We start from the raw sequence: 72,089 nt of genomic DNA, 5'->3' as shown, positions 1-72,089 counted from the left end.
AACAAAATGTTTGGCCATAATGACCATCATTATGTTTGGAGGGAAAAGGGGGATGCTTGCAAGCCGAAGAACACCATCTCCAACCTTGAATCACGGGGCTGGCAGCGTCATGTTGCGGGGGTATTTTGCTGAAAGAGGGACTGGTGCACTTCACAAAATAGATGGCATCATGAGGCAGGAAATTTATGTGGATATATTGAAGCAACGTCTCACGACATCAGTCAGGAAGTTAAAGCTTGGTCGCAAATTAGTCTTCCAAATGGACAATGACCCCAAGCATACTTCCAAAGTTTAGGCAAAATGGCTTAAGGACATCAAAGTCAAGGTATTGGAGTGGCCATCACAAAGCCCTGACCTCAATCCTATAGAACATTTGTGGGCAGAACTGAAAAAGCATGTGCGAGCAAGGAGGCCTATACAATCCTGACTCGGTTCCACTAGCTCTGTCAGGAGGAATGGGCCAATATTCACCCAACTTATTGTGGGAAGCTTGTGGAAGGCTACCCAAAACGTTTAACCCAAGTTAAACAATTTAAAGGCAATGCTACAAAAAACGAATTGAGTGTTTGTTAACTTCTGACCGACTGGGAATGTGATGAAAGAAATAAAAGTTATAATAAATCATTCTCTCTACTATTATTGTGACATTTAACCTTCTTAAAATAAAGTGGTAATTCTAACTGACCTACATTTTTTTAACGAGGATTAAATGTCAGGAATTGTGAAAAACTGAGTTTAAATGTATTTGGCTAAGGTGTATGTAAACTTCAGACTTCAACTGTATATACATGGGTTCCCCAGTACAGTAGCTATATATATACATGGGTTCCCCAGTACAGTAGCTATATATATACATGGGTTCCCCAGTACAGTAGCTATATATATAGATGGGTTCCCCAGTACAGTGGCTATATATATATATGTGTATGTATGTATGTATGTATGTATGTATGTATGTATGTAGGTATGTAGGTATGTAGGTAGGTAGGTAGGTAGGTAGGTAGGTAGGTAGGTAGGCTAGGTAGGCTAGGTAGGCTAGGTAGGCTAGGTAGGTGGGTTCCCCAGTACAGTGGCTATATAGATGGGTTCCCCAGTACAGTAGCTATATATATAGATGGGTTCCCCAGTACAGTAGCTATATATATAGATGGGTTCCCCAGTACAGTGGCTATATATATATAGATGGTTTCCCCAGTACAGTAGCTATATATATAGATGGGTTCCCCAGTACAGTGGCTATATATATATATAGATGGGTTCCCCAGTACAGTGGCTATATATATATATAGATGGGTTCCCCAGTACAGTGGCTATATATATATAGATGGGTTCCCCAGTACAGTGGCTATATATATATAGATGGGTTCCCCAGTACAGTAGCTATATATATATATATATGGGTTCCCCAGTACAGTGGCTATATATATATAGATGGGTTCCCCAGTACAGTAGCTATATATATATATATATATATATGGGTTCCCCAGTACAGTGGCTATATATATAGATGGGTTCCCCAGTACAGTAGCTATATATATATATATGGGTTCCCCAGTACAGTGGCTATATATATATAGATGGGTTCCCCAGTACAGTAGCTATATATATATATATGGGTTCCCCAGTACAGTGGCTATATATATATAGATGGGTTCCCCAGTACAGTGGCTATATGTATATATAGATGGGTTCCCCAGTACAGTAGCTATATATATATATATATGGGTTCCCCAGTACAGTGGCTATATATATATAGATGGGTTCCCCAGTACAGTAGCTATATATATAGATGGGTTCCCCAGTACAGTGGCTATATATATATATATAGATGGGTTCCCCAGTACAGTAGCTATATATATAGATGGGTTCCCCAGTACAGTAGCTATATATATAGATGGGTTCCCCAGTACAGTGGCTATATATATATAGATGGTTTCCCCAGTACAGTAGCTATATATATAGATGGGTTCCCCAGTACAGTAGCTATATATATAGATGGGTTCCCCAGTACAGTAGCTATATATATAGATGGGTTCCCCAGTACAGTAGCTATATATATAGATGGGTTCCCCAGTACAGTAGCTATATATATAGATGGGTTCCCCAGTACAGTGGCTATATATATAGATGGGTTCCGCAGTACAGTAGCTATATATAGAGATGGGTTCCCCAGTACAGTGGCTATATATATATATAGATGGGTTCCCCAGTACAGTAGCTATATATATAGATGGGTTCCCCAGTACAGTAGCTATATATATAGATGGGTTCCCCAGTACAGTAGCTATATATAGAGATGGGTTCCCCAGTACAGTGGCTATATATATAGATGGGTTCCCCAGTACAGTAGCTATATATAGAGATGGGTTCCCCAGTACAGTGGCTATATATATATATAGATGGGTTCCCCAGTACAGTAGCTATATATATAGATGGGTTCCCCAGTACAGTAGCTATATATATATATATATAGATGGGTTCCCCAGTACAGTAGCTATATATATATATAGATGGGTTCCCCAGTACAGTAGCTATATATATATAGATGGGTTCCCCAGTACAGTAGCTATATATATAGATGGGTTCCCCAGTACAGTAGCTATATATATAGATGGGTTCCCCAGTACAGTAGCTATATATATAGATGGGTTCCCCAGTACAGTAGCTATATATATAGATGGGTTCCCCAGTACAGTAGCTATATATATAGATGGGTTCCCCAGTACAGTGGCTATATATATATAGATGGGTTCCCCAGTACAGTAGCTATATATATATAGATGGGTTCCCCAGTACAGTAGCTATATATATAGATGGGTTCCCCAGTACAGTGGCTATATATATAGATGGGTTCCCCAGTACAGTGGCTATATATATATATATAGATGGGTTCCCCAGTACAGTAGCTATATATATAGATGGGTTCCCCAGTACAGTGGCTATATATATATAGATGGGTTCCCCAGTACAGTAGCTATATATATAGATGGGTTCCCCAGTACAGTGGCTATATATATAGATGGGTTCCCCAGTACAGTGGCTATATATATATATAGATTGGTTCCCCAGTACAGTAGCTATATATATAGATGGGTTCCCCAGTACAGTGGCTATATATATAGATGGGTTCCCCAGTACAGTGGCTATATATATAGATGGGTTCCCCAGTACAGTGGCAATATAAGTACATATAGATGGGTTCCCCAGTACAGTGGCTATATATATATAGATGGGTTCCCCAGTACAGTGGCTATATATATATAGATGGGTTCCCCAGTACAGTGGCTATATATATATATATAGATTGGTTCCCCAGTACAGTGGCTATATATATAGATGGGTTCCCCAGTACAGTGGCTATATATATAGATGGGTTCCCCAGTACAGTGGCTATATATATAGATGGGTTCCCCAGTACAGTGGCTATATATATAGATGGGTTCCCCAGTACAGTAGCTATATATATAGATGGGTTCCCCAGTACAGTAGCTATATATATAGATGGGTTCCCCAGTACAGTGGCTATATATATATATAGATGGGTTCCCCAGTACAGTGGCTATATATATATATAGATGGGTTCCCCAGTACAGTGGCTATATATATATATAGATGGGTTCCCCAGTACAGTAGCTATATATATAGATGGGTTCCCCAGTACAGTGGCTATATATATATATATAGATGGGTTCCCCAGTACAGTGGCTATATATATAGATGGGTTCCCCAGTACAGTAGCTATATATATAGATGGGTTCCCCAGTACAGTGGCTATATATATAGATGGGTTCCCCAGTACAGTGGCTATATAAGTACATATAGATGGGTTCCCCAGTACAGTAGCTATAGAAGTACATATAGATGGGTTCCCCAGTACAGTGGCTATATAAGTACATATAGATGGGTTCCCCAGTACAGTAGCTATTATATATATATATATAGATTGGTTCCCCAGTACAGTAGCTATATATATATAGATGGGTTCCCCAGTACAGTGGCTATATATATATAGATGGGTTCCCCAGTACAGTGGCTATATATATATATATATATGGGTTCCCCAGTACAGTGGCTATATATATATAGATGGGTTCCCCAGTACAGTAGCTATATATATAGATGGGTTCCCCAGTACAGTGGCTATATATATAGATTGGTTCCCCAGTACAGTGGCTATATATATATATAGATGGGTTCCCCAGCACAGTAGCTATATATATAGATGGGTTCCCCAGTACAGTAGCTATATATATAGATGGGTTCCCCAGTACAGTGGCTATATATATATAGATTGGTTCCCCAGTACAGTAGCTATATATATATAGATGGGTTCCCCAGTACAGTAGCTATATATATAGATGGGTTCCCCAGTACAGTAGCTATATATATAGATGGGTTCCCCAGTACAGTGGCTATATATATAGATTGGTTCCCCAGTACAGTGGCTATATATATAGATGGGTTCCCCAGTACAGTAGCTATATATATATAGATGGGTTCCCCAGTACAGTGGCTATATATATATAGATGGGTTCCCCAGTACAGTGGCTATATATATAGATGGGTTCCCCAGTACAGTGGCTATATATATATTGATGGGTTCCCCAGTACAGTGGCTATATATATAGATGGGTTCCCCAGTACAGTGGCTATATATATATTGATGGGTTCCCCAGTACAGTGGCTATATATATAGATTGGTTCCCCAGTACAGTGGCTATATATATATAGATATATATATATATACAGTATATATATATATATATATAGATGGGTTCCCCAGTACAGTAGCTATATATATAGATGGGTTCCCCAGTACAGTAGCTATATATATAGATGGGTTCCCCAGTACAGTGGCTATATATATATAGATGGGTTCCCCAGTACAGTGGCTATATATATATAGATGGGTTCCCCAGTACAGTGGCTATATATATAGATGGGTTCCCCAGTACAGTGGCTATATATATATATAGATGGGTTCCCCAGTACAGTAGCTATATATATAGATGGGTTCCCCAGTACAGTGGCTATATATATATATATATAGATGGGTTCCCCAGTACAGTAGCTATATATATAGATGGGTTCCCCAGTACAGTAGCTATATATATATAGATGGGTTCCCCAGTACAGTGGCTATATATATAGATGGGTTCCCCAGTACAGTGGCTATATATATAGATGGGTTCCACAGTACAGTGGCTATATATATAGATGGGTTCCCCAGTACAGTAGCTATATATATATATATATAGATGGGTTCCCCAGTACAGTAGCTATATATATAGATGGGTTCCCCAGTACAGTGGCTATATAAGTATATATAGATGGGTTCCCCAGTACAGTAGCTATATATATAGATGGGTTCCCCAGTACAGTGGCTATATATATATAGATTGGTTCCCCAGTACAGTAGCTATATATATAGATGGGTTCCCCAGTACAGTGGCTATATATATATAGATTGGTTCCCCAGTACAGTAGCTATATATATAGATGGGTTCCCCCAGTAGTGGCTATATATATATAGATGGGTTCCCCAGTACAGTAGCTATATATATAGATGGGTTCCCCAGTACAGTAGCTATATATATAGATGGGTTCCCCAGTACAGTGGCTATATATATATATAGATGGGTTCCCCAGTACAGTAGCTATATATATAGATGGGTTCCCCAGTACAGTAGCTATATATATAGATGGGTTCCCCAGTACAGTGGCTATATATATATAGATGGGTTCCCCAGTACAGTAGCTATATATATATAGATGGGTTCCCCAGTACAGTGGCTATATATATATAGATGGGTTCCCCAGTACAGTGGCTATATATATAGATGGGTTCCCCAGTACAGTGGCTATATATATAGATGGGTTCCCCAGTACAGTGGCTATATATATAGATGGGTTCCCCAGTACAGTGGCTATATATATAGATGGGTTCCCCAGTACAGTAGCTATATATATAGATGGGTTCCCCAGTACAGTGGCTATATATATATATAGATGGGTTCCCCAGTACAGTAGCTATATATATAGATGGGTTCCCCAGTACAGTGGCTATATATATAGATGGGTTCCCCAGTACAGTAGCTATATATATAGATGGGTTCCCCAGTACAGTGGCTATATATATATATAGATGGGTTCCCCAGTACAGTAGCTATATATATAGATGGGTTCCCCAGTACAGTGGCTATATATATAGATGGGTTCCCCAGTACAGTGGCTATATATATATATAGATGGGTTCCCCAGTACAGTAGCTATATATATAGATGGGTTCCCCAGTACAGTGGCTATATATATAGATGGGTTCCCCAGTACAGTGGCTATATATATATATATATAGATGGGTTCCCCAGTACAGTAGCTATATATATAGATGGGTTCCCCAGTACAGTGGCTATATATATAGATGGGTTCCCCAGTACAGTGGCTATATATATATATATATAGATGGGTTCCCCAGTACAGTAGCTATATATATAGATGGGTTCCCCAGTACAGTGGCTATATATATATATAGATGGGTTCCCCAGTACAGTAGCTATATATATAGATGGGTTCCCCAGTACAGTGGCTATATATATAGATGGGTTCCCCAGTACAGTGGCTATATATATATATATATATATAGATGGGTTCCCCAGTACAGTGGCTATATATATAGATGGGTTCCCCAGTACAGTAGCTATATATATATAGATGGGTTCCCCAGTACAGTAGCTATATATATATAGATGGGTTCCCCAGTACAGTAGCTATATATATAGATGGGTTCCCCAGTACAGTGGCTATATATATAGATGGGTTCCTCAGTACAGTAGCTATATATATAGATGGGTTCCCCAGTACAGTAGCTATATATATAGATGGGTTCCCCAGTACAGTAGCTATATATATAGATGGGTTCCCCAGTACAGTAGCTATATATATAGATGGGTTCCTCAGTACAGTAGCTATATATATAGATGGGTTCCCCAGTACAGTAGCTATATAAGTATATGCAGATTGAGTGAGTGGTGGTGAGGGTTTGGAGATTAATATTCTAACAATGTTCATCTCCACTTCTTTTGAATAATAGATCAAACACAAAGTAGCTCCCCCCCAACACAACCAGTCAGTCAGACTAGGAACAATGTCTGTCATTGCAGCAGAAGAGTTCAGTGTGGTAGAGGTTATTCTCCTCTTTTATCCCTCTTTGTCATGCACACAGGCAGGCATTGATACCTTAATGCATTAAGTACACACACACACACACACACACACACACACACACACACACACGCTAAATGATCTCACATTGTAGCTTGAGGGATTGGCCCACATCACTGTTTAGATACACTTGCGGCAATTTGACAGCAAGACCACAGTAGTGTATTCCTGTAGCCAGACTAGTTAGATCCACTGGTCTCTGATCCACTGGTCTCTGATTGAAGGCCACAGTAGTGTATTCCTGTAGCCAGACTAGTTAGATCCACTGGTCTCTGATTGAAGACCACAGTAGTGTATTCCTGTAGCCATACTAGTTAGATCCACTGGTCTCTGATTGAAGACCACAGTAGTGTATTCCTGTAGCCAGACTAGTTAGATCCACTGGTCTCTGATCCACTGGTCTCTGATTGAAGACCACAGTAGTGTATTCCTGTAGCCAGACTAGTTAGATCCACTGGTCTCTGATTGAAGACCACCGTAGTGTATTCCTGTAGCCAGACTAGTTAGATCCACTGGTCTCTGATTGAAGACCACAGTAGTGTATTCCTGTAGCCAGACTAGTTAGATCCACTGGTCTCTGATTGAAGACCACAGTAGTGTATTCCTGTAGCCATACTAGTTAGATCCACTGGTCTCTGATTGAAGACCACAGTCGTGTATTCCTGTAGCCAGACTAGTTAGATCCACTGGTCTCTGATTGAAGACCACAGTGGTGTATTCCTGTAGCCAGACTAGTTAGATCCACTGGTCTCTGATTGAAGACCACAGTGGTGTGAAGACCACAGTATTCCTGTAGCCAGACTAGTTAGATCCACTGGTCTCTGATTGAAGACCACAGTGGTGTATTCCTGTAGCCAGACTAGTTAGATCCACTGGTTATGTCGAACCTGGAAAAACAGAACGGAATCAGGCAAAAATTAATACATATTTTATAGGGAAATCGGCCACTATTCGAGCAACATACATCAATTTGCCTATTTTCCATTTTTCTGGTTAGCATCTTCATCTCAGCTTTAGGGATGATGTTGTGTTTTAAAGCCTGTTTCTGTTCAGAAGTAGGTCCACCTGCTAATACACACACATGCTTGCATACAAGTAAAGAACAGTCCTACTACTCTAGTACATTGGGCGATATCACAGTAGTTTCACAGTGTTTCAAAGCCCTCTAGTTACTGAACGCTACATTGATTCAGATACCATACTTGGAATGTGAATGGTTCCTAATGTAAGACTCATTTTAGGTCTCCCTGAAGTCAATAGATTCACATTCTATTACTCGCCGTAGAGAAGAGGCAACAGATTTCATGTTCGCTGTAGACCTCTAGCAGCATGGACCGACGAGGAAGAGTAACAACCTGCACAGAATGGTCTCCATCTTAGAAAATGGACCGACTAGGAAGAGTAACAACATGCACAGAATGGTCTCCATCTTAGAAAATGGACCGACGAGGAAGAGTAACAACATGCACAGAATGGTCTCCATCATAGAAAATGGACCAACTAGGAAGAGTAACAGCATGCACAGAATGGTCTCCATCTTAGAAAATGGACCGACGAGGAAGAGTAACAACCTGCACAGAATGGTCTCCATCTTAGAAAATGGACCGACAACGAAGAGTAACAACCTGCACAGAATGGTCTCCATCTTAGAAAATGGATTGACTAGGAAGAGTAACAACATGCACAGAATGGTCTCCATCTTAGAAAATGGACCGACAAGAAGAGTAACAACATGCACAGAATGGTCTCCATCTTAGAAAATGGACCGACTAGGAAGAGTAACAACATGCACAGGATGGTCTCCATCTTAGAAAATGGACCGACGAGGAAGAGTAACAACATGCACAGGATGGTCTCCATCTTAGAAAATGGACCGACGAGGAAGAGTAACAACATGCACAGAATGGTCTCCATCTTAGAAAATGGACCGACTAGGAAGAGTAACAACCTGCACAGAATGGTCTCCATCTTAGAAAATGGACCGACGAGGAAGAGTAACAACATGCACAGAATGGTCTCCATCTTAGAAAATGGACCGACTAGGAAGCGTAACAACATGCACAGAATGGTCTCCATCTTAGAAAATGGACCGACGAGGAAGAGTAACAACCTGCACAGAATGGTCTCCATCTTAGAAAATGGACCGACGAGGAAGAGTAACAACATGCACAGAATGGTCTCCATCTTAGAAAATGGACCGACTAGGAAGAGTAACAACATGCACAGGATGGTCTCCATCTTAGAAAATGGACCGACGAGGAAGAGTAACAACATGCACAGAATGGTCTCCATCTTAGAAAATGGACCAACTAGGAAGAGTAACAACATGCACAGAATGGTCGCCATCTTAGAAAATGGACCGACGAGGAAGAGTAACAACATGCACAGAATGGTCTCCATCATAGAAAATGGACCAACTAGGAAGAGTAACAACATGCACAGAATGGTCTCCATCTTAGAAAATGGATTGACTAGGAAGAGTAACAACATGCACAGAATGGTCTCCATCTTAGAAAATGGACCGACGAGGAAGAGTAACAACATGCACAGAATGGTCTCCATCATAGAAAATGGACCAACTAGGAAGAGTAACAACATGCACAGAATGGTCTCCATCTTAGAAAATGGACCGACTAGGAAGAGTAACAACATGCACAGAATGGTCTCCATCTTAGAAAATAGACCGACGAGGAAGAGTAACAACATGCACAGAATGGTCTCCATCTTAGAAAATGGACCGACTAGGAAGAGTAACAACATGCACAGAATGGTCTCCATCTTAGAAAATGGACCGACGAGGAAGAGTAACAACATGCACAGAATGGTCTCCATCATAGAAAATGGACCAACTAGGAAGAGTAACAACATGCACAGAATGGTCTCCATCTTAGAAAATGGACCGACAACGAAGAGTAACAACCTGCACAGAATGGTCTCCATCTTAGAAAATGGACCGACTAGGAAGAGTAACAACAAGCACAGAATGGTCTCCATCTTAGAAAATGGACCGACGAGGAAGAGTAACAACATGCACAGAATGGTCTCCATCATAGAAAATGGACCAACTAGGAAGAGTAACAACCTGCACAGAATGGTCTCCATCTTAGAAAATGGACCGACGAGGAAGAGTAACAACATGCACAGAATGGTCTCCATGTTAGAAAATGGACCGACTAGGAAGCGTAACAACATGCACAGAATGGTCTCCATCTTAGAAAATGGACCGACGAGGAAGAGTAACAACCTGCACAGAATGGTCTCCATCTTAGAAAATGGACCGACGAGGAAGAGTAACAACATGCACAGAATGGTCTCCATCTTAGAAAATGGACCGACTAGGAAGAGTAACAACATGCACAGGATGGTCTCCATCTTAGAAAATGGACCGACGAGGAAGAGTAACAACATGCACAGAATGGTCTCCATCTTAGAAAATGGACCAACTAGGAAGAGTAACAACATAAACAGAATGGTCGCCATCTTAGAAAATGGACCGACGAGGAAGAGTAACAACATGCACAGAATGGTCTCCATCATAGAAAATGGACCAACAAGGAAGAGTAACAACCTGCACAGAATGGTCGCCATCTTAGAAAATGGACCGACGAGGAAGAGTAACAACATAAACAGAATGGTCGCCATCTTAGAAAATGGACCGACGAGGAAGAGTAACAACATGCACAGAATGGTCTCCATCTTAGAAAATGGATTGACTAGGAAGAGTAACAACATGCACAGAATGGTCTCCATCTTAGAAAATGGACCGACTAGGAAGAGTAACAACATGCACAGAATGGTCTCCATCTTAGAAAATGGACCGACGAGGAAGAGTAACAACATGCACAGAATGGTCTCCATCATAGAAAATGGACCAACTAGGAAGAGTAACAACATGCACAGAATGGTCTCCATCTTAGAAAATGGACCGACTAGGAAGAGTAACAACATGCACAGAATGGTCTCCATCTTAGAAAATAGACCGACGAGGAAGAGTAACAACATGCACAGAATGGTCTCCATCTTAGAAAATGGACCGACGAGGAAGAGTAACAACATGCACAGAATGGTCTCCATCATAGAAAATGGACCAACTAGGAAGAGTAACAACCTGCACAGAATGGTCTCCATCTTAGAAAATGGACCGACGAGGAAGAGTAACAACCTGCACAGAATGGTCTCCATCTTAGAAAATGGACCGACTAGGAAGCGTAACAACATGCACAGAATGGTCTCCATCTTAGAAAATGGACCGACGAGGAAGAGTAACAACCTGCACAGAATGGTCTCCATCTTAGAAAATGGACCGACGAGGAAGAGTAACAACATGCACAGAATGGTCTCCATCTTAGAAAATGGAACAACTAGGAAGAGTAACAACATGCACAGAATGGTCGCCATCTTAGAAAATGGACCGACGAGGAAGAGTAACAACATGCACAGAATGGTCGCCATCTTAGAAAATGGACCGACGAGGAAGAGTAACAACATGCACAGAATGGTCTCCATCTTAGAAAATGGACCGACTAGGAAGAGTAACAACATGCACAGAATGGTCTCCATCTTAGAAAATGGATTGACTAGGAAGAGTAACAACATGCACAGAATGGTCTCCATCTTAGAAAATGGACCGACTAGGAAGAGTAACAACATGCACAGAATGGTCCCCATCTTAGAAAATGGACCGACGAGGAAGAGTAACAACATGCACAGAATGGTCTCCATCATAGAAAATGGACCAACTAGGAAGACTAACAACATGCACAGAATGGTCTCCATCTTAGAAAATGGACCGACAAGGAAGAGTAACAACCTGCACAGAATGGTCTCCATCTTAGAAAATGGACCGACGAGGAAGAGTAACAACCTGCACAGAATGGTCTCCATCTTAGAAAATAGACCGTCGAGGAAGAGTAACAACATGCACAGAATGGTCTCCATCTTAGAAAATGGACCGACGAGGAAGAGTAACAACATGCACAGAATGGTCTCCATCATAGAAAATGGACCAACTAGGAAGAGTAACAACATGCACAGAATGGTCTCCATCTTAGAAAATGGACCGACAACGAAGAGTAACAACCTGCACAGAATGGTCTCCATCTTAGAAAATGGACCGACTAGGAAGAGTAACAACAAGCACAGAATGGTCTCCATCTTAGAAAATGGACCGACGAGGAAGAGTAACAACATGCACAGAATGGTCTCCATCATAGAAAATGGACCAACTAGGAAGAGTAACAACCTGCACAGAATGGTCTCCATCTTAGAAAATGGACCGACGAGGAAGAGTAACAACATGCACAGAATGGTCTCCATGTTAGAAAATGGACCGACTAGGAAGCGTAACAACATGCACAGAATGGTCTCCATCTTAGAAAATGGACCAACTAGGAAGAGTAACAACCTGCACAGAATGGTCTCCATCATAGAAAATGGACCAACTAGGAAGAGTAACAACATAAACAGAATGGTCGCCATCTTAGAAAATGGACCGACGAGGAAGAGTAACAACATGCACAGAATGGTCTCCATCATAGAAAATGGACCAACAAGGAAGAGTAACAACCTGCACAGAATGGTCGCCATCTTAGAAAATGGACCGACGAGGAAGAGTAACAACATAAACAGAATGGTCGCCATCTTAGAAAATGGACCGACGAGGAAGAGTAACAACATGCACAGAATGGTCTCCATCTTAGAAAATGGATTGACTAGGAAGAGTAACAACATGCACAGAATGGTCTCCATCTTAGAAAATGGACCGACTAGGAAGAGTAACAACATGCACAGAATGGTCTCCATCTTAGAAAATGGACCGACGAGGAAGAGTAACAACATGCACAGAATGGTCTCCATCATAGAAAATGGACCAACTAGGAAGAGTAACAACATGCACAGAATGGTCTCCATCTTAGAAAATGGACCGACTAGGAAGAGTAACAACATGCACAGAATGGTCTCCATCTTAGAAAATAGACCGACGAGGAAGAGTAACAACATGCACAGAATGGTCTCCATCTTAGAAAATGGACCGACGAGGAAGAGTAACAACATGCACAGAATGGTCTCCATCATAGAAAATGGACCAACTAGGAAGAGTAACAACCTGCACAGAATGGTCTCCATCTTAGAAAATGGACCGACGAGGAAGAGTAACAACCTGCACAGAATGGTCTCCATCTTAGAAAATGGACCGACTAGGAAGCGTAACAACATGCACAGAATGGTCTCCATCTTAGAAAATGGACCGACGAGGAAGAGTAACAACCTGCACAGAATGGTCTCCATCTTAGAAAATGGACCGACGAGGAAGAGTAACAACATGCACAGAATGGTCTCCATCTTAGAAAATGGAACAACTAGGAAGAGTAACAACATGCACAGAATGGTCGCCATCTTAGAAAATGGACCGACGAGGAAGAGTAACAACATGCACAGAATGGTCGCCATCTTAGAAAATGGACCGACGAGGAAGAGTAACAACATGCACAGAATGGTCTCCATCTTAGAAAATGGACCGACTAGGAAGAGTAACAACATGCACAGAATGGTCTCCATCTTAGAAAATGGATTGACTAGGAAGAGTAACAACATGCACAGAATGGTCTCCATCTTAGAAAATGGACCGACTAGGAAGAGTAACAACATGCACAGAATGGTCCCCATCTTAGAAAATGGACCGACGAGGAAGAGTAACAACATGCACAGAATGGTCTCCATCATAGAAAATGGACCAACTAGGAAGACTAACAACATGCACAGAATGGTCTCCATCTTAGAAAATGGACCGACAAGGAAGAGTAACAACCTGCACAGAATGGTCTCCATCTTAGAAAATGGACCGACGAGGAAGAGTAACAACCTGCACAGAATGGTCTCCATCTTAGAAAATAGACCGTCGAGGAAGAGTAACAACATGCACAGAATGGTCTCCATCTTAGAAAATGGACCGACGAGGAAGAGTAACAACATGCACAGAATGGTCTCCATCATAGAAAATGGACCAACTAGGAAGAGTAACAACATGCACAGAATGGTCTCCATCTTAGAAAATGGACCGACAACGAAGAGTAACAACCTGCACAGAATGGTCTCCATCTTAGAAAATGGACCGACTAGGAAGAGTAACAACAAGCACAGAATGGTCTCCATCTTAGAAAATGGACCGACGAGGAAGAGTAACAACATGCACAGAATGGTCTCCATCATAGAAAATGGACCAACTAGGAAGAGTAACAACCTGCACAGAATGGTCTCCATCTTAGAAAATGGACCGACGAGGAAGAGTAACAACATGCACAGAATGGTCTCCATGTTAGAAAATGGACCGACTAGGAAGCGTAACAACATGCACAGAATGGTCTCCATCTTAGAAAATGGACCAACTAGGAAGAGTAACAACCTGCACAGAATGGTCTCCATCATAGAAAATGGACCAACTAGGAAGAGTAACAACATAAACAGAATGGTCGCCATCTTAGAAAATGGACCGACGAGGAAGAGTAACAACATGCACAGAATGGTCTCCATCATAGAAAATGGACCAACAAGGAAGAGTAACAACCTGCACAGAATGGTCGCCATCTTAGAAAATGGACCGACGAGGAAGAGTAACAACATAAACAGAATGGTCGCCATCTTAGAAAATGGACCGACGAGGAAGAGTAACAACATGCACAGAATGGTCTCCATCTTAGAAAATGGATTGACTAGGAAGAGTAACAACATGCACAGAATGGTCTCCATCTTAGAAAATGGACCAACTAGGAAGAGTAACAACATGCACAGAATGGTCTCCATCTTAGAAAATGGACCGACTAGGAAGAGTAACAACATGCACAGAATGGTCTCCATCTTAGAAAATGGACCGACGAGGAAGAGTAACAACATGCACAGAATGGTCTCCATCATAGAAAATGGACCAACTAGGAAGAGTAACAACATGCACAGAATGGTCTCCATCTTAGAAAATGGACCGACTAGGAAGAGTAACAACATGCACAGAATGGTCTCCATCTTAGAAAATAGACCGACGAGGAAGAGTAACAACATGCACAGAATGGTCTCCATCTTAGAAAATGGACCGACGAGGAAGAGTAACAACATGCACAGAATGGTCTCCATCTTAGAAAATGGACCGACAACGAAGAGTAACAACCTGCACAGAATGGTCTCCATCTTAGAAAATGGACCGACTAGGAAGAGTAACAACAAGCACAGAATGGTCTCCATCTTAGAAAATGGACCGACGAGGAAGAGTAACAACATGCACAGAATGGTCTCCATCATAGAAAATGGACCAACTAGGAAGAGTAACAACCTGCACAGAATGGTCTCCATCTTAGAAAATGGACCGACGAGGAAGAGTAACAACCTGCACAGAATGGTCTCCATCTTAGAAAATGGACCGACTAGGAAGCGTAACAACATGCACAGAATGGTCTCCATCTTAGAAAATGGACCGACGAGGAAGAGTAACAACCTGCACAGAATGGTCTCCATCTTAGAAAATGGACCGACGAGGAAGAGTAACAACATGCACAGAATGGTCTCCATCTTAGAAAATGGACCAACTAGGAAGAGTAACAACATGCACAGAATGGTCGCCATCTTAGAAAATGGACCGACGAGGAAGAGTAACAACATGCACAGAATGGTCGCCATCTTAGAAAATGGACCGACGAGGAAGAGTAACAACATGCACAGAATGGTCTCCATCATAGAAAATGGACCAACTAGGAAGACTAACAACATGCACAGAATGGTCTCCATCTTAGAAAATGGACCGACAAGGAAGAGTAACAACCTGCACAGAATGGTCTCCATCTTAGAAAATGGACCGACGAGGAAGAGTAACAACCTGCACAGAATGGTCTCCATCTTAGAAAATAGACCGACGAGGAAGAGTAACAACAAGCACAGAATGGTCTCCATCTTAGAAAATGGACCGACGAGGAAGAGTAACAACATGCACAGAATGGTCTCCATCATAGAAAATGGACCAACTAGGAAGAGTAACAACATGCACAGAATGGTCTCCATCTTAGAAAATGGACCGACAAGGAAGAGTAACAACCTGCACAGAATGGTCTCCATCTTAGAAAATGGACCGACTAGGAAGCGTAACAACATGCACAGAATGGTCTCCATCTTAGAAAATGGACCGACGAGGAAGAGTAACAACCTGCACAGAATGGTCTCCATCTTAGAAAATGGACCGACGAGGAAGAGTAACAACATGCACAGAATTGTCTCCATCTTAGAAAATGGACCGACTAGGAAGAGTAACAACATGCACAGAATGGTCTCCATCTTAGAAAATGGACCGACTAGGAAGCGTAACAACATGCACAGAATGGTCTCCATCTTAGAAAATGGACCGACGAGGAAGAGTAACAACCTGCACAGAGTGGTCTCCATCTTAGAAAATGGACCGACGAGGAAGAGTAACAACATGCACAGAATGGTCTCCATCATAGAAAATGGACCAACTAGGAAGAGTAACAACATGCACAGAATGGTCTCCATCTTAGAAAATGGACCGACAAGGAAGAGTAACAACCTGCACAGAATGGTCTCCATCTTAGAAAATGGACCGACGAGGAAGAGTAACAACCTGCACAGAATGGTCTCCATCTTAGAAAATGGACCGACTAGGAAGCGTAACAACATGCACAGAATGGTCTCCATCTTAGAAAATGGACCGACGAGGAAGAGTAACAACATGTACAGAATTGTCTCCATCTTAGAAAATGGACCGACTAGGAAGAGTAACAACATGCAGAGAATGGTCTCCATCTTAGAAAATGGATTGACTAGGAAGAGTAACAACCTGCACAGAATGGTCTCCATCTTAGAAAATGGACCGACGAGGAAGAGTAACAACATGCACAGAATGGTCTCCATCTTACAAAATGCTCTTAGCAGACAGTCAGAGAAATGCTCTAATCCTGGATCTAGTGGAGGAGAAGGTCCTCTGGCAGGAGCAGTGGCTTGTTCCAGGACAGCAACACTTCAGGAAGTCTTCTCAGTCATGATGATCTTGTCAATAATATCCCCTTTATGCCAAAACCCTGACAACTTTACCGTCTTCGATTTAACGCCTTTTATTTATCTGAAAGCTGAATAAACATTCATAACCACTGTTAGCCCACACATATGTTCTCAATAAACACTGTGTTAGCCCACATATATGGTATCAATAAACATTTATAAACACTGTGTTAGCCCACACATATGTTCTCAATAAACACTGTGTTAGCCCACACATATGTTCTCAATAAACATTTATAAACACTACATTAGCCCACACATATGTTCTCAATAAACACTGTGTTAGCCCACATATATGGTATCAATAAACATTTATAAACACTGTGTTAGCCCACACATATGTTCTCAATAAACAGTAATAAACACGGTGTTAGCCCACACATATGTTCTCAATAAACACTGTGTTAGCCCACATATATGTTCTCAATAAACAGTGTGTTAGCCCACACATGTGGTCTCAATAACATTAATAAACAGTGTGTTAGCCCACACATATGTTCTCAATTACATTTATAAACACTGTGTTAGCCCACACATATGTTCTCAATAACATTAATAAACACTGTGTTAGCCCACACATATGTTCTCAATAACATTTATAAACACCACGTTAGCCATACTTCATTTCAAAACGGGCCATCATGGTCAATCGTGAATGATTCTTCACGTTTCCTAACTGCATGCCAATTATTTGATATCAATCAGATTAAATAGGCATTCAGATCTTCTAGATCTTCTGTTTGATGAGCAACTCTTCCCCCTCAGGAGGTTGAAAAGGTTTGGAATGGGCCCTCAAAAGGTTTGGAATGGGCCCTCAAAAGGTTTGGAATGGGCCATCAAAAGGTTTGGAATGGGCCATCAAAAGGTTTGGAGTGGGCCCTCAAAAGGTTTGGAATGGGCCCTCAAAAGGTTTGGAATGGGCCATCAAAAGGTTTGGAATGGGCCCTCAAAAGGTTTGGATTGGGCCCTCAAAAGGTTTGGAATGGGCCCTCAAAAGGTTTGGAGTGGGCCCTCAAAAGGTTTGGAGTGGGCCCTCAAAGGTTTGGAGTGGGCCCTCAAAAGGTTTGGAGTGGGCCCTCAAAAGGTTTGGAGTGGGCCCTCAAAAGGTTTGGAGTGGGCCCTCAAAGGTTTGGAGTGGGCCCTCAAAAGGTTGGGGTGGGCCCTCAAAAGGTTTGTAATGGGCCCTCAAAAGGTTTGTAATGGGCCCTCAAAGTTTGGAATGAGCCCTCAAAAGGATTGGAATGGGCCCTCAAAAGGTTTGGAATGGGCCCTCAAAAGGTTTGGAATGGGCCCTCAAATCCTCAAAGTTCTACAGCTGCACCGTTGAGAGCATCTGGACTGGCTGCATCGCTGCTTGTTATGGCAACAGCACCGCCCTCGATGGCATGGCGCTACAGAGGGTGGTGCAGACCACCCGGTACATCATTGGAGCTGAGCTCCCTGCCATCCAGGACCTCTATATCAGGCGGTGTCAGAGGAACGCCCGAGAAATCATTGGACTCCAGCCACACAAGCCATAGACTGTTCTCTCTGTTTCCGCACAGAAAGCTCTCAAATCCTCAAAGTTCTACAGCTGCACCGTTGAGAGCATCTGGACTGGCTGCATCGCTGCTTGTTATGGCAACAGCACCGCCCTCGATGGCATGGCGCTACAGAAGGTGGTGCAGACCACCCGGTACATCATTGGAGCTGAGCTCCCTGCCATCCAGGACCTCTATATCAGGCGGTGTCAGAGGAACGCCCGGAAAATCATTGGACTCCAGCCACACAAGCCATAGACTGTTCTCTCTGTTTCCGCACAGAAAGTGGTACCGGTGCATCAAGTCTGACACCAACAGGCTCCTGAACAGCTTCTGTCTCCAAGCTAAATAGCTAACAAGATGGCGACACGGACTGAGTTCACCCTTTGTGTAACATTTGTATTTTTGCACTGTCTCTATACAGACTCTATATACACACACACACTGTCTCTATGCAGACTCACAGGACTCTATATACACACACTGTCTCTATGCAGACTCACAGGACTCTATACACACACACACTGTCTCTATGCAGACTCACAGGACTCTATACACACACACTGTCTCTATGCAGACTCACAGGACTCTATACAACACACACTGTCTCTATGCAGACTCACAGGACTCTATATACACACACACTGTCTCTATGCAGACTCACAGGACTCTGTACACACACTGTCTCTATGCAGACTCACAGGACTCTATACACACACACTGTCTCTATGCAGACTCACAGGACTCTATACACACACACTGTCTCTATGCAGACTCTATATACACACACACTGTCTCTATGCAGACTCACAGGACTCTATACACACACACACTGTCTCTATGCAGACTCACAGGACTCTATACACACACACACTGTCTCTATGCAGACTCACAGGACTCTATACACACACACTGTCTCTATGCAGACTCACAGGACTCTATACACACACTGTCTCTATGCAGACTCACAGGACTCTATACACACACACACTGTCTCTATGCAGACTCACAGGACTCTATACACACACTGTCTCTATGCAGACTCACAGGACTCTATACACACACACACTGTCTCTATGCAGACTCACAGGACTCTATACACACACACTGTCTCTATGCAGACTCTATATACACACACACTGTCTCTATGCAGACTCACAGGACTCTATACACACACACTGTCTCTATGCAGATACCTACCTCTATCACCAGTCTGCTTGCCCATGGTCAACATGCTATTGGATCTGACCCTGTACATACCTACCTCTATCACCAGTCTGCTTGCACATGGTCAACATGCTATTGGATCTGACCCTGTACATACCTACCTCTATCACCAGTCTGCCTGCCCATGGTCAACATGCTATTGGATCTGACCCTGTACATACCTACCTCTATCACCAGTCTGTCTGCACATGGTCAACATGCTATTGGATCTGACCCTGTACATACCTACCTCTATCACCAGTCTGCCTGCACATGGTCAACATGCTATTGGATCTGACCCTGTACATACCTACCTCTATCACCAGTCTGCCTGCCCATGGTCAACATGCTATTGGATCTGACCCTGTACATACCTACCTCTATCACCAGTCTGTCTGCCCATGGTCAACATGCTATTGGATCTGACCCTGTACATACCTACCTCTATCACCAGTCTGTCTGCCCATGGTCAACATGCTATTGGATCTGACCCTGTACATACCTACCTCTATCACCAGTCTGTCTGCCCATGGTCAACATGCTATTGGATCTGACCCTGTACATACCTACCTCTATCACCAGTCTGTCTGCCCATGGTCAACATGCTATTGGATCTGACCCTGTACATACCTACCTCTATCACCAGTCTGTCTGCCCATGGTCAACATGCTATTGGAACTGACCCTGTACATACCTACCTCTATCACCAGTCTGTCTGCCCATGGTCAACATGCTATTGGATCTGACCCTGTACATACCTACCTCTATCACCAGTCTGTCTGCCCATGGTCAACATGCTATTGGAACTGACCCTGTACATACCTACCTCTATCACCAGTCTGTCTGCCCATGGTCAACATGCTATTGGAACTGACCCTGTACATACCTACCTCTATCACCAGTCTGTCTGCCCATGGTCAACATGCTATTGGAACTGACCCTGTACATACCTACCTCTATCACCAGTCTGTCTGCCCATGGTCAACATGCTATTGGATCTGACCCTGTACATACCTACCTCTATCACCAGTCTGCCTGCCCATGGTCAACATGCTATTGGATCTGACCCTGTACATACCTACCTCTATCACCAGTCTGTCTGCCCATGGTCAACATGCTATTGGAACTGACCCTGTACATACCTACCTCTATCACCAGTCTGTCTGCCCATGGTCAACATGCTATTGGATCTGACCCTGTACATACCTACCTCTATCACCAGTCTGCCTGCCCATGGTCAACATGCTATTGGATCTGACCCTGTACATACCTACCTCTATCACCAGTCTGCCTGCCCATGGTCAACATGCTATTGGATCTGACCCTGTACATACCTACCTCTATCACCAGTCTGCCTGCCCATGGTCAACATGCTATTGGATCTGACCCTGTACATACCTACCTCTATCACCAGTCTGCCTGCCCATGGTCAACATGCTATTGGATCTGACCCTGTACATACCTACCTCTATCACCAGTCTGCCTGCCCATGGTCAACATGCTATTGGATCTGACCCTGTACATACCTACCTCTATCACCAGTCTGCCTGCCCATGGTCAACATGCTATTGGATCTGACCCTGTACATACCTACCTCTATCACCAGTCTGCCTGCCCATGGTCAACATGCTATTGGATCTGACCCTGTACATACCTACCTCTATCACCAGTCTGCCTGCCCATGGTCAACATGCTATTGGAACTGACCCTGTACATACCTACCTCTATCACCAGTCTGCCTGCACATGGTCAACATGCTATTGGAACTGACCCTGTATAAAGCTTACAGAGTTTATCTGTGATGTATTATTTTCAGAAAGGACAGGTGTTTTTGGTGTGACTTTATAGGTCTGTTACAGTATATACTATTCAGTTTTATTACGTGAAAATACTAATGAATCATTATAGGATATTGTGAGACATTGAATCATGTTGAGCCCCACTGTGAGAAGTGAATCGTGTTTGATCTGACTGTACTAGATGAGCACCACTGTGAGAAGTGAATCGTGTTTGATCTGACTGTACTAGATGAGCACCACTGTGAGAAGTGAATCGTGTTTGATCTGACTGTACTAGATGAGCACCACTGTGAGAAGTGAATCATGTTTGATCTGACTGTACTAGATGAGCACCACTGTGAGAAGTGAATCGTGTTTGATCTGACTGTACTAGATGAGCACCACTGTGAGAAGTGAATCGTGTTTGATCTGACTGTACTAGATGAGCACCACTGTGAGAAGTGAATCGTGTTTGATCTGACTGTACTAGATGAGCACCACTGTGAGAAGTGAATCGTGTTTGATCTGACTGTACTAGATGAGCACCACTGTGAGAAGTGAATCGTGTTTGATCTGACTGTACTAGATGAGCACCACTGTGAGAAGTGAATCATCTGTTTGTAGTAATAATGACGTGATGTCAGACTATTAGGCACAAGCAACAGATCTCGATGAGGGTTATTTTAAGCGATTTGAGCACCCTTAGAATCGCGTTGATGAGTCTTTAACCAAGTGGTCACATATCGTTCTGTGGAGATGTGTGAACATCAAGGCAGACACGAGGTAATTTTGGATCCTTGGGGGGATCAGGTTAGTAATGTGGTGAATGAGTGTATCTGCATTCGCAATAGAGGTGGTACGTTTCTGCAAGCTATAAGCACATGTACAGTAGGGTGAGTTTAAGTGCATTGTACTGAAGCCCCAAGTGAGCCTGCCCTCTACTGGTGGCTGAGTGTAACTACACTCAGTTTCACTACTTGGTGTTGTAGTGTTGTAATACATTATTAACAATGTAATGATACCTTCATCATACACCAGCTGTTGTAGTGCAGAGAAACAAGGTAATACCTTCATCAATGTCTGTTGTAGTGCAGAGAAACAAGATAATACCTTCATCAATGTCTGTTGTGGTGCAGAGAAACAAGGTAATACCTTCATCAATGTCTGTTGTAGTGCAGAGAAACAAGGTAATACCTTAATCAATGTCTGTTGTGGTGCAGAGAAACAAGGTAATGCCTTCATCAATGTCTGTTGTAGTGCAGAGAAACAAGATAATACCTTCATCAATGTCTGTTGTGGTGCAGAGAAACAAGGTAATACCTTCATCAATGTCTGTTGTAGTGCAGAGAAACAAGGTAATACCTTAATCAATGTCTGTTGTGGTGCAGAGAAACAAGGTAATACCTTCATCAATGTCTGTTGTAGTGCAGAGAAACAATAGAATACCTTCATCAATGTCTGTTGTAGTGCAGAGAAACAATAGAATACCTTCATCAATGTCTGTTGTAGTGCAGAGAAACAAGATAATACCTTCATCAATGTCTGTTGTGGTGCAGAGAAACAAGCTTGTTGCCCAAAAACATATTTTGGTGTAAGGAGAGCCAACTGTAGTTCATAACCTCAAGGTCCAGACAACGATTCTCAATACTCTAGTCTAGTACTTGACCACCAGAGAACACGAGGCTGCCCTCTAGTGAAGACATAGTTGAAAGCATTCCAGGACCACAGGGCAACTGTCAGAAGTTATTCTGTGACGTTCACTTCTCAACACCGACACCGGGAGTCGGTCACCGAACAAGCCTTTCTGATAGGAGGTCGGTGTAGCGCGTAGCAATGGGCTCCATTTCGGGTTTATTATCTGTGGTAGGAGCGGCAACGTTATACCTCTATCTCCTGTCCACTTTCCTGCCGCCCGGACCGCAACATCTTCACCGGCGACATGCGGTGGAGTTAAACAACGAGAGCGCAGAGGGGGACGTGGAAGTTGTAGAGTACAGGTAGCCAGCCTCAACAGATCTATAGCTACAATTTGCCAGATGTCGCAAGACTTTATTTTGTGTTGCTATTAGTATAATTATTATAGGCTACAGCAGCTGCCTGCTTGTACAATTACACTTTCTAGGACATGTTTACGTATACAACTTTGCAAATAAGTCAATAAATAGCCACTTCCACAGTGTTTTATTAGGGGTAATAATAGCATAGTGACATCACCATCTATGTAATAGATCTAATGTAACATTAAAGTCCCAGTGTGGTTATCTGTTGTAGGATTATGATGTTGATAAGTGTATTGACAGACGGCGCAGAGTCCATGAAGCTGCGGTCATAATCACTGCGTTGGGCAGCATCTCATTTTCCTCAGACGATCGCACGACTTTAAGTTATGAAAATGGCATCATCAAATACCGGACTTGTCAGTGTAGGCTAATTCAGAGGAAATGTCTCAGCTGGTTGCTGTTCCCTCAAAGTATTTGTCCTTGCCTGATGGTGTTGTTTGACAGGTGATTATATCTCAGTAGTTCCTGTTTTCAGATGATGTTCCTATAGGCCGACTCTCAACCCCGTGTGTCTCATCCAGCCCCACCTTCCTCTGTTTATGGTTTCTGCCCCAGTGGAGATCTGGCCCTGGCCTCTATGGGTTGGCTTAGGTTCACTTGGCCTGAAATACTGTCCTCCTCAGTATGAGAACACACAGCTCTGATCTAACCCTGGACAGGACACACTTGTCTTGGTTGGCGTGATGTCATCGTTCCATCATATTTCATCCTCCCTAATTATAAAGGAGTTTCACGACCCTGCCGGCATGTTTATCAGGCCTGACACTTCTATTAGAGAACAGACATCCAGAGGTGGATGGACGGCCTGGACAGGAGGACACCACTGGGTCTCTAGGGTCTCCTGCCAGGTCCACCACCGGACGGTTCTGATGAGGTGCTACCCAGGACATAACACTGGACACTTATATTAGAGAACAGACATCCAGAGGTGGATGGACGGCCTGGACAGGAGGACACCACTGGGTCTCTAGGGTCTCCTGCCAGGTCCACCACCGGACGGTTCTGATGAGGTGCTACCCAGGACATAACACTGGACACTTCTATTAGAGAACAGACATCCAGAGGTGGATGGACGGCCTGGACAGGAGGACACCACTGGGTCTCTAGGGTCTCCTGCCAGGTCCACCACCGGACGGTTCTGATGAGGTGCTACCCAGGACATAACACTGGACACGGTGTGCGGACGGTTCTGATGAGGTGCTACCCAGGACATAACACTGGACACGGTGTGAGGACGGTTCTGATGAGGTGCTACCCAGGACATAACACTGGACACGGTGTGAGGACGGTTCTGATGAGGTGCTACCCAGGACATAACACTGGACACGGTGTGAGGACGGTTCTGATGAGGTGCTACCCAGGACATAACACTGGACACGGTGTGAGGACGGTTCTGATGAGGTGCTACCCAGGACATAACACTGGACACGGTGTGAGGACGGTTCTGATGAGGTGCTACCCAGGACATAACACTGGACACGGTGTGCGGACGGTTCTGATGAGGTGCTACCCAGGACATAACACTGGACATGGTGTGAGGACGGTTCTGATGAGGTGCTACCCAGGACATAACACTGGACACGGTGTGCGGACGGTTCTGATGAGGTGCTACCCAGGACATAACACTGGACATGGTGTGCGGACGGTTCTGATGAGGTGCTACCCAGGACATAACACTGGACACGGTGTGCGGACGGTTCTGGTGAGGTGCTACCCAGGACATAACACTGGACACGGTGTGCGGACGGTTCTGATGAGGTGCTACCCAGGACATAACACTGGACACGGTGTGCGGACGGTTCTGATGAGGTGCTACCCAGGACATAACACTGGACACGGTGTGCTGAGAGATACACACCGGAAGGTTCTGATGAGGTGCTACCCAGGACATAACACTGGACATGGTGTGAGGACGGTTCTGATGAGGTGCTACCCAGGACATAACACTGGACACGGTGTGCGGACGGTTCTGATGAGGTGCTACCCAGGACATAACACTGGACACGGTGTGCGGACGGTTCTGATGAGGTGCTACCCAGGACATAACACTGGACACGGTGTGCGGACGGTTCTGATGAGGTGCTACCCAGGACATAACACTGGACACGGTGTGCTGAGAGATACACACCGGAAGGTTCTGATGAGGTGCTACCCAGGACATAACACTGGACACGGTGTGAGGACGGTTCTGATGAGGTGCTACCCAGGGCATAACACTGGACACGGTGTGAGGACGGTTCTGATGAGGTGCTACCCAGGGCATAACACTGGACATGGTGTGAGGACGGTTCTGATGAGGTGCTACCCAGGACATAACACTGGACATGGTGTGCGGAAGGTTCTGATGAGGTGCTACCCAGGACATAACACTGGACACGGTGTGCGGAAGGTTCTGATGAGGTGCTACCCAGGACATAACACTGGACACGGTGTGCGGACGGTTCTGATGAGGTGCTACCCAGGACATAACACTGGACACGGTGTGCGGACGGTTCTGATGAGGTGCTACCCAGGACATAACACTGGACATGGTGTGCGGACGGTTCTGATGAGGTGCTACCCAGGACATAACACTGGACATGGTGTGCGGACAGTTCTGATGAGGTGCTACCCAGGACATAACACTGGACATGGTGTGCGGACAGTTCTGATGAGGTGCTACCCAGGACATAATACTGGACACGGTGTGTGGACGGTTCTGATGAGGTGCTACCCAGGACATAACACTGGACACGGTGTGAGGACGGTTCTGATGAGGTGCTACCCAGGACATAACACTGGACACGGTGTGCTGAGAGATACACACCGGAAGGTTCTGATGAGGTGCTACCCAGGACATAACACTGGACACGGTGTGCGGACGGTTCTGATGAGGTGCTACCCAGGACATAACACTGGACAAGGTGTGAGGACGGTTCTGATGAGGTGCTACCCAGGACATAACACTGGACAAGGTGTGAGGACGGTTCTGATGAGGTGCTACCCAGGACATAACACTGGACACGGTGTGTGGACGGTTCTGATGAGGTGCTACCCAGGACATAACACTGGACAAGGTGTGCTGAGGAAAACACATCTGAGATCCTAACCACAGTGGCTTTGCCTTCCATTCATCCCATACAGCTCAACAGTTAGATGTGATACCAGCAGCTCAGGTTTCATGGTTTATGGTTCATTCTGTTTGCGTGTGTCTGTGTCACGGCTGACGAGCCTGATACTTCCAGCATCGAAACTAGCAGAGGCAGAAATCCCAGAGCAGAAGCCGCTATTTCTGTCCCATATCCTGTTTCATACTCTCTCTCTCCGCCATCTGGAAACCTCTCCCTCCCTCTCTCTCTCATGCTGCACACGGGCACCAGCCATGCCCACTTTAGTCTGTGTTTGACCTGTCTATGATGTCAGATTAGGGTGTCCCCAGATTCCCAATACTCTAGAGAGTCAAGTTGAGACGAGTCATACAGCAGCAGACTGGGGGCTGAGCATTATGCCTTCCCTATATGACTACAACTACGGCTGTCTGCACTACGGCTGTCTGCACTACGGCCATAGTATATACAGCCATAGTATATGTATATACAGCCATAGTATATACAGCCATAGTATATACAGCCATAGTATATACAGCCATAGTATATACAGCCATAGTACATACAGCCATAGTACACACGGCCATAGTACATACGGCCATAGTACACACGGCCATAGTACATACGGCCATAGTACACACGGCCATAGTACATACAGCCATAGTACATACAGCCATAGTACACACGGCCATAGTACATACGGCCATAGTACACACGGCCATAGTACATACGGCCATAGTATATACGGCCATAGTACATACAGCCATAGTACACACGGCCATAGTACACACGGCCATAGTACACACGGCCATAGTACATACGGCCATAGTACACACGGCCATAGTACATACGGCCATAGTACACACGGCCATAGTACACACGGCCATAGTACACACGGCCATAGTACACACGGCCATAGTACATACAGCCATAGTATATACAGCCATAGTACATACAGCCATAGTATATACAGCCATAGTATATACAGCCATAGTATATACAGCCATAGTATATACAGCCATAGTATATACAGCCATAGTATATGTATATACAGCCATAGTACATACGGCCATAGTATATACAGCCATAGTATACACAGCCATAGTATATACAGCCATAGTATACACAGCCATAGTATACACGGCCATAGTATATACGGCCATGGTATATACGGCCATGGTATATACGACCATGGTATATACGGCCATGGTATATACGGCCATGGTATATACGGCCATGGTACATACGGCCATGGTACATACGGCCATAGTACACACGGCCATAGTACACACGGCCATAGTACACACGGCCATAGTACACACGGCCATAGTACACACGGCCATAGTACACACGGCCATAGTACACACGGCCATAGTACACACGGCCATAGTACACACGGCCATAGTACACACGGCCATAGTACACACGGCCATAGTACACACGGCCATAGTACACACGGCCATAGTACACACGGCCATAGTACACACGGCCATAGTACACACGGCCATAGTACACACGGCCATAGTACACACGGCCATAGTACACACGGCCATAGTACACACGGCCATAGTACACACGGCCATAGTACACACAGCCATAGTATATACAGCCATAGTATATACAGCCATAGTATATACAGCCATAGTATATACAGCCATAGTATATACAGCCATAGTATATACAGCCATAGTATACACAGCCATAGTATACACGGCCATAGTATATACGGCCATGGTATATGTATATACAGCCATAGTATACACAGCCATAGTATATACAGCCATAGTATACACAGCCATAGTATACACGGCCATAGTATATACGGCCATGGTATATACGGCCATGGTATATACGACCATGGTATATACGGCCATGGTATATACGGCCATGGTATATACGGCCATGGTACATACGGCCATGGTACATACGGCCATAGTACACACGGCCATAGTACACACGGCCATAGTACACACGGCCATAGTACACACGGCCATAGTACACACGGCCATAGTACACACGGCCATAGTACACACGGCCATAGTACACACGGCCATAGTACACACGGCCATAGTACACACGGCCATAGTACACACGGCCATAGTACACACGGCCATAGTACACACGGCCATAGTACACACGGCCATAGTACACACGGCCATAGTACACACGGCCATAGTACACACGGCCATAGTACACACGGCCATAGTATATACAGCCATAGTATATACAGCCATAGTATATACAGCCATAGTATATACAGCCATAGTATATGTATATACAGCCATAGTACATACGGCCATAGTATATACAGCCATAGTATACACAGCCATAGTATACACGGCCATAGTATATACGGCCATGGTATATGTATATACAGCCATAGTATACACAGCCATAGTATATACAGCCATAGTATACACAGCCATAGTATACACGGCCATAGTATATACGGCCATGGTATATACGGCCATGGTATATACGACCATGGTATATACGGCCATGGTATATACGGCCATGGTATATACGGCCATGGTACATACGGCCATGGTACATACGGCCATAGTACACACGGCCATAGTACACACGGCCATAGTACACACGGCCATAGTACACACGGCCATAGTACACACGGCCATAGTACACACGGCCATAGTACACACGGCCATAGTACACACGGCCATAGTATATACAGCCATAGTATATACAGCCATAGTATATGTATATACAGCCATAGTACATACGGCCATAGTACACACGGCCATAGTACACACGGCCATAGTACACACGGCCATAGTACATACGGCCATAGTATATACGGCCATAGTATATACAGCCATAGTATATACGGCCATAGTATATACAGCCATAGTATATACAGCCATAGTACATACGGCCATGGTACATACGGCCATAGTACACACGGCCATAGTACACACGGCCATAGTACACACGGCCATAGTACACACGGCCATAGTACACACGGCCATAGTACACACGGCCATAGTACACACGGCCATAGTATATACGGCCATAGTATATACCGCCATAGTATATACAGCCATAGTATATGTATATACAGCCATAGTATATACAGCCATAGTATATACAGCCATAGTACATACAGCCATAGTACATACAGCCATAGTATATACAGCCATAGTATATGTATATACAGCCATAGTACATACAGCCATAGTACATACAGCCATAGTACATACAGCCATAGTATATACAGCCATAGTACATACAGCCATAGTGTATACAGCCATAGTATATACAGCCATAGTATGTCTGTACTGTGTGTACTATGGCTGGCTATAACCTATAACCCCTTCCTATAACCTATAACCCCTTCCTGTAACCTATAACCCCTTCCTGTAACCTATAACCCCTTCCTGTAACCTATAACCCCTTCCTGTAACCTATAACCCCTTCCTGTAACCTATAACCCCTTCCTGTAACCTATAACCCCTTCCTGTAACCTATAACCCCTTCCTGTAACCTATAACCCCTTCCTATAGCCTATAACCTATAACCCCTTCCTGTAACCTATAACCCCTTCCTATAACCTATAACCCCTTCCTATAGCCTATAACCTATAACCCCTTCCTGTAACCTATAACCCCTTCCTATAATTTCTAACCCCTTCCTATAACCCCTTCCTATGACTTATAACCCCGTCCTATGACCTATAACCCCGTCCTATGACCTATAACCCCTTCCTATGGCCTTCGCCTGTGTTACCTTAAATGCTCTGTCCTCAGTGTCCTCAATTCTCATTTGAAAAATAAATAAAAATTCCCCTGGTGCAAACAGATTTCGGTCTAAATCTGACACTAGTACTAGGAACCATGTTATCTGATGTTGCCGGTGTTTGTTTCCCTCCAGACTGAAGTTCCCGTCGGACCTGGATGAGCTGAGGGAGCTGGCTGAGATGCTGCAGTTCTATAAGACAGAACACACAGGCTACGTGGTTCTGCTGTTCTGTAGTGCCTACATCTACAAACAGTCCTTCGCCATCCCTGGCTCCTCCTTCCTGGTAAGAGACTAACATTACACCCATCCATGGAACACACACTTGGTTTCCATGAACCTTTGACCCCAAAGACCAGAACCTCCATCCATGGAACACACACTTTGTTTCCATGAACCTTTGACCCTAAAGACCAGAACCTCCATCCATAGAACACACACTTTGTTTCCATGAACCTTTGACCCTAAAGACCAGAACCTCCATCCATGGAACACACACTTTGTTTCCATGAACCTTTGACCCTAAAGACCAGAACCTCCATCCATGGAACACACACTTTGTTTCCATGAACCTTTGACCCTAAAGACCAGAACCTCCATCCATGGAACACACACTTTGTTTCCATGAACCTTTGACCCTAAAGACCAGAACCTCCATCCATAGAACACACACTTTGTTTCCATGAACCTTTGACCCTAAAGACCAGAACCTCCATCCATGGAACACACACTTTGTTTCCATGAACCTTTGACCCTAAGACCAGAACCTCCATCCATGGAACACACACACACACACGTTGTTTCTATGAACCTTTGACCCTAAAGACCAGAACCTCCATCCATGGAACACACACTTTGTTTCCATGAACCTTTGACCCTAAAGACCAGAACCTCCATCCATGGAACACACACTTTGTTTCCATGAACCTTTGACCCTAAAGACCAGAACCTCCATCCATGGAACACACACTTTGTTTCCATGAACCTATGACCCTAAAGACCAGAACCTCCATCCATGGAATATACTTAAATATATTTAAAAATCATATACTTTGACTTTTACTCAAGTATTATTTTACTGGGTGTCTTTCACTTAAGTCATTTTCTATGAAGGTATCTTTACTTTTACTCAAGTATGACAATTGGGTACTTTTTCCACCACTGCTCAGCATGCTCATCCCCTGTGCTTCCCAGAACATGCTGGCGGGGGCGCTGTTTGGTCCATGGCAGGGTCTGGTCCTGGCCTGTCTTCTGACCACCATCGGCTCTACCTTCTGTTACCTGCTCTCTGCTGCCTTCGGGAAGAGCTACGTCACACGCCTGTTCCCTGACAAGGTGGAAGGGCTGCAGAACAAGGTGTGACAGAGAGACAGAGTATGTTGTTCCACACCACAGTACCATGGGGTTATTGGAGGAGGACTGGGGGGGGTGGGGGGTACAGTACCATGGGGTTGTTGGAGGAGGACTGGGGGGGGGGGGTACAGTACCATGGGGTTGTTGGAGGAGGACTGGGGGGGGGGGTACAGTGCCATGGGGTTGTTGGAGGAGGACTGGGGGGGGGGGGTACAGTGCCATGGGGTTGTTGGAGGAGGACTGGGGGGGGGGGTACAGTGCCATGGGGTTGTTGGAGGAGGACTGGGGGGGGGGTACAGTACCATGGGGTTGTTGGAGGAGGACTGGGGGGGGGTACAGTGCCATGGGGTTGTTGGAGGAGGACTGGGGGGGTACAGTGCCATGGGGTTGTTGGAGGAGGACTGGGGGGGGGGGTACAGTACCATGGGGTTGTTGGAGGAGGACTGGGGGGGGGGGGGTACAGTACCATGGGGTTGTTGGAGGAGGACTGGGGGGGGGGTACAGTGCCATGGGGTTGTTGGAGGAGGACTGGGGGGGGGGTACAGTACCATGGGGTTGTTGGAGGAGGACTGGGGGGGGGGGGGTACTTTGATTAAAATTCTCTAAAGATAGACTAGGTGTGTGAGGTGTGTGTGTGTCTCCTCTTACAGTGCCATTGGCTAACACATTAGGTTAGACAGGTGTAACAGATGACCAGTGAGGAGCAGAAGACTGGTCTGATCACCAGTATAACAGATGACCAGTGAGGAGCAGAAGACTGGTCTGATCACCAGTATAACAGATGACCAGTATAACAGTGTCTGATCACCAGTATAACAGTGTCTGATCACCAGTATAACAGATGACCAGTGAGGAACAGAAGACTGGTCTGATCACCAGTATAACAGATGACCAGTGAGGAACAGAAGACTGGTCTGATCACCAGTATAACAGATGACCAGTGAGGAACAGAAGACTGGTCTGATCACCAGTATAACAGATGACCAGTATAACAGATGACCAGTATAACAGAAGACTGGTCTGATCACCAGTATAACAGATGACCAGTATAACAGATGACCAGTATAACAGAAGACTGGTCTGATCACCAGTATAACAGATGACCAGTATAACAGATGACCAGTATAACAGAAGACTGGTCTGATCACCAGTATAACAGATGACCAGTATAACAGATGACCAGTATAACAGAAGACTGGTCTGATCACCAGTATAACAGAAGACCAGTGAGGAACAGAAGACTGGTCTGATCACCAGTATAACAGATGACCAGTATAACAGAAGACTGGTCTGATCACCAGTATAACAGATGACCAGTATAACAGATGACCAGTATAACAGAGGACTGGTCTGATCACCAGTATAACAGATGACCAGTATAACAGAGGACTGGTCTGATCACCAGTATAACAGATGACCAGTATAACAGAGGACTGGTCTGATCACCAGTATAACAGATGACCAGTATAACAGATGACCAGTATAACAGAAGACTGGTCTGATCACCAGTATAACAGAGGACTGGTCTGATCACCAGTATAACAGATGACCAGTATAACAGATGACCAGTATAACAGAAGACTGGTCTGATCACCAGTATAACAGTGTCTGATCACCAGTATAACAGATGACCAGTGAGGAACAGAAGACTGGTCTGATCACCAGTATAACAGATGACCAGTATAACAGAAGACTGGTCTGATCACCAGTATAACAGTGTCTGATCACCAGTATAACAGATGACCAGTGAGGAACAGAAGACTGGTCTGATCACCAGTATAACAGATGACCAGTGAGGAACAGAAGACTGGTCTGATCACCAGTATAACAGATGACCAGTATAACAGATGACCAGTATAACAGATGACCAGTGAGGAGCAGAGGACTGGTCTGATCACCAGTATAACAGATGACCAGTGAGGAACAGAAGACTGGTCTGATCACCAGTATAACAGATGACCAGTATAACAGAAGACTGGTCTGATCACCAGTATAACAGATGACCAGTGAGGAACAGAAGACTGGTCTGATCACCAGTATAACAGATGACCAGTATAACAGAGGACTGGTCTGATCACCAGTATAACAGATGACCAGTATAACAGATGACCAGTATAACAGAAGACTGGTCTGATCACCAGTATAACAGATGACCAGTATAACAGATGACCAGTATAACAGAAGACTGGTCTGATCACCAGTATAACAGATGACCAGTATAACAGATGACCAGTATAACAGAAGACTGGTCTGATCACCAGTATAACAGATGACCAGTATAACAGATGACCAGTATAACAGAAGACTGGTCTGATCACCAGTATAACAGAAGACCAGTGAGGAACAGAAGACTGGTCTGATCACCAGTATAACAGATGACCAGTATAACAGAAGACTGGTCTGATCACCAGTATAACAGATGACCAGTATAACAGATGACCAGTATAACAGAGGACTGGTCTGATCACCAGTATAACAGATGACCAGTATAACAGAGGACTGGTCTGATCACCAGTATAACAGATGACCAGTATAACAGAGGACTGGTCTGATCACCAGTATAACAGATGACCAGTATAACAGATGACCAGTATAACAGAAGACTGGTCTGATCACCAGTATAACAGAGGACTGGTCTGATCACCAGTATAACAGATGACCAGTATAACAGATGACCAGTATAACAGAAGACTGGTCTGATCACCAGTATAACAGTGTCTGATCACCAGTATAACAGATGACCAGTGAGGAACAGAAGACTGGTCTGATCACCAGTATAACAGATGACCAGTATAACAGAAGACTGGTCTGATCACCAGTATAACAGTGTCTGATCACCAGTATAACAGATGACCAGTGAGGAACAGAAGACTGGTCTGATCACCAGTATAACAGATGACCAGTGAGGAACAGAAGACTGGTCTGATCACCAGTATAACAGATGACCAGTATAACAGATGACCAGTATAACAGATGACCAGTGAGGAGCAGAGGACTGGTCTGATCACCAGTATAACAGATGACCAGTGAGGAACAGAAGACTGGTCTGATCACCAGTATAACAGATGACCAGTATAACAGAAGACTGGTCTGATCACCAGTATAACAGATGACCAGTGAGGAACAGAAGACTGGTCTGATCACCAGTATAACAGATGACCAGTATAACAGAAGACTGGTCTGATCACCAGTATAACAGATGACCAGTATAACAGAAGACTGATCTGATCACCAGTATAACAGTGTCTGATCACCAGTATAACAGTGTCTGATCACCAGTGTAACAGATGACCAGTGAGGAATAGAAGACTGGTCTGATCACCAGTATAACAGATGACCAGTGAGGAACAGAAGACTGGTCTGATCACCAGTATAATAGATGACCAGTATAACAGTGTCTGATCACCAGTATAACAGATGACCAGTGAGGAACAGAAGACTGGTCTGATCACCAGTATAACAGATGACCAGTGAGGAACAGAAGACTGGTCTGATCACCAGTATAACAGTGTCTGATCACCAGTATAACAGATGACCAGTGAGGAACAGAAGACTGGTCTGATCACCAGTATAACAGATGACCAGTGAGGAACAGAAGACTGGTCTGATCACCAGTATAACAGATGACCAGTATAACAGAATACTGCGGTCCCAGTTGATTGGTGATTAATAGACACCTGGAAACACATGTTCAGGACAACAGTATGTTGATCGCTGCAGATTTGTGAATCGTCTTTTGGCGTGGAAATAACTGAATTAGAGCATGCTGGGTAACTCTCTCTTGCAGCAATAACATAGAAAAGTGCATCCCAGGAAGCCACCAATATCTAACAGGTACTGTACACAAATATACACTGAACTAAAATATAAACACAACATGTAAAGTGTCATGAGCTGAAATAAGATCCCAGACATTTTCCATATGCACAAAAAGCTTATTTTTCTCAAATGTTGTACGCATATTTGTTTATAACCCTGTTAGTGAGCATTTCTCCTTTGCCAAGATAATCCATCCACCTGACAGGTGTGGCATATCAAGAAGCTGATTAAACAGCATGATCATTACAAATGTGCACCTTGTGCTGGGGACAATAAAAGGCCATTAAAGTATATAATGTATAAAATGCACTATTTCAGAATGTGACCTCCCCCTATCTGCAAGCATGACCTATGACATAACACCTTATTGATATGTAAATTCAACCAACCAATAGGAATACATAAATGGGATATATAAACAGTGGGAAGGGAAACATAACTAAGCGTGTTACAGGGTAAGAATGCAGAATGCCATGTGTTCTTTGACAGTGTCGGGACTTTAGTAATATCCCTCCAATCATTCATTAATAAGTACATTTAAAATGACAGTTCTCTCTTCCTCTTTACCTCCTGTTCTCCCCTTCCCCCTCTATCTCCTTCGTTCTCCCACCCCCTCTACCTCCTCTCCCCTTCCCTCTCTATCTCCTTCGTTCTCCCACCCCCTCTACCTCCTCTCTATCTCCTTCGTTCTCCCATGCCCTCTCCTTCCCTCTCTATCTCCTTCGTTCTCCCACCCCCTCTACCTCCTCTCTATCTCCTTCGTTCTCCCATGCCCTCTCCTTCCCTCTCTATCTCCTTCGTTCTCCCACCCCCTCTACCTCCTCTCCATCTCCTTCGTTCTCCCACCCCCTCTACCTCCTCTCCATCTCCTTCGTTCTCCCACCCCCTCTACCTCCTCTCCATCTCATTCGTTCTCCCACCCCCTCTCTACCTCCTCTCCATCTCCTTCGTTCTCCCATGCCATCTCCTTCCCTCTCTACCTCCTCTCTCCCATGCCCTCCTTCCCTCTCCACCTCCTCCTCTCTCCCATGCCCTCTCTACCTCCTCCTCTCTCCCATTCCCTCTCCTTCCCTCTCTACCTCCTCTCTCCCACCCACTCTCCCATGCCCTCTCCCTCCTCCTCTCCCATGCCCTCTCTCACCCTCTCTCCCATACCATCTACTTCCCCTCTCCCTCCTCCTCTCCCATGCCCTCTCCTTCCCTCTCTCCCTCGTCCTCTCCCATGCCCTCTCCTTCCCTCTCTCCCTCGTCCTCTCCCATGCCCTCTCCCACCCCCTCTCCCATGCCCTCTCCTTCCCCCTCTCCCTCCCCCTCTCCCACCCCCTCTCCCATGCCCTCTCCCTCCTCCTCTCCCATGCCCTCTCCCACCCCCCTCTCCTTCCCCTCTCCCTCCTCCTCTCCCATGCCCTCTCATTCCCTCTCTCCCTCCTCCTCTCCCATGCCCTCTCCTTCCCTCTCTCCCATGCCCTCTCCTTCCCTCTCTCCCATGCCCTCTCCTTCCCTCTCTCCCTCCTCCTCTCCCATGCCCTCTCCTTCCCTCTCCCATGCCCTCTCCTCCTCTCTCCCTCCTCCTCTCCCATGCCCTCTCCTTCCCTCTCTCCCTCGTCCTCTCCCATGCCCTCTCCTTCCCCCTCTCCCACATCCTCTCCCATGCCCTCTCCTTCCCTCTCTCCCTCCTCCTCTCCCATGCCCTCTCCTTCCCTCTCTCCCATGCCCTCTCCTCCTCTCTCTCCCTCCTCCTCTCCCACCCCCTCTCCCTCCTCCTCTCCCTCCCCCTCTCCCTCCTCTCCCATGCCCTCTCCCTCCTCCTCTCCCATGCCCTCTCCCTCCTCCTCTCCCACCCCCTCTCCCTCCTCCTCTCCCATGCCCTCTCCTTCCCCCTCTCCCTCCTCCTCTCCCATGCCCTCTCCCACCCCCTCTCCCTCCTCCTCTCCCATGCCCTCTCCCACCCCCTCTCCCTCCTCCTCTCCCATGCCCTCTCCCACCCTCTATCTTTCCTCCTCTCCCATGCCCTCTCCCTCCCCCTCCTCTCCCATGCCCTCTCCCTCCTCCTCTCCCATGCCCTCTCCCACCCCCTCTCCCCCTCCTCTCCCATGCCCTCTCCCACCCTCTATCTTTCCTCCTCTCCCATGCCCTCTCCCTCCCCCTCCTCTCCCATGCTCTCTCCCTCCTCCTCTCCCATGCCCTCTCCTTCCCTCTCTCCCTCGTCCTCTCCCATGCCCTCTCCTTCCCTCTCTCCCCGTCCCTCTCCCATGCCCTCTCCCACCCCCCTCCCATGCCCTCTCCTTCCCCCTCTCCCTCCCCCTCTCCCACCCCTCTCCCATGCCCTCTCCCTCCTCCTCTCCCATGCCCTCTCCCACGCCCCTCTCCTTCCCCTCTCCCTCCTCCTCTCCCATGCCCTCTCATTCCCTCTCTCCCTCCTCCTCTCCCATGCCCTCTCCTTCCCTCTCTCCCATGCCCTCTCCTTCCCTCTCTCCCATGCCCTCTCCTTCCCTCTCTCCCTCCTCCTCTCCCATGCCCTCTCCTTCCCTCTCCCATGCCCCTCCTCCTCCTCTCCCTCCTCCTCTCCCATGCCCCCTCTCCTTCCCTCTCTCCCTCGTCCTCTCCCATGCCCTCTCCTTCCCCCTCTCCCCACATCCTCTCCCATGCCCTCTCCTTCCCTCTCCTCCCTCCTCCTCTCCCATGCTCCCTCCTCCCTCTTCCCTCCTCTCCCATCTCCCTCCTCCTCCTCCCTCCCTCCCTTCCTCCCCCTCCCTCCTCTCCCATGCCCTCTCTCCTCCTCTCCTCCCCTCCCATGCCTCTCTCCTCCTCTCCCCTCTCCCTCTCCCTCCCTCTCCCATGCCCTCTCCCACCCCCTCCTCCCTCCTCCCTCCCATGCCCTCTCCCACCCCCCTCTCCCTCCTCCTCTCCCATGCCCTCTCCCACCCCTATCTTTCCTCCTCTCCCATGCCCTCTCCCTCCCCCTCCTCTCCCATGCCCTCTCCCTCCTCCTCTCCCATGCCCTCTCCCACCCCCTCTCCCCCTCCTCTCCCATGCCCTCTCCCACCCTCTATCTTTCCTCCTCTCCCATGCCCTCTCCCTCCCCCCCTCCTCTCCCATGCTCTCTCCCTCCTCCTCTCCCATGCCCTCTCCTTCCCTCTCTCCCTCGTCCTCTCCCATGCCCTCTCCTTCCCTCTCTCCCCGTCCTCTCCCATGCCCTCTCCCACCCCCTCTCCCATGCCCTCTCCTTCCCCCTCTCCCTCCCCCTCTCCCACCCCCTCTCCCATGCCCTCTCCCTCCTCCTCTCCCATGCCCTCTCCTTCCCCCTCTCCCACGCCCCTCTCCTTCCCCTCTCCCTCCTCCTCTCCCATGCCCTCTCATTCCCTCTCTCCTCCTCCTCTCCCCCATGCCCTCTCCTTCCCTCTCTCCCATGCCCTCTCCTTCCCTCCCTCCTCCTCCTCTCCCATGCCCTCTCCTTCCCTCTCCCATGCCCTCTCCTCCTCTCTCCCTCCTCCTCTCCCATGCCCTCTCCTTCCCTCTCTCCCTCCTCCTCTCCCATGCCCTCTCCTTCCCCCCTCTCCCACATCCTCTCCCATGCCCTCTCCTTCCCTCTCTCCCTCCTCCTCTCCCATGCCCTCTCCTTCCCTCTCTCCCATGCCCTCTCCTCCTCTCTCTCCCTCCTCCTCTCCCATGCCCTCTCCCTCCTCCTCTCCCTCCCCCTCTCCCTCCTCTCCCATGCCCTCTCCCTCCTCCTCTCCCATGCCCTCTCCCTCCTCCTCTCCCACCCCTCTCCCTCCTCCTCTCCCATGCCCTCTCCTTCCCCCTCTCCCCCTCCTCCTCTCCCATGCCCTCTCCCACCCCCTCTCCCTCCTCCTCTCCCATGCCCTCTCCCACCCCCTCCCTCCTCCTCTCCCACCCTCTATCTTTCCTCCTCTCCCATGCCCTCTCCCTCCCCCTCCTCTCCCATGCCCTCTCCCTCCTCCTCTCCCATGCCCCTCTCCCCCCCTCTCCCATGCCCTCTCCCACCCCCTCTCCCTATTCCTCTCCCATGCCCTCCTCCTTCCCCCTCTCCCTCCTCCTCTCCCATGCCCCCTCCTTCCCCCTCTCCCTCCTCCTCTCCCTCCTCCTCTCCCATGCCCTCTCCTCCTCCTCTCCCATGCCCTCTACCACCCTCTCTCCCTCCTCCTCTCCCACCCCCTCTCCCTCCTCCCCTCTCCCACCCCCTCTCCCTCCTCCTCTCCCACCCCCTCTCCCTCCTCCTCTCCCATGCCCTCTCCCACCCCCTCTCCCTCCTCCTCTCCCACCTCCTCTCCCATGCCCTCTCCCACCTTCTCTCCCACCCCCTCTCCCTCCTCCTCTCCCACCCCCTCTCCCTCCTCCTCTCCCATGCCCTCTCCCACCCCCTCTCCCTCCTCCTCTCCCACCCTCTCTCCCTCCTCCTCTCCCATACCCTCTCCCACCCTCTATCTTTCCTCCTCTCCCATGCCCTCTCCCTCCCCCTCCTCTCCCATGCCCTCTCCCTCCTCCTCTCCCATGCCCTCTCCCCCTCCTCTCCCATGCCCCCTCCCACCCCCCTCTCCCTATTCCTCTCCCATGCCCTCTCCTTCCCCCTCTCCCTCCTCCTCTCCCATGCCCTCTCCTTCCCCCTCTCCCTCCCTCCTCTCCCTCCTCCTCTCCCATGCCCTCTCCTCCTCCTCTCCCATGCCCTCTACCACCCTCTCTCCCTCCTCCCTCTCCCACCCCCTCTCCCTCCTCCCCTCTCCCACCCCCTCTCCCTCCTCCCTCCCACCCCCTCTCCCTCCTCCTCTCCCATGCCCTCTCCCACCCCCTCTCCCTTCCTCCTCTCCCACCTCCTCTCCCATGCCCTCTCCCACCTTCTCTCCCACCTCCCCTCCCTCCCTCCCTCTCCACCCCCTCTCCCTCCTCCTCTCCCATGCCCTCTCCCACCCCCTCTCCCTCCTCCCTCTCCCACCCTCTCTCCCTCCTCCTCTCCCATGCCCTCTCCCACCCCCTCTCCCACCCCTCTCCCTCCTCCCTCTCCCATGCCCTCTCCCACCCCTCTCTCCCACCCCCTCCCCTCCTCTCCCACCCTCTCTCCCACCCCCTCTCTCCTCCTCCTCTCCCATGCCCTCTCCCACCCCCTCTCCCATGCCCTCTCCCAGGTCTCCCATGCCCTCTCCCACGCCCTCTCCCTCCTCCTCTCCCATGCCCTCTCCCTCCTCCCCTCTCCCATGCCCTCTCCCACCCCCTCTCCCTCCTCCTCCTCTCCCATGCCCTCTCCCTCCTCCTCTCCCATGCCCCCTCTCCCACCCCCTCTCCCTCCTCCCTCTCTCCCATGCCCTCTCCCTCCTCCTCTCCCATGCCCTCTCCCTCCTCCTCTCCCACGCCCCTCCTCCTCTCCCACGCCCTCCTCCTCTCCCACGCCCTCTCCCTCCTCCTCTCCCTCCTCCTCTCCCATGCCCTTTCCCTCCTCCTCTCCCACGCCTTCTCCCTCCTCCTCTCCCACGCCCTCTCCCTTTCCTCTCCCATGCCCTCTCCCTCCTCCTCTCCCATGCCCTCTCCCTCCTCCTCTCCCATGCCCTCTCCCTCCTCCTCTCCCATGCCCTCTCCCACCCTCTCTCCCACCCCCTCTCCCTCCCTCCTCTCCCATGCCCTCTCCCTCCTCCTCTCCCACCCTCTCCCACCCCCTCTCCCTCCTCCTCTCCCATGCCCTCTCCCACGCCCCTCCCCCTCCTCTCCCATGCCCTCTCCCTCCTCCTCTCCCTGCCCTCTCCCACCCTCTCTCCCAGTGCCTCCTCTCCCACCCCTCTCTCCCTCCTTCCCTCTCTCCCACCCCCTCTCCCTCCTCCCTCTCCCACGCCCCTCTCCCTCCTCCTCTCCCACCCCTCTCCTTCCCTCTCTCCCACCCCCCTCTCCCACCCCCTCTCCCACCCTCTCTCCCACCCACTACCTCCTCCTCTCCCATGCCCTCTACCTCCTCCTCTCCCATGCCCTCTCCCTCCTCCTCTCCCACCCCTCTCCCTCCTCCTCTACCTCCTCCTCTCCCACCCCCTACCTCCTCCTCTCCCATACCATCTCCTTCCCTCTCTGTCAGGTGGAGGAGAACCGTAGCAGTCTGTTCTTCTTCCTCCTGTTCCTGCGGTTGTTCCCCATGACTCCGAACTGGTTCCTGAACGTCACGTCCCCCATCCTCAACATCCCCGTCTCCATGTTCTTCTTCTCCGTACTCATCGGTGAGAAACAGAAGCAGCACGGCCACACAACACAGGACTATTATATAGTGCTGCTGAGAATGACCTGATACGGCATTCTGCTTAAGACGTGAAGACTTACATTAGCTCACTAAGTTCATGTCTGGGCTTTAGCTCAGCGGTCTAACCCAGTCTCTCCTCTCCTTTCCCAGGTCTAGTGTTTATCTAGGAGGTCTAACCCAGTCTCTCCTTCCCCAGGTCTAGTGTTTATCTAGGAGGTCTAACCCAGTCTCTCCTTCCCCAGGTCTAGTGTTTATCTAGGAGGTCTAACCCAGTCTCTCCTCTCCTTCCCCAGGTCTAGTGTTTATCTAGGAGGTCTAACCCAGTCTCTCCTCTCCTTCCCCAGGTCTAGTGTTTATCTAGGAGGTCTAACCCAGTCTCTCCTCTCCTTCCCCAGGTCTAGTGTTTATCTAGGAGGTCTAACCCAGTCTCTCCTTCCCCAGGTCTAGTGTTTATCTAGGAGGTCTAACCCAGTCTCTCCTCTCCTTCCCCAGGTCTAGTGTTTATCTAGGTTTAACCCAGTCTCTCCTCTCCTTCCCCAGGTCTAGTGTTTATCTAGGAGGTCTAACCCAGTCTCTCCTCTCCTTCCCCAGGTCTAGTGTTTATCTAGGTCTGACCCAGTCTCTCCTCTCCTTCCCCAGGTCTAGTGTTTATCTAGGAGGTCTAACCCAGTCTCTCCTCTCCTTCCCCAGGTCTAGTGTTTATCTAGGAGGTCTAACCCAGTCTCTCCTCTCCTTCCCCAGGTCTAGTGTTTATCTAGGAGGTCTAACCCAGTCTCTCCTCTCCTTCCCCAGGTCTAGTGTTTATCTAGGTCTAACCCAGTCTCTCCTCTCCTTCCCCAGGTCTAGTGTTTATCTAGGAGGTCTAACCCAGTCTCTCCTCTCCTTCCCCAGGTCTAGTGTTTATCTAGGAGGTCTAACCTAGTCTCTCCTTCCCCAGGTCTAGTGTTTATCTAGGAGGTCTAACCCAGTCTCTCCTCTCCTTCCCCAGGTCTAGTGTTTATCTAGGAGGTCTAACCCAGTCTCTCCTTCCCCAGGTCTAGTGTTTATCTAGGAGGTCTAACCCAGTCTCTCCTCTCCTTCCCCAGGTCTAGTGTTTATCTAGGAGGTCTAACCCAGTCTCTCCTCTCCTTCCCCAGGTCTAGTGTTTATCTAGGAGGTCTAACCCAGTCTCTCCTCTCCTTCCCCAGGTCTAGTGTTTATCTAGGAGGTCTAACCCAGCCTCTCCTTCCCCAGGTCTAGTGTTTATCTAGGAGGTCTAACCCAGTCTCTCCTCTCCTTCCCCAGGTCTAGTGTTTATCTAGGAGGTCTAACCCAGTCTCTCCTCTCCTTCCCCAGGTCTAGTGTTTATCTAGGAGGTCTAACCCAGTCTCTCTCTCCTTCCCCAGGTCTAGTGTTTATCTAGGAGGTCTAACCCAGTCTCTCCTCTCCTTCCCCAGGTCTAGTGTTTATCTAGGAGGTCTAACCCAGCCTCTCCTCTCCTTCCCCAGGTCTAGTGTTTATCTAGGAGGTCTAACCCAGTCTCTCCTCTCCTTCCCCAGGTCTAGTGTTTATCTAGGAGGTCTAACCCAGTCTCTCCTCTCCTTCCCCAGGTCTAGTGTTTATCTAGGAGGTCTAACCCAGCCTCTCCTCTCCTTCCCCAGGTCTAGTGTTTATCTAGGAGGTCTAACCCAGTCTCTCCTCTCCTTCCCCAGGTCTAGTGTTTATCTAGGAGGTCTAACCCAGTCTCTCCTCTCCTTCCCCAGGTCTAGTGTTTATCTAGGAGGTCTAACCCAGTCTCTCCTCTCCTTCCCCAGGTCTAGTGTTTATCTAGGAGGTCTAACCCAGTCTCTCCTCTCCTTCCCCAGGTCTAGTGTTTATCTAGGAGGTCTAACCCAGTCTCTCCTCTCCTTCCCCAGGTCTAGTGTTTATCTAGGAGGTCTAACCCAGTCTCTCCTCTCCTTCCCCAGGTCTAGTGTTTATCTAGGAGGTCTAACCCAGTCTCTCCTCTCCTTCCCCAGGTCTAGTGTTTATCTAGGAGGTCTAACCCAGTCTCTCCTCTCCTTCCCCAGGTCTAGTGTTTATCTAGGAGGTCTAACCCAGTCTCTCCTCTCCTTCCCCAGGTCTAGTGTTTATCTAGGAGGTCTAACCCAGTCTCTCCTCTCCTTCCCCAGGTCTAGTGTTTATCTAGGAGGTCTAACCCAGTCTCTCCTCTCCTTCCCCAGGTCTAGTGTTTATCTAGGAGGTCTAACCCAGTCTCTCCTCTCCTTCCCCAGGTCTAGTGTTTATCTAGGAGGTCTAACCCAGTCTCTCCTCTCCTTCCCCAGGTCTAGTGTTTATCTAGGAGGTCTAACCCAGCCTCTCCTTCCCCAGGTCTAGTGTTTATCTAGGAGGTCTAACCCAGTCTCTCCTCTCCTTCCCCAGGTCTAGTGTTTATCTAGGAGGTCTAACCCAGTCTCTCCTCTCCTTCCCCAGGTCTAGTGTTTATCTAGGAGGTCTAACCCAGTCTCTCCTCTCCTTCCCCAGGTCTAGTGTTTATCTAGGAGGTCTAACCCAGTCTCTCCTCTCCTTCCCCAGGTCTAGTGTTTATCTAGGAGGTCTAACCCAGTCTCTCCTCTCCTTCCCCAGGTCTAGTGTTTATCTAGGAGGTCTAACCCAGTCTCTCCTCTCCTTCCCCAGGTCTAGTGTTTATCTAGGAGGTCTAACCCAGTCTCTCCTCTCCTTCCCCAAGTCTAGTGTTTATCTAGGTCTAACCCAGTCTCTCCTCTCCTTCCCCAGGTCTAGTGTTTATCTAGGAGGTCTAACCCAGTCTCTCCTCTCCTTCCCCAGGTCTAGTGTTTATCTAGGAGGTCTAACCCAGTCTCTCCTCTCCTTCCCCAGGTCTAGTGTTTATCTAGGAGGTCTAACCCAGTCTCTCCTTCCCCAGGTCTAGTGTTTATCTAGGAGGTCTAACCCAGTCTCTCCTTCATCAGGTTTGATCCCGTATAACTTCATCTGCGTGCGGACCGGCTCCATCCTGTCAGAGATCTCTTCCCTGGACGATATCTTCTCCTGGGGGACGCTGCTACAGCTGTTGGCCATCGCCTGTGTGGCCCTGCTTCCCGGAGCCCTTATCAAGCTCTACAGCCAGAACCACCTCCAACTGGACGGGCTGCAGCAGAATGGACAACACAGACAGAACCAGGGACAAGCAGCTGATGACAGAAAGAGGAGATGACCCTACTGAAATACAGCCATGCTGGGTCTGACTGAACCTGACTGACCCCACTGGACTGGATTGGCCACCACCACTACAGCTTTACGTAGAAGAGTTTATAGACTTTGTTTCAGGGGGAGAGAAACGTCTTAACTGACACTATGCCGAGGACACTTAGAGGTCATGAACAGTCGTGTTTTTCATGACATTTGATGATGTTTGGATGAAACCAGATCAAAGTATGATGACCAAAGTATGAAAAAATGAGTGTTTCTCCTACATTGATCAAGGTTGGTCATAAAGCTACTGGTCCCCCACGTCAAACACTTCAGGATTATTCAGGGAAAAGGGGTGACATCACCCTAACTCATTTTAATACACCAATGGTCACATGATATTCTCTTACCTAATTTAAATAAGTACCTGCTTTGTAACCAACATCGGAGAAGGCGTGTTTGTGGAGGGGTGTGGTTTATACAGCTACTCTACTGGTGCCAGAATTTGACTGTAAGGTGTCATCCAATATAATTAAAAGTTTACACTATTCATCTATGGTAGAGATACTTATGTCTCCTCTTTCATCTGTCTGGTGTTACTGGTCTTCAAGCGTGGAACAAAAAGGGGTAGTTGTCATTCAACACATCCGTCAGTGCTGCTGTGAACCGCTCCCAGCAGAGACATGGCCAAATGATGCTATTTCAATGTTTGAGCTGAGTTGTGTACCACCTGATTTGCTAGGGCTGATTTTACTGCAGGACTGCAGCCCAGGTTGACATCAGGGGTTTCAAAGAGCTGTCAGTCAAGGCCAGCTCATGACTATAAGCTCCCTGCCATACAGGGTAACAGTCAGTCAATCAGTCAGTCAGTCACTCAGCCAGTCAGTCACCCAGTTAGCCAGTCAGTCAGTCAGTCACCCAGTCAGTCACTTAGTCAGTCAGTCACTCAGTCACCCACCCAGTCAGTCACTCAGTCAGTCAGTCAGTCACCCATCCAGTCACTTAGTCAGTCAGTCACCCACCCAGTCAGTCACTCAGTCAGTCAGTCAGTCAGTCACCCACCCATCCAGTCAGTCAGTCAGTCAGTCACCCATCCAGTCAGTCAGTCAGTCACCCAGTCAGTCACTTAGTCAGTCACCCAGTCAGTCACTTAGTCAGTCAGTCAGTCAGTCACCCATCCAGTCAGTCAGTCAGTCAGTCACCCAGTCAGTCACTTAGTCAGTCAGTCAGTCAGTCACCCATCCAGTCAGTCAGTCAGTCAGTCACCCAGTCAGTCACTTAGTCAGTCAGTCACTTAGTCAGTCAGTCAGTCAGTCACCCAGTCAGTCACTTAGTCAGTCAGTCAGTCACCCATCCAGTCAGTCAGTCACCCATCCAGTCAGTCAGTCAGTCAGTCACCCAGTCAGTCACTCAGTCAGTCAGTCAGTCACCCAGTCAGTCAGTCACTCACCCATCCCGCCAGTCACCCACCCATCCCGCCAGTCACCCACCCATCCAGTCACCCACCCATCCAGTCAGTCAGTCAGTCATCCAGTCACCCACCCATCCAGTCAGTCACCCACCCTCCCAGTCAGTCAGTCACCCACCCATCCAGTCAGTCACCCACCCTCCCAGTCAGTCAGTCACCCACCCATCCAGTCAGTCACCCACCCTCCCAGTCAGTCAGTCACCCACCCATCCAGTCAGTCACCCACCCACCCATCCCGCCAGTCACCCACCCATCCAGTCAGTCACTGGTCATGCAGCAGCATTGAGGTAGACAGCCCATCAGCATCAGTGATTTTCAATGAAAATACCACATTCAACCAGTAATAATACACACAGCCACTCATCCTACAAGGCTGAGGCAGTCGGGCTAAACACACAGCACCTCATCCTACAAGGCTGAGGCAGTCAGGCTAAACACACAGCACCTCATCCTACAAGGCTGAGGCAGTCAGGATAAACACACAGCACCTCATCCTACAAGGCTGAGGCAGTCGGGCTAAACACACAGCCACTCATCCTACAAGGCTGAGGCAGTCGGGCTAAACACACAGCACCTCATCCTACAAGGCTGAGGCAGTCAGGCTAAACACAGAGCACCTCAGTCACTTAACATCAACACCTTGTCTCTCCAGATAATTGAAGGTAGAATCTGCAAAGGAACATCATCATACACGGCGGGGTCACTTCCTGCTTAAAGTCACACCGCCGGGTCACTTCCTGCTTAAAGTCACACCGCCGGGTCACTTCCTGCTTAAAGTCAGACTTCAACAACAACACAATTCCTATGTGAGGGGGAATTTAAACAAGAGTATCAGTGTTAAGTGCAAAAACTCACTAACCCTGCTTGTTAATACTCAAAGACATTTGTATCACATTGATAAAACCTCAGAGGACAACATACCAGAGCATTTTTTTAACCTTTATTTAACCAGGCAAGTCAGTTAAGAACAAATTTTTATTTTCAATAACGGCCTCGGAACCGTGGGTTAACTGCCAGAAGGACAGATTTGTACCTTGTCAGCTCGGGGATTTGAACTTGCAACCTTCCGGTTACTCGTCCAACGCTCTAACCACTAGGCTACCCTGCCGCCCCCATCATGATGTCATGATATTAGGAACAATAAATAACAATGCATATTCATGACTGATCAGAACATTATTGGCATAAAATGAGCATTAGAAACATTCTCCACATGTGTTCCACACAGAATGTGGACACGCTGTCTACTTGACCGGGCAGGACATGTGTTCCACACAGAATGTGGACACGCAGTCTACATGACCAGGCAGGACATGTGTTCCACACGGAATGTGGACACGCAGTCTACATGACCAGGCAGGACATGTGTTCCACACAGAATGTGGACACGCTGTCTACATGACCAGGCAGGACATGTGTTCCACACAGAATGTGGACACGCTGTCTACCTGACCGGGCAGGACATGCGCTCCACACAGAATGTGGACACGCTGTCTACCTGGACCAGGACATGTGTTCCACAGAATGTGGACACGGCAGGACATGTGTTCCACACAGAATGTGGACACGCTGTCTACCTGACCGGGCAGGACATGTGTTCCACACAGAATGTGGACACGCTGTCTACTTGACCGGGCAGGACATGTGTTCCACACAGAATGTGGACACGCTGTCTACTTGACCAGGCAGGACATGTGTTCCACACAGAATGTGGACACGCTGTCTACTTGACCAGGCAGGACATGTGTTCCACACAGAATGTGGACACGCTGTCTACATGACCAGGCAGGACATGTGTTCCACACAGAATGTGGACACGCTGTCTACTTGACCGGGCAGGACATGTGTTTCACACAGAATGTGGACACGCTGTCTACTTGACCAGGCAGGACATGTGTTCCACACAGAATGTGGACACGCTGTCTACTTGACCGGGCAGGACATGTGTTCCACACAGAATGTGGACACGCTGTCTACTGTGTTCCACACAGAATGTGGACACGCTGACCGGGCAGGACATGTGTTCCACACAGAATGTGGACACGCTGTCTACATGACCAGGCAGGACATGCGCTCCAGGAAACCATGTCAACGCATGGCCTTTAAAAGCTGACTCAGCGATGATCTTCAAGTGGTGTTGGAGGCCTCACCTCTCGCTTTGAACAAAACGATGTGTCACAGACAAGCTGTACCTCACTGCTAAAGCTTTGTCTTGGTTGAGCCAGACGGGCTGACCGTAATGGGTAACATAACAGTGGAAAAACGTTTAAACCTTCACCGACTTTCAGGTACATTACAACAGTATTACAGTAGTCTTACAAAACAACACGTCAGTTGCATACGAAATAGTTGAATAGTCTCAGTGCAACATTTCAGTCACTGCAGACTTCTCTATGTCATGCAAAGAAGTCTCTCTGTGATACTGGAGCCGGTGGAGGTGGTGGATTTGATTGGTTCAGCTGGGATAGTAGCTGACTCAGGATGCACACACCGGCCACTTAAATGGCACGACCAGAGCCCCACCCTATTCCCTTCATTGACCAGAGCCCCTGTTCCTTCATAGTGCATACTACTCTTGACCAGAGCCCTATTCCCTTCATAGTGCACTACTCTTGACCAGAGCCCTATTCCCTTCATAGTGACCACCTGTTCCCTTCATTGACCAGAGCCCTATTCCCTTCATAGTGCACTTCTCTTGACCAGAGCCCTGTTCCCTTCATAGTGCACTACTCTCAGCCCACCATCTTTCTTTCTTATTGGGTTCATTCAGGAGGGTGCAAACGTTACAAAAATGTTCAGATAGAAATGTATGACACAGAACAGATATGATTGTCTGATCTGTGGAAATGGGAACGCTAAATGGTGTCAGCTCTATCTCATTATATTTCCATCTGAACGTTTCATCTCACTGAATAGCAGTGTTGTAATATTCTAATCCACGACTTAGGAGTCAAGGTTTAGGACTTAGGAGTCAAGGTTTAGGACTTAGGAGTCAAGGTTTAAGACTTAAAAATCAAGGTTTAGGACTTAGGAGTCAAGGTTTAGGACTTAGGAGTCAAGGTTTAAGACTTAAAAATCAAGGTTTAGGACTTAGGAGTCACGGTTTAGTGACTTGACAACAACACTGCTGAATAGTAACCCCCCCCTCTCTGGGAACATTACATGGCCACAGGAGGCATTCTGCTGTTCCTCTCCATCGGTGGCGTCCAGCTCCTCTCAGTGAAGCGGTAGTGTAGCAGGGTGTCGTCCCTGAAGCCAAACTGGTGTGCGAGGTGTTGCAGTATCCTCCTTGCTGGAGCTGAGCCCCATAGAGCTGGGCTTCCCCCTGTCCCGGGCCAGACCCACCCTCACCAGCCAGTCCACCAGATCACTGCCCAGGAAAGTGACCTGAGTCCGGGCCTGGGATGGAGGATAAGTCCCCTGACCAGGTCTCTCCCTGGAGCGCTCCCTCTCCTGAACCCTCTCCCCTCACACCTGCGTATCAAAGGGAGGATTCAGCCACTGTCCCAGGGTTCAGGCTTTCCCCAGAAGCACTAGGGTGGAGATATGAAGGAAGAGGAGAAAGGACAACGGACAGAGAAAAGGAGTGCTAGTGAGGATGAGAGTTCCGTAAGAGAAACAGGAAGTCAAGAAGGTGAAAAGTAGCTACCAGGATTGTGTACCACTCCAAAACCAGAATGTATTACCAGCAAAGAAGACTGTGGTAGGTTCAGTCCGTTCAGTGTACAATAATGCATTACCAACGAAGAAGACTGTGGTAGGTTCAGTCCGTTCACAGAGTGTACAATAATGCATTACCAGCGAAGAAGACTGTGGTAAGTTCAGTCCGTTCACAGAGTGTACAATAATGCATTACCAGCGAAGAAGACTGTGGTAGGTTCAGTCCGTTCACAGAGTGTACAATAATGCATTACCAGCGAAGAAGACTGTGGTAGGTTCAGTCCGTTCACAGAGTGTACAATGCAATAATGCATTTCTAAAGACAGGATTAGTGGTAGAAACATGCAAGATATTATCTGGGGTAAAATCCCAAGCCATGCATAGAGAGGATGTTAGTAGAGAACGAGTTCAACTCGTAGGTAACATGCATTTAAGAGTCAACCGTTTATTTTTTTAAATTGTATTTATAATTTTTTTTAAATAATTTTACCAACTTTTTCTTCCCATTTTTGATATCCAAATTGGTAGTTACAGTCTTGTCCCATCGCTGCAACTCCCGTACAGACTCTGGAGAGGTGAAACACAACCCTGCCAAGCCGCACTGCTTCTTGACACACTGCTCGCTTAACCCGGAAGCCAGTCGCACCAATGTCGGAGGAAACACCGTACAACTGGCGACCGTGGCAGCGTGCACTGCGCCCGGACCGCCACAGGAGTCACTAGAGCACGATGGGAAATGGACATCCCGGGCCGACCAAACCTCCCCTAACCCGAACGACGCTGGGCCAATTGTGTGCCGCCTCATGGGTCTCCCGGTCGCGCCAGCTGCAACACAGCCTAGGATCGAACCAGGATCTGTAGTGACGCAGCTAGCACTGTGATAGAGTGTCTTACACCGCTGTGACACTCGGGAGACCCAAGTCAACGGTTTTAATATAGATTCTAGAGCTTTGATTCTGCACCAATCAGACGTGTCCTGGGAGTGAAATCATGCTACAAAAAATGATTAAAAAAATGAAATAAATGATCATTGATGTTTATGTTGTGGCCTACCTTCTGATGGACACTATGTCCTGAACACACTGGTCTTTATGATAGCGGACAAACTGAGTGCAGGTCAGCCTGATCTCCTCTGGAACCACAGGGGGGGGCTCCTGCTCACTCTCCCTGCCCTGCCATAGGCTCACTAACCTGGGGGACAGGACACACACAGGCCCCTTAGAGGGCAGAACAACCACATCTTCTACAGCCACACTACCTGGCTCAGGCAAGTCTGACTTAGATCAGGCCCTGTGCTGACTTTGGGACAACATACAGGAGGAGGTGCTGATGTTGGGACCATACAACATACAGGAGGAGGTGCTGATGTTGGGACCATACAACATACAGGAGGTGCTGCTGATGTTGGGACAATACAACATACAGGAGGTGCTGCTGATGTTGGGACCATACAACATACAGGAGGAGGTGCTGATGTTGGGACAATACAACATACAGGAGGAGGTGCTGATGTTGGGACAATACAACATACAGGAGGAGGTGCTGATGTTGGGACAATACAACATACAGGAGGAGGTGCTGATGTTGGGACCATACAACATACAGGAGGAGGTGCTGATGTTGGGACCATACAACATACAGGAGGAGGTGCTGATGTTGGGACAATACAACATACAGGAGGAGGTGCTGATGTTGGGACCATACAACATACAGGAGGAGGTGCTGATGTTGGGACAATACAACATACAGGAGGTGCTGCTGATGTTGGGACAATACAGCATACAGGGGAGGAGGTGCTGATGTTGGGACAATACAACATACAGGGGGGGGTGCTGATGTTGGGACAATACAACATACAGGAGGAGGTGCTGATGTTGGGACAATACAACATACAGGAGGTGCTGCTGTTGGGACAATACAACATACAGGAGGAGGTGCTGATGTTGGGACAATACAACATACAGGAGGTGCTGCTGATGTTGGGACCATACAACATACAGGAGGAGGTGCTGATGTTGGGACCATACAACATACAGGAGGTGGTGCTGATGTTGGGACCATACAACATACAGGAGGAGGTGCTGATGTTGGGACAATACAACATACAGGAGGTGCTGCTGATGTTTGGACCATACAACATACAGGAGGAGGTGCTGATGTTGGGACAATACAACATACAGGAGGTGCTGCTGATGTTGGGACCATACAACATACAGGAGGAGGTGCTGATGTTGGGACAATACAACATACAGGAGGAGGTGCTGATGTTGGGACAATACAACATACAGGAGGTGCTGCTGATGTTGGGACCATACAACATACAGGAGGTGCTGCTGATGTTGGGACAATACAACATACAGGAGGAGGTGCTGATGTTGGGACCATACAACATACAGGAGGAGGTGCTGATGTTGGGACCATACAACATACAGGAGGAGGTGCTGATGTTGGGACAATACAACATACAGGAGGAGGTGCTGATGTTGGGACCATACAACATACAACGATGCACTATGCTCTCTGAAGTAAGTACCTAGTTCCTCGCTCACCTCTTCTTGAATGGCAGAATGATCAGATGCCTGTCCAGGCCAAAGATACCAAACGAAATGAAGCCCTGAGAAACACGAGAGGTAAAGTAAGCAACGGTCAAATCCCTTCGTATTCTCATGATCTAATAGACACGAGACCGTACCTGTCCATAGTTGGCCACAGCACAGAAGAACTGCAGCTCCAGGTACAGTCTACCAGGGTCCTGGTTGAACAACCACCATAGACAACTGGACAGGTTCTGAAAGACATGCGAGAGGGGGAATGAAAAGCGCACTTCAGAGTTAACAATGCCGATTCAGGGAAGAGGTTGGAGATTGGAGTGAACTAGTGCACACTTCAGGGACAAGGGTAGGTAGAGAAAGGGGACACGGCCAAGCAATAAAAGAATAGAACAGTAGAACAGAATTGAACAGAGTAGAACAGAACAGAACAGAGCAGAATAGAATAGAGTAGAACAGAATAGAACATAGTAGAGTAGAGTAGAATAGAACTGAATAGAACAGAGCAGAACAGATAGAACAGAATAGAACAGGGTAGAGAGCAGAACAGAATAGAATAGGGTAGAGAGAATAGAACAGAATAGAATAGCAGAACAGAATAGAACAGGGAGTAGAATAGAACAGAATAGAACAGAGCAGAACAGAATAGAACAGGGTAGAGTAAAATAGAACAGAATAGAACAGAGCAGAACAGAATAGAACAGGGTAGAGTAAAATAGAACAGAATAGAACAGAGCAGAACAGAATAGAGTAGAGTGGAACAGAACAGAGTAGATTAGAATAGAACAGAATAGAGTAGAATAGAACAGAATAGAGTAGAATAGAACAGAATAGAGTAGAACAGAGCAGAACAGAATAGAGTAGAACAGAACCGTAGATAGCACTCACAGCCAGCAGGGAAACTATGAGGAGTAGACACAACAGGACGTGTCTGACCAGCTGTCTGTCATCCTGGACCGGTGGACTACACTGCTGCTGCTGGGTTTCACACAGCGCCCCACACTGGCCTGGAGGGTACAGTACAACAAGTCAACAGGGTTGTATTCATTAATGCACACCGTAGCAAAACGTTTTGCAACAGCATCACAGTCAACACAAGCCACAGTGGACACAACAGGTCAGCACGGCCCGAAGTATCAGCCCATAAACCTAGAACACAACTCCAAACAGAGCTGTAGTCATTCACGTTGTGTTCCTGTACCTGTTAGAGACGTGGGAGTGTCCTTCCTGGTGGCGCCGTAGATCATGTCGGGCACAGGCTGTGTACAGCTACAACAGTCTGGGTGGAACACAACAACAACACACAGACACAGTTCTGAGTTAAATCAAACTACTGTTTATTAGGTTGGCAATTTAAGGTTTTACATACGAAGTTCAACACAAAATCCCCAGTAAACCAATGCACCCAAGTTTACAGAACTAGAAAAAACAATAATGTGTCTAGTGACCTACCACTGTTGTTGCTGGTCTCTGGTGCTGAGGGCTCCAGTGAGGGGGTCTGGTTCTCCTGGTGTCCAGGGGGCCTCAGGTCCTCTATAGTACCTGTGTTGGAGGCTCTCTCCAGGGCTTGGTAGTTCTGGTTCTCCTTGGTGCCCTGGCTGAGACCCATCAGAGAGAAACCACCTACCAAGATGCTGCAGGAGACTACTACTGCAGTACTGATGATCTGAGAGAGGGGAAAGAGAGAGGTAAACCTTTAGGACTGGCTCCAGATCTATGTGATCTGTAAAAACTTTAGAACTGGCTCCAGATCTGTGTGATCTGTAAAACCTTTAGGACTGGCTCCAGATCTATGTGATGTGTAAAGTGTCAAACCTTTAGGACTGGCTCCAGATCTATGTGATCTGTAAAGTGTCAAACCTTTAGAACTGGCTCCAGATCTATGTGATCTGTAAAGTGTCAAACTTTTAGGACTGGCTCCAGATCTATGTAAAGTGTAAAACCTTTAGACTGGCTCCAGATCTATGTGATCTGTAAAGTGTAGTCAACTCAGGGAGAACTATACAGTGGATCTATGTGATCTGTATTCCAGTGCCAAGAGGAAGGGAGAACTATCACAGGTGGATCTGTATTCCTGAGCCCTGCCATAGAGGAAGGCAGACAGTATCAGGCATCCTCTCACCTGAGCCCTGCCATAGAGGAAGGCAGAGTCTATAGTATCAGGCATCCTCTCACCTGAGCCCTGCCATAGAGGAAGGCAGAGTCTACAGTATCAGGCATCCCTCACCTGAGCCCTGCCATAGAGGAAGGCAGAGTCTACAGTATCAGGCATCCATCAGTAGCCCTATTTTCTAGAGCCCTATCAGGCATTTCACCTTCATAGAGGAAAGAGTCTAATATCAGCATCCTCTCACCTGAGCCCTGTCATAGAGGAAGGCAGATTTTTATAGTATCAGGCATCCTCTCACCTGAGCCCTAAAATAGAGGAAGGCAGAGTCTATAGTATCAGGCATCCTGTTTACCTGAGCCCTGCCATAGAGGAAGGCAACAAATATTAATCCTTTAACTTTGAGCCTTGAACTAGAGTAAAAACTCTAAATATCAGGCATCCTCTCACCTGAGCCCTGCCATAGAGGAAGGCAGAGTCTATAGTATCAGGCATCCTCTCACCTGAGCCCTGCCATAGAGGAAGGCAGAGTCTATAGTATCAGGAAATCCTCACCTGAGCCCTGCCATAGAGGAAGGCAGAGTCTACAGTATCAGGCATCCTGTCACCTGAGCCCTGTCATAGAGGAAGGCAGAGTCTATAGTATCAGGCATCGGGTCACCTGAGCCCTGCCATAGAAGAAGGCAGAGTCTAGCAGCCTGCTCAGCTGAGCCCTGTCATAGAGGAAGGCAGAGTCTATAGTATCAGGCATATGTTCACCTGAGCCCTGCCATAGAAGAAGGCAGAGTCTATCCAGTATCAGGTTTCCTCTCACCTGAGCCCTGCCATAGAAGAAGGCAGAGTCTATAGTATCAGGCATCCTGCTCACCTGAGCCCTGCCATTCAAAGTCAGTCTAAATCGGCCTCTCACCTGAGTCATAGAGGAAGGCAGAGTCTATAGTATCAGCTCAACTGAGCCCTGCATAGAGGAAGGCAGAGTATAGATCGGGCATTCTCTTTCATGAGCCCTGCCATAGAGGAAAGAGGCTCAAATTCAGGCTTTCCCTCACCTGAGCTCCCATAGAGGAAGGCAGAGTTTGGTATCAGGCATCCTTCACTGTACTGTAGAGGAAGGCAGAGTCTATGTATCAGGCATCCTCTCACCTGGGCCCTGCCATAGAGGAAGGCAGATTCTAGATGATCAGTAATCCTCACACCTGAGCCCTTTCATAGAGAAACAGAGTCTAGTATCAGGCATCCTTTCACCTGGAGCCCTGCCATAGAGAAGGCAGACATAGTATCAGGCATCTCCTCACCTGAGCTGCCATAGAGGAAGGCAGATCTATAGGCATCCTTTCACCTGGAGCCCTGCCATAGAGGAAGGCAGAGTCTATAGTATCAGGCATCCTCTCACCTGAGCCCTCCATAGAGGAAGGCCTATGTATCAGGCATGATTCACCTGAGCCCTGCCATAGAGGAAGGCAGAGTCTATAGTATCAGGCATCCTCTCACCTGAGCCCTGCCATAGAGGAAGGCAGAGTCTTAGTATCAGGCATCCTCTCACCTGAGCTCCTGCCATGATACAGAGTGATATCAGGCATCCTCTCACCTGAGCCCTGCCATAGAGGAAGGCAGAGTCTAGAGTATCAGGCATCCTCTCACCTGAGCCCTGCCATAGAAGAAGGCAGATAGAGTATCAGGCATCCTCTCAGAGCCCTGCCATAGAAGAAGGCAGAGCCCAGAGTATCAGGCATCCTCTCACCTGAGCCCTGCCATAGAAGAAGGCAGAGTCTAGAGTATCAGGCCTCCCTCTCACCTGAGCCCTGCCATAGAGGGCAGAGTCTACAGTATCAGGCATCCTCTCACCTGAGCCCTGCCATAGAGGAAGGCAGAGTCTATAGTATCAGGCCTCCTCTCACCTGAGCCCCGCCATAGAGGAAGGCAGAGTCTATAGTATCAGGCATAGTATCAGGCCTCCTCTCACCTGAGCCCTGCCATAGAGGAAGGCAGAGTCTATAGTATCAGGCATCCTCTCACCTGAGCCCTGCCATAGAGGAAGGCAGAGTCTATAGTATCAGGCATCCTCTCACCTGAGCCCTGCCATAGAGGAAGGCAGAGTCTATAGTATCAGGCATCCTCTCACCTGAGCCCTGCCATAGAGGAAGGCAGAGTCTAGAGTATCGGGCATCCTCTCACCTGAGCCCTGCCATAGAGGAAGGCAGAGTCTAGAGTATCAGGCATCCTCTCACCTGAGCCCTGCCATAGAGGAAGGCAGAGCCTATCAGAGTATCAGGCATCCTCTCACCTGAGCTCTGCCATAGAGTGGAAGGCAGAGTCTATAGTATCAGGGTCACCTGAGCCCTGCCATAATGAAGGCAGAGTCTAGAGTATCAGGCATCCTCTCACCTGAGCCCTGCCATAGAGGAAGGCAGAGTCTAGAGTATCAGGCATCCTCTCACCTGAGCCCTCCATAGAGGAAGGCAGAGTCTAGAGTATCAGGCATCCTCTCACCTGAGCCCTGCCATAGAGGAAGGCAGAGTCTATAGTATCAGGCATCCTTCACCTGAGCCCTGCCATAGAGGAAGGCAGAGTCTGTAGTATCGGGCATCCTCCTCACCTGAGCCCTGCCATAGAGGAAGGCAGAGTCTATAGTATCGGGGCATCCTCTCACCTGAGCCCTGCCATAGAGGAAGGCAGAGTCTATAGTGCATCAGGCATCCTCTCACCTGAGCCCTGCCATAGAGGAAGGCAGAGTCTATAGTATCAGGCATCCTTCACCTGAGCCCTGCCATAGAGGAAGGCAGAGTCTATAGTATCAGGCATATCACCAGGCATAGAGAAGGCAGATCAGGCATCCTCTCACCTGAGCCCTGCCATAGAGGAAGGCCTATAGTATCAGGCATAGAGGAACCTGAGCCCTGCCATAGAGGAAGGCAGAGTCTATAGTATCAGGCATCCTCTCACCTGAGCCCTGCCATAGAGGAAGGCAGAGTCTATAGTATCAGGCATCCTCTCACCTGAGCCTGCCATAGAGGAAGGCAGAGTCTATAGTATCAGGCCTCCTCTCACCTGAGCCCTGCCATAGAGGAAGGCAGAGTCTAGAGTATCGGGCATCCTCTCACCTGAGCCCTGCCATAGAGGAAGGCAGAGTCTATAGTATCGGGCATCCTCTCACCTGAGCCCTGCCATAGAGGAAGGCAGAGTCTATAGTATCAGGCATCCTCTCACCTGAGCCCTGCCATAGAGGAAGGCAGAGTCTATAGTATCGGGCATCCTCTCACCTGAGCCCTGCCATAGAGGAAGGCAGAGTCTATAGTATCAGGCCTCCTTCACCTGGAGCCCTGCCATAGAGGAAGGCAGAGTCTATAGTATCAGGCCTCCTCTCACCTGAGCCCTGCCATAGAGGAAGGCAGAGTCTAGAGTATCAGGCATCCTCTCACCTGAGCCCTGCCATAGAGGAAGGCAGAGTCTATAGTATCGGGCATCCTCTCACCTGAGCCCTGCCATAGAGGAAGGGCAGAGTCTAGAGTATCAGGCATCCTCTCACCTGAGCCCTGCCATAGAGGAAGGCAGAGTCTATAGTATCGGGCATCCTCTCACCTGAGCCCTGCCATAGAGGAAGGCAGAGTCTATAGTATCAGGCATCCTCTCACCTGAGCCCTGCCATAGAGGAAGGCAGAGTCTAGAGTATCAGGCATCCTCACCTGAGCCCTGCCATAGAGGAAGGCAGAGTCTATAGTATCAGGCATCCTCCTCACCTGAGCCCTGCCATAGAGGAAGGCAGAGTCTATAGTATCAGGCATCCTCTCACCTGAGCCCTGCCATAGAGGAAGGCAGAGTCTATAGTATCAGGCATCCTCTCACCTGAGCCCTGCCATAGAGGAAGGCAGAGTTCACAGTATCAGGCCTCCTCTCCTGCCAGGAGCAGACCTCCAAGGATGAGGAACGGTATGCTGTGGAAGAGAACAACGCTGTAAGGTTAAGTTTGAGGAACACAAACATACACACTGTTTCACACACACACACACACACACACACACACACACACGACGCACCTCAGCCAAAGACCAAAGACCAATGAAGCAAACCCAAAAGGTGGATCCTCAGCAAATTGTCCTTCTTGGTCAGAACCAAACAGAGAGGAATCATAGTCAGACCCAGACAGAACCAACTCCGGGTTATTCCACAGATACAGTACAGCATATCCAGTCCAGACACGCGGTACATACCTGTCCAGACACACGGTACATACCAGTCCAGACACGCACACGCGCGGTACATACCAGTCCAGACACGCGCACACGCGCGGTACATACCAGTCCAGACACGCGCACACACACAGTACATACCAGTCCAGACACGCACACACACAGTACATACCAGTCCAGACACGCACACACACAGTACATACCAGTCCAGACACGCACACACACAGTACATACCAGTCCAGACACACACACACACACAGTACATACCAGTCCAGACACACACACACACACAGTACATACCAGTCCAGACACGCACACACACAGTACATACCAGTCCAGACACGCACACACACAGTACATACCAGTCCAGACACACACACACACAGTACATACCAGTCCAGACACACACACACACACACACAGTACATACCAGTCCAGACACACACACACACACACACACAGTACATACCAGTCCAGACACACACGGTACATACCAGTCCAGACACACACACACAGTACATACCAGTCCAGACACACACACACACAGTACATACCAGTCCAGACACACACACACACACACACACAGTACATACACAGTACATACCACACCACACACACACACAGTACATACCAGTCCAGACACGCACACACACAGTACATACCAGTCCAGACACGCACACACACAGTACATACCAGTCCAGACACACACACACACACACATACCAGTCCAGACACACACACACACACACACACACACAGTACATACCAGTCCAGACACACACACACACACATACCAGTCCAGACACACACAGTACATACCAGTCCAGACACACACACACACAGTACATACCAGTCCAGACACACACACGGTACATACCAGTCCAGACCAGACACACACAGTCCAGACACACACACACACAGTACATACCAGTCCAGACACACACACACACACACACACACACGGTACATACCAGTCCAGACACACACACGGTACATACCAGTCCAGACACACACAGTACATACCAGTCCAGACACGCACACACACAGTACATACCAGTCCAGACACGCACACACACAGTACATACCAGTCCAGACACGCACACACACAGTACATACCAGTCCAGACACACACACACACACACAGTACATACCAGTCCAGACACACACACACACACACACACAGTACATACTCAGTCCAGACACACACACACACACACACACACAGTACATACCAGTCCAGACACACACACACACAGTACATACCAGTCCAGACACACGGTACATACCAGTCCAGACACACACGGTACATACCAGTCCAGACACACACACGGTACATACCAGTCCAGACACGCACATGGTACATACCAGTCCAGACACCAGTCCAGACACACGGTACATACCAGTCCAGACACGCATGGTACATACCAGTCCAGACACCAGTCCAGACACACGGTACATACTAGTCCAGACACACACACGGTACATACCCAGTCCAGACACGCACATGGTATATACCAGTCCAGACACCAGTCCAGACACATGGTACATACCAGTCCAGACATATGTGCTGTAGAGTGACCCATAGAGCAGTGTGAATGTCAACACCTGTCCCAAGATGTCCTCCTGCTTCACTACGAAGTTCCAGGATCATACCCGACACACACTAGGAACTACAGGGACAAGGAGAGACACATTACTATATATCACTTGTGTACTGTTGAAATCGGAAGTTTACATACATTTAAAAACTCCGTTTCACAATTCCTGACATTTAATCCTAGTACCCGCCTTAGGTCATTTAGGATCACCACTTCATTTTAAGAATGTGAAATGTGAGAATAATAGTAGAGAGAATGATTTATTTCAGTTTTTATTTCTTTCACATCCCCAGAGGGTCAGAAGTTTACATACACTCAATTAGTATTTGGTAGCATTGCCTTTAAATTGTTTAATTTGCATCAAATGTTTCGGGTAGGGTGAGGTCAGGGCTTTGTGATGGCCACTCCAATACCTTGACTTTGTTGTCCTTAAGCCATTTTGCCACAACTTTGAAGTACGCTTGGGGTCATTGTCCATTTGAAAGACCAATTTGGGACCAAGCTTTAACTTCCTGACTGATGTCTTGAGATATTGCTTCAATATATCCACATAATCTTTTCCCTCATGATGCCATCTATTTTGTGAAGTGCACCAGTCCCTCCTGCAGCAAAGCACCCCCACAACATGATGCTGACACCCCCGTGATTCACGGTTGGGATGGTGTTCTTCAGCTTGCAAGCCTCCCCCTTTTCCTCCAAACATAACAATGGTCATTATGAACAAACAGTTCTATTATTGTTTCATCAGACCAGAGGACATTTCTCCAAAAAGTACGATCTTTGTCCCCATGTGAAGTTTCAAACCGTAGTCTGGCTTTTTTATGACCGTAGTATGGCTTTTTTATGGCTTCTTCCTTGCTGAGCGGCCTTTCAGGTTATGTCGATATAGGACTCTTTTACTGTGGATATAGATACCTTTGTACTTGTTTCCTGAACGTGGTACCTTCAGGTGTTTGGAAATTGCTCCCAAGGATGGACAGAGTTGTGGGAGGTCTACAATTGTTTTTCTGAGGTCTTGGCTGATTTTTTTTTGATTTTCCCATGATGTCAAGCAAAGAGGCACTTGAGTTTGAAGGTAGGCCTTGAAATACATCTACAGGTAAACCTCCAATTGACTCAAATAATGTAAATTAGCTTATGACAATTTTCTGGCATTTTCCAAGCTGTTTAAAGGCACAGTCAACTTCGTGTATGTAAACTTCTGACCCACCGGAATTGTGATACAGTGAATTGTAAGTGAAATAATCTGTCTGTAAACAATTGTTGGAAAAATTACTTGTGTCATGCACAAAGTAGATGTCCTAACCCACTTGCCAAAACTATAGTTTGTTAACAAGAAATTTGTGGTTGAAAAACAAGTTTCAATGACTCCAACCTAAGTGTATGTAAACTTCCGACTTCAACTGTATAGAATATAGAAAACATTATGTACAGTGCCTTCGTAAAGTATTCAGACCCCTTAACCTTTTCCACATTTTGTTAAGTTAGACTTATTCTAAAATGCATTAAATTCATTGTTTTCCTAATATATCGACACACAATAGCCCATAATGACAAGGCGAAAAAACAGGTTTTTAGAAATGTCTGCAAATTTGATTACAAATAAACTGAAATATCTTATTTACATAAGTATTCAGACCTTTTGCTATGAGACTGGAAATTGAGCTCAGGTGCATCCTGTTCCATTTATCATCCTTCAGCTGTTTCTACAACTTGGAGTTCACCTGTGGTAAATTAAATTGGTTGGACATGATTTGGAAAGGCACACACCTGTCTATATAAGGTCCCACTGTTGGACAGGTGCATGTCAGAGCTAAAACCAAGCCATGAGGTCGAAGGACTTGTCTGTAGAGCTCTGAGACAGGATTGTGTCGAGGCACAGATCTGGGGAAGGGAACCAAAAAATATCTGCAGCATTTAAGGTCCCCAAGAACACAGTGGCATCCATCATTCTTAAATGGAAGAAGTTTGGAACCACCAAGACTCTTCCTAGAGCTGGCTGCTCAGTCAAACTAAGCAATCGGGGGAGAAGGGCCTTGGTCAGGGAGGTGACCAAGAACCCGAAGGTCACTATGACAGAGCTCCCCAGAGTTCCTCTGAGGAGGTAGGAGAACCTTCCAGAAGGACAACCATCTCTGCAACACTCCACCAAATCAGGCCTTTATGGTAGAGTGGCCAGACGGAAGCCACCTCTCAGTAAAAGGCACATAAAGATTCTCAGACCATGAGAAACAAGATTCTGGTCTGATGAAACGAGATTGAACACTTTCTGAATGTCAAAACGAGAAATTGCACCATCCCTACGGTGAAGCTTTGGCACATCTGGAGGAAACCTGTCAAGCATGGTGGTGGTAGCAGCACATCTGGAGGGAAACCTGGCACCATCCCTACAGTGAAGCATGCTGGTGGTGCAGTGGTAGCACCATCCCACATCGTGGTGGTGGTGCATCACATCTGAGGAAACCTGGCACCATCCCTACGGTGAAGCATGGTGGTGGTAGCAGCACATCAGTGGATGCTGGTGGTAAGCACCTGGAGGAAACCTAGCACCATCCCGGTGAAGCAGCATCACATCTGAACCTGGCATGCTGGTGGTAGCAGCACATCTGGAGGAAACCTGGCACCATCCCTACGGTGAAGCGTGGTGGTAGCAGCACATCTGGAGGAAACCTGGCACCATCCCTATCACATCTGGCACCATCCCTACAGTGAAGCAAGCAGCATCTGGAGGAAACCTAGCACCATCCCTACGGTGAAGCGGTGAAGCACCATCCTCACGGTGAAGCATGGTGGTGGTAGCAGCACATCTGGAGGAAACCTGGCACCATCCCTACAGTGAAGCATGCGGTGAAGCACATGGTGGTAGCAGCACATCTGGAGGAAACCTGGCACCATCCCTACAGTGAAGCACATGCTGGTGGTAGCAGCACATCTGGAGGAAACCTGGCACCATCCCTACGGTGAAGCATGGTGGTGGTAGCAGCACATCTGGAGGAAACCTGGCACCATCCCTACAGTGAAGCATGCTGGTGGTAGCAGCACATCTGGAGGAAATACGATGGATGGTGGAAACATCTGGCACCATCCCTACGGTGAAGCATGGTGGTGGTAGCAGCACATCTGGAGGAAACCTGGCACCATCCGTGATGGTGGTAGCTCACGGTGAAGCATGGTGGTGGTAGCAGCACATCTGGAAAGGACCATCCCTACGGTGATGCGTGGTGGTGGTAGCAGCATCCATCCCTACGGTGAAGCGTGGTGGTGGTAGCATCATGTGAGGAAAAGCAGCCGTGGTGGTGGTAGCACATCTGGAGGAAACCTGGCACCATCCCTACGTGAAGCGTGGTGGTGGTAGCATCATGTCTGGAGGAAAGCATCACGGAAGCGTGGTGGTGGTAGCATCATGTTTTTCAGTGGCAGCGGCTGAGAGACTAGTCAGGATCGAAGGAAAGATGAACGGCACAAAGCACAGAGAGATTCATGATGGAAACCTGCTCCAGAGCGCTCAGGACCTCAGACTGGGGGCGAAGGTTCACCTTCCAACAGGACAACGACCCTAAGCACACAGACAAGACAATGCAGGAGTGGCTTTGGGACAAGTCTCTGAGATGTCCTTGAGTAGCCCAGCCAGAGCCCGGACTTGAACCCGACCTAACATCTCTGGGGAATCCTGAAAATAGCTGTGGTGCGATGCTCCCCATCCAACCTGACAGAGCTTGAGAGGATCTGCAGAGAAGAATGGGAGAAACACCCCAAATACAGGTGTGCCACGTTTGTAGCGTCATCCCCAGAAGACTCAAGGCTGTAATCGCTGCCAAAGGTGCTTCAACAAAGAACTGAATAAAGAGTCTGAATACTTATGGAAATATGATTTTTCCGTTTGAGTTTTTTCTAAAAACATATTTTTTTAAACAGTTTTTGCTTTGTCATTATGGGGTATTGTGATGTCAATATGGGGAAATGTGCGTAGATTGATGAGGCAAAAACATTTTTCATCCATTTTAGAATAAGGTTGTAACATAACAAAATGTGGAACAAGTCAAGGGGTCTGAATACATTCAGAATGTCTTGTATATGAAGGATATACATGTAATAACCCTTTAGAATGTACTGTATATGAAGGATATACATGTAATAACCCTTTCAGAATGTCCTGTATATGAAGGATATATATGTAATAACCCTTTAGAATGTCCTGTATATGAAGGATATATATGTAATAACCCTTTAGAATGTACTGTATATGAAGGACATATATGTAATAACCCTTTAGAATGTCCTGTATATGAAGGATATATATGTAATAACCCTTTAGAATGTCCTGTATATGAAGGATATATGTAATAACCCTTTAGAATGTCCTGTATATGAAGGACATTTATGTAATAACCCTTTAGAATGTCCTGTATATGAAGGACATATGTAATAACCCTTTAGAATGTACTGTATATGGAGGATATATATGTAATAACCCTTTAGAATGTACTGTATATGAAGGATATATATGTAATAACCCTTTAGAATGTAATGTATATGGAGGATATATATGTAATAAATCTTTAGAATGTACTGTATATGAAGGATATATATGTAATAACCCTTTAGAATGTACTGTATATGAAGGATATATGTAATAACCCTTTAGAATGTACTGTATATGAAGGACATATGTAATAACCCTTTAGAATGTACTGTATATGAAGGATATATATGTAATAACCCTTTAGAATGTACTGTATATGGAGGATATATATGTAATAACCCTTTAGAATGTACTGTATATGAAGGACATATATGTAATAACCCTTTAGAATGTACTGTATATGAAGGACATATGTAATAACCCTTTAGAATGTACTGTATATGAAGGACATATGTAATAACCCTTTAGAATGTACTGTATATGAAGGATATATATGTAATAACCCTTTAGAATGTACTGTATATGAAGGATATATATGTAATAACCCTTTAGAATGTACTGTATATGAAGGACATATATGTAATAACCCTTTAGAATGTACTGTATATGAAGGACATATGTAATAACCCTTTAGAATGTACTGTATATGAAGGACATATATGTAATAACCCTTTAGAATGTACTGTATATGAAGGATATATATGTAATAACCCTTTAGAATGTACTGTATATGAAGGACATATATGTAATAACCCTTTAGAATGTACTGTATATGAAGGACATATATGTAATAACCCTTTAGAATGTACTGTATATGAAGGATATATATGTAATAACCCTTTAGAATGTACTGTATATGAAGGATATATATGTAATAACCTGTGCCAGGAAGAGATTCATAGAAAACATGTGTGGGAGCCTCTTGAACTTCTTACTGAGGAGAATGACAGCGATGGTCCACACCTACAAACACAAACACGATGTGTTTCAGTGTATCCAGTGTTTAAATACAGCAGAAACCCACTCAAGTGGGTCGGCAGGAGTAGCCTAGTGGTTAGAGCGTTGGACTAGTAACCGGAAGGTTGCAAGTTCAAACCCCGAGCTGACAAGGTACAAATCTGTCGTTCCACTGTTCCTAGGCCGTCATTGAAAATAAGAATTTGTTCTTAACTGACTTGCCTGGTTAAATAAAGGTTAAAAAAAAAAGTTGTCAAAAGTCTTTGCAGAGTAGATTATAATTTTAAAAGCCATTATATGAACCATCACAGTTGCATTCCATACTGCTTTTGATATAGTGTCCTGATCAACACCATGGATACAGCAAGCCCTGATCAATACCATGGATACAGCAAGTTCCTGATCAACACCTCATGGATACAGGTTCCTGATCAACACTTACATGGCATGCCCTTGATCTACATGGATACAGCAAGTTCTTAGATCAACACCATGGATACAGCAAGCCCTGATCAACACCATGGATACAGCAAGCCCTGATCAACACCATGGATACAGTAAGCCCTGATCAACACCATGGATACAGTAAGCCCTGATCAACACCATGGATACAGCAAGCCCTGATCAACACCATGGATACAGCAAGCCCTGATCAACACCATGGATACAGCAAGCCCTGATCAACACCATGGATACAGCAAGCCCTGATCAACACCATGGATACAGCAAGCCCTGATCAACACCATGGATACAGCAAGCCCTGATCAACACCATGGATACAGCAAGCCCTGATCAACACCATGGATACAGCAAGCCCTGATCAACACCAAGGATACAGCAAGCCCTGATCAACACCAAGGATACAGCAAGCCCTGATCAACACCAAGGATACAGCAAGCCCTGATCAACACCACGGATACAGCAAGCCCTGATCAACACCACGGATACAGCAAGCCCTGATCAACACCACGGATACAGTAAGCCCTGATCAACACCATGGATACAGCAAGCCCTGATCAACACCATGGATACAGCAAGCCCTGATCAACACCAAGGATACAGCAAGCCCTGATCAACACCACGGATACAGCAAGCCCTGATCAACACCACGGATACAGCAAGCCCTGATCAACACCACGGATACAGTAAGCCCTGATCAACACCATGGATACAGCAAGCCCTGATCAACACCATGGATACAGCAAGCCCTGATCAACACCATGGATACAGTAAGCCCTGATCAACACCATGGATACAGTAAGCCCTGATCATCACCATGGATACAGTAAGCCCTGATCAACACCATGGATACAGTAAGCCCTGATCAACCCCTTGCTTCAATCAGCTAAAGTCAGACAGGACCACAACTAAGCATATTGAAAACAGTATCAAAGTCTGCCTTCTTCATTGGCCTTTCATGTAAGAGAGAAATAGAGAGAAAGACAGACAGAGAGAGAGAGACAGCGAGAGAGACAGCGAGAGAGAGCGAGAGAAACAGAGAGAGAAACAGAGAGCGAGAAACAGAGAGAGAGAGAAACAGAGAGAGAGAAACAGAGAGAGAGAGAGAAACAGAGAGAGAGACAGACAGAAACAGAGAGAGAGACAGACAGAAACAGAGAGAGACAGAGACAGAAACAGAGAGAGAGAGAGACACAGAACATAAATAGAGAGAACCCTCACCAGTGCGACCAGGCTGACGATGCTGATGTTGAAGCTGACATTCTGCAGCTCAGTGACCAGTGGCTTGGGGTTCATCAGGGGGATGGTCAGCAGCCAGGCTGACACGTACATGATGGGGGCAGACAGGAACGTGCTGATCACCATCCCTGACGTCACCTACAGGAGGACAGACAGAGAGGTAGAGAGAGACATGATGGGGGCAGACAGGAACGTGCTGATCACCATCCCTGACGTCACCTACAGGAGGACAGACAGAGAGGTAGAGAGAGACATGATGGGGGCAGACAGGCACGTGCTGATCACCATCCCTGACGTCACCTTCAGGAGGACAGACAGAGAGGTAGAGAGAGACATGATGGGGGCAGACAGGCACGTGCTGATCACCATCCCTGACGTCACCTACAGGAGGACAGACAGAGAGGTAGAGAGAGACATGATGGGGGCAGACAGGAACGTGCTGATCACCATCCCTGACGTCACCTACAGGAGGACAGACAGAGAGGTAGAGAGAGACATGATGGGGGCAGACAGGCACGTGCTGATCACCATCCCTGACGTCACCTACAGGAGGACAGACAGAGAGGTAGAGAGAGACATGATGGGGGCAGACAGGCACGTGCTGATCACCATCCCTGACGTCACCTACAGGAGGACAGACAGAGAGGTAGAGAGAGACATGATGGGGGCAGACAGGAACGTGCTGATCACCATCCCTGACGTCACCTACAGGAGGACAGACAGAGAGGTAGAGAGAGACATGATGGGGGCAGACAGGCACGTGCTGATCACCATCCCTGACGTCACCTACAGGAGGACAGACAGAGAGGTAGAGAGAGACAGATGGGGAGACATGATCCTGACGGGGGCAGACAGGAACATGATGGGGGCAGACAGGCATCGTGCTGATCACCATCCCTGACGTCACCTACAGGAGGACAGACAGAGAGGTAGAGAGAGACATGATGGGCAGACAGGCACGTGCTGATCACCATCCCTGACGTCACCTACAGGAGGACAGACAGAGAGGTAGAAGAGACATGATGGGGGGCAGACAGGCACGTGCTGATCACCATCCCTGACCACCTACAGGAGGACAGACAGAGAGGTAGAGAGAGACATGATGGGGGCAGACAGGCAACGTGCTGATCACCATCCCTGACGTCACCTACAGGAGGACAGACAGAGGGAGGTAGAGAGAGACATGATGGGGGCAGACAGGCACGTGCTGAACACCATCCCTGACGTCTCCTACAGGAGGACAGACAGAGAGGTAGAGAGAGACATGATGGGGGCAGACAGGCACGTGCTGATCACCATCCCTGGCGTCACCTACAGGAGGACAGACAGAGGTAGAGAGAGACATGATGGGGCAGACAGGCACGTGCTGATCACCATCCCTGACGTCACCTACAGGAGGACAGACAGAGAGGTGAGAGACATGATGAGGGCAGACAGGCACGTGCTGATCACCATCCTGGCGTCTACCACAGGAGGACAGACAGAGAGGTAGAGAGAGACATGATGGGGGCAGACAGGCACGTGCTGATCACCATCCCTGGCGTCACCTACAGGAGGACAGACAGAGAGTAGAGAGAGACATGATGGGGGCAGACAGGAACGTGCTGATCACCATCCCTGACGTCACCTACAGGAGGACAGACAGAGAGGTAGAGAGAGACATGATGGGGCAGACAGGAACGTGCTGATCACCATCCTGGCGTCACCTACAGGAGGGACAGACAGAGAGGTAGAGAGAGACATGATGGGGGCAGACAGGCACGTGCTGATCACCATCCCTGACGTCACCTACAGGAGGACAGACAGAGAGGTAGAGAGAGACATGATGGGGGCAGACAGGCACGTGCTGATCACCATCCCTGACGTCACCTACAGGAGGACAGACAGAGAGGTAGAGAGAGACATGATGGGGGCAGACAGGCACGTGCTGATCACCATCCCTGACGTCACCTACAGGAGGACAGACAGAGAGGTAGAGAGAGACATGATGGGGGCAGACAGGCACGTGCTGATCACCATCCCTGACGTCACCTACAGGAGGACAGACAGAGAGGTAGAGAGAGACATGATGGGGGCAGACAGGCACGTGCTGATCACCATCCCTGACGTCACCTACAGGAGGACAGACAGAGAGGTAGAGAGAGACATGATGGGGGCAGACAGGCACGTGCTGATCACCATCCCTGACGTCACCTACAGGAGGACAGACAGAGAGGTAGAGAGAGACATGATGGGGGCAGACAGGAAAAAATTAAATACGAATTGATAATGTAATACTCACCACCCCTTCCAGCTCCATGTTGTACTGTGGTGTGTGTGTGTGTTACCAGCTCACGTCAGCCCCATGTTGTACTGTGTGTGTGTGTGTGTGTGTGTGTGTTACCAACTCACCACATCAGCTCCATGATGGGGGCAGACTGCACGTGCTGATCACCATCCCTGACGTCACCTGTGAGAGAGACATGATGGGGGCACCACGTGCCAGTCACCATCCATGTCACCTGTACTGTGGTGGGGTGGGTTGTGGTGTGGTAGTGAGACATGATGGGGGCAGACAGGTGTGCTGTCACCAACTCACCACGACAGCAGAGAGGTAGAGAGAGACATGATGGGGGCAGACTGTGGTGTGTTTGCAGAGAGAGACATGATGGGGGCAGACAGGAACGTGGTGATCACCAGCTCACCACAGGAGGACCAGCTCCATGTTGTACTGTGGCGTCACCTACAGGAGGACAGACAGAGAGAGGTGACATGATGTGGTGTGTACAGGAGGACAGACAGAGAGGTAAGGAGACATGATGGGGGCAGACAGGAACTCTGATCACCATCCCAGCTCCATGAGAGAGACATGATGGGGGCAGACAGGGTGTGTCTGTCACCTACAGGAGGACAGACAGAGAGGTAGAGAGAGACATGATGGGGGCAGACCAACTCATCCCTGCATCCCACGTCACCTACAGGAGGACAGACAGATGTTGTACTGTGGTGTGTCTGTGTGTGTGTAGGGTACCAGCTCACCACGTCCAGCTCCATGTTGTACTGTGGTGTGTGTGTGTGTAGGGTACCAACTCACCACGTCCAGCTCCATGTTGTACTGTGTGTGTGTGTGTGTGTGTGTGTGTACCAACTCACCACATCCAGCTCCATGTTGTACTGTACTGTGATGTGTGTGTGTGTGTGTGTGTGTGTGTGTGTACCAACTCACCACGTCCAGCTCCATGTTGTACTGTGGTGTGTGTGTGTGTGTGGTACCAACTCACCACGTTCCAGCTCCATGTTGTACTGTGGTGTGTGTGTGTGTGTGTGTGTGTGTGTGTGTGTGTGTTACCAACTCACCACTTCCAGCTCCATGTTGTACTGTGGTGTGTGTGTGTGTGGGTACCAACTCACCAGTTCCAGCTCCATGTTGTACTGTGGTGTGTGTGTGTGTGTGTGTGTGTGTGTGTGTGTTACCAACTCACCACGTCCAGCTCCATGTTGTACTGTGGTGCGTGTGTGTGTGTGTGGTACCAACTCACCACGTCCAGCTCCATGTTGTACTGTGGTGTGTGTGTGTGTGGTACCAACTCACCACTTCCAGCTCCATGTTGTACTGTAGTGTGTGTGTGTGTGTGTGTGTGTGTGTGTGTGAGAGGGGTACCAACTCCTGCGTCCAGCTCCATGTTGTACTGTGGTGTATGTGTGTGGGGTACCAACTCATACGTCAGCTCCATGTTGTACTGTGATGCGTAGATGGCTAAAGCTGGGAGCAGGGGAACACCCCGTAGAGAAAGGCATAGTTGGACAGGCTGGAGTGGTTCAGACTGCTGCTGTTGGGAACTGTAGAGTCAGCAGGTCGACCATATCCTTACAGATGAGAGAGAGCATCACCAGCCTACATAGGAGAGACAGACAGATACCACTGTGTTAGGACACTAGGGACAGTACCACTAGGGCAGTACCACTAGGACAGGACAGTACCACTAGGACAGGACAGTACCACTAGGACAGTACCACTAGGACAGGACAGTACCACTAGGCAGTACCACTAGGGCAGTACCACTAGAACAGTACCAGGGACAGTACCACTAGGACAGGACAGTACCACTGTACCACTAGACAGGACAGTACCACTAGGGCAGTACCACTAGGTACCACTAGGACAGTACCACTAGGGCAGTACCACTAGGACAGGACAGTACCACTAGGGCAGT

General features: G+C 47.7%; 1 protein-coding gene and 1 pseudogene across 1 annotated transcript; one reads left to right on the top strand and one right to left on the bottom strand.

Moving 5' to 3' along the window:
- Nucleotides 1–23,554: 23,554 nt before the first annotated feature.
- LOC135526093 (transmembrane protein 41A-B-like) lies at nt 23,555–45,768 on the top strand. The gene is made up of 5 exons (XM_064954195.1): nt 23,555–23,775; nt 30,813–30,963; nt 31,872–32,033; nt 41,923–42,061; nt 45,030–45,768. Exons 1-5 carry the CDS (start codon nt 23,612–23,614, stop codon nt 45,272–45,274), a joined length of 861 nt encoding a protein of 286 aa, XP_064810267.1. The 5' UTR covers nt 23,555–23,611; the 3' UTR covers nt 45,275–45,768.
- Nucleotides 45,769–50,045: 4,277 nt separating this feature from the next.
- On the bottom strand, nt 50,046–68,129 carry LOC135525696 (lysosomal cholesterol signaling protein-like; annotated as a pseudogene).
- Nucleotides 68,130–72,089: the final 3,960 nt, after the last annotated feature.

Source organism: Oncorhynchus masou, chromosome 5, assembly GCF_036934945.1.
Source record: "Oncorhynchus masou masou isolate Uvic2021 chromosome 5, UVic_Omas_1.1, whole genome shotgun sequence".
In the NCBI taxonomy this organism is placed as follows: Eukaryota; Metazoa; Chordata; class Actinopteri; order Salmoniformes; family Salmonidae; genus Oncorhynchus; species Oncorhynchus masou.
The sequence above is the reverse complement of the archived record's forward strand: the minus strand, read 5'-3'. Positions and strand labels throughout refer to the sequence as shown.

Coding starts and splice junctions, on each gene's coding strand:
- LOC135526093 (XM_064954195.1), top strand. CDS start 23,612: ATGGGCTCCATTTCGGGTTTATTATCTGTGGTAGGAGCGGCAACGTTA. Junction 23,776..30,812: donor GTGGAAGTTGTAGAGTACAG/GTAGCCAGCCTC, acceptor GTTTCCCTCCAG/ACTGAAGTTCCCGTCGGACC. Junction 30,964..31,871: donor TCCCTGGCTCCTCCTTCCTG/GTAAGAGACTAA, acceptor TGTGCTTCCCAG/AACATGCTGGCGGGGGCGCT.